The sequence below is a fragment of the Callorhinus ursinus genome, unplaced genomic scaffold, assembly GCF_003265705.2.
Source record: "Callorhinus ursinus isolate GAN/ISIS: 27379988/994484 unplaced genomic scaffold, GSC_fseal_2.0 scaffold16, whole genome shotgun sequence".
Lineage (NCBI taxonomy): Eukaryota > Metazoa > Chordata > Mammalia > Carnivora > Otariidae > Callorhinus > Callorhinus ursinus.
Genome location: NW_027397078.1, coordinates 11,490,282 through 11,562,370, shown reverse-complemented (window position 1 = coordinate 11,562,370; position 72,089 = coordinate 11,490,282). Strand labels below are relative to the sequence as shown.

Below are 72,089 nucleotides of genomic sequence, written 5' to 3'. Positions count from 1 at the left end.
TTACTCAGCCATGAAAAGGGATAAGACCTTGCCATTTGCAACAACATAAGTAAACCTGGAAGGTAATATGCTAAGTGAAATAAGTCAGACTGAGAAAGACAAATAACAGTATGATTTTACTTATAGTGGAATATAGGTGGAATCTAAAAAACAAATGAATAGACAAATAGAAAGCAGAATTAGACCTATAAATACAGAGAGCAAATTGATGGTTGCCAGAGGGGAGAGGGGTAGGGAGATGGGCAACATGGATGAAGGGGAGAAGGTGATACAGGCTTCCAATTATGAAATGAGTAAGTCATGGAATAAAAGATACAGCATAGAGAATTTAGTCAGTGGTATTGTAATAGTGTTGTATGGTGACAGATGGTAGTTACACTTGTGGTGAGGAAAGCATAACGTATAGACTTGTTGATTCACTAGGTTGTACACCTGAAACTAATGTAACATTGTGTGGCAACTATACCAAAAAAAAAAAAAAAGGAATGAAATTAGACTATTTTATACCACCCAAAAAAATGAATTAGAAATGGATTAAAGACTTAAATATAAGCCCAGAAACCATAAGACTACTAGAAATAAACATAGGAAAAAGATCCTTAACATGGGTCTTGGTAATGAATTTTTGCTCTAAATGCTCTAGAGCATTTAGAATGCTCTAAAACCTAGAGCATAATCAAAGCAAAAAATAAACAACTGAGACTACATCAAACTAAAAAGCTTCTGCAAAGCAATACTAAAAAATCAACAAAATGAGCAGAAAATGTGCAGAATGGGAAAAAATATTTGCAAACCATATATATGATAAGGGGTTAATATCCAAAATATATAAATAACTCATACAACTCAACAGCAAACAAAACAAAATATCATCTAATTTAAAATTAGGAAAGGACCTACGTAGACATTTTTAGGCATTTTTCCAAAGAAGATATATGAATGACCAGCAGTTATGTGAAAAGATGTTCATCATCACTAATCATCAGGAAAATGCAAATCAAATCCACAGCAAAATATTACCTCATGCCTGTTAGAATGACTAGCATCACAAAGAGAAAAGTTAACAAAGATAACAAATGCTGGCAATAATGTGTAGAGAAGGGAATCTTTGTTCGCTATTGGTGGGATATAAATTGGTACAATTGTGGAATATAGTACGGAAGTTCCTCAAAAAATAAAAAATAAAACTACAATATGATTAGCAATCCCACTTCTGAGGATATATCTGAAGGAAATGAAAACACTATGTTGAAGAGATATTTGCCCCCCATGTTCATGGCATCATTATTTATAATAGCCAAGTTATGGAAAAATCCTAAATGTCCATTAATGGATGAATGGATAAAGAAGACTTGGTATATATACACAATGAAATATTATTCAGCCATAAAAAAGGGAAATCCTGCCATTTATGACAACAGGGATGGACTTTGAGGGCATTATGCTAAATTACCTAAGTCAGAGAAAAACAAATACTGTATGATCTCACTTACATGGGGAATCCAAAAACAAACTCCTAAAAAAAAGACATTAGATTTGTGGTTGCCAGATGTGGGGGGCCAGGAAAGTGGGGACTGTATAAAGCAGGTCAAAAGGTATAAACTTCCAGTTGTAAGATAAAGAATTACTAGGGATGTAATGTACAATATGATGACTATTGCTAACACTGCTGTAGGATATATAAGAAAGATGTTAAGAGTAAATCCTAAGTGTTCTCATCGCAAGGAAAAAATGTTTTTCTTTTTTTTTTGGTATTTGTATTTATATGAGATGATGGATGTTAACTAAACATATAGTGGTATCATTTTATATATATATTATATATATTACATGTATATATTATATATATTTTATATACATATATCATTATATATATATCATGCTATATACCTTAGATGTATACAATGCCATATGTGAATTATATATAAGTAAAACTGGGGAAAAATTATACAGCATTTATGCATTTGAAGCATACCCTTCCCTCAGCCATTTCTGTGACCAATCCTTGCCTTAGAGGATGTAAAATAAGATGTGGCAAGTAAGGGCCAGTCTTGTTTATTGTAATGCACGTGCCTCACATCAAGCTTCTGATTGCTGAGGCATCCACTTCAAAGACACCTATCTTGAATAAACACATTGCCAGCCACACTGATAAAGAGCCATGCCACCTACCCCTGAAGTTTCCTTTGTTTTAGAGATTTCTGGTTGACTGAGATAACTGTCCATTTGACACTTGTTTGTTCCTTCCCATATTTTAATTGCTGCTCTTACGTTTTAAATTCACAAGTAGGGAGGAGGCAAGCTAGCAGAAAAGTAGGGGACCTCACTTCATCTGGTCCCTTGAATTTAGCTAGATAACTATCAAACCATTCCAAACACCCATGAATTCATCCTGAGATGTAAGAAAAAATATCTGGAACTCTACAAGTAGAAAAGTGACCACTTTTTGTAAGGTAAGAGGTTCGAAGAAGTGAATCTGAAGGGAGATATCAGAAGATAAATGGAGGGGGGAGGGAGCCTCTGTAAGCCAGCTACCGGAAAGTGATAGAGCACCAGAGGGCAAAATCGGAACCCTTAGTAATCTGTTCCAGTGAGAGACATCCCTGCCTGAAAGGAGCTCAGGGGATAAAATGGGTAGAATTCTAGGCGGGTCAGTGTGGTCTCAGAATCCCAGGAGTCACAGAACTAATGGGGGTGCCTGAGCCGCTAGAGTTCCCAAGCAATTGAGCAGCCCAGAAGGGAGCTCTCAGCTCGGTTTGCCATAAACCAAGAGCCAGGCCTGATCAGGTGACTGCTCTCTGGCTGGGCACCCTGCAGTGGACTGGAATGTGGGACCCTCCGCCATCCCCTGGGAGGGGCAGGAGGGGTGAGCCCATGACCGGGTAACAGCTCTCAGGGCAGTGGCCCTGTAAAGGACAGTACAGGGTGACCCTCTGCCTTCCCCTGGGAGGATCGCTGTGGGCATGCACCACGGGAGTCTGCAGAGTTTGGCACGCACAAAAGTGAAGACCATTTATCCCAGAGGATTTACTAAAGAGAGGGGACCATGATCTTTCAGCTCTGGGGCTTGAGATTGGGCATGGCCATTTTTATTTTGATACCCTAAAGAGGCACAGAAAGCCTTCAGGGAACAAAAGCCACAGAGAGGACCAGCTTACACTGAGCCTGGGCCCCCTGGCAAGGGGCGGAGCAATTCTGCCCTGGCAAAGACACCTGAGAAGCAGTGCAGCAGGCCCCTCCTTCAGGAGACCAACTGGAAGAACAGGTGCACAACTAGTTTAGAGATCCCACAAGACTGTAAAACTCTGGTGCTAGGGGAATAGAACTTGAAGTTTTTTTCTCATGATTCATTTATCTTTCAGTCTAAAATTTTCCATTTCTTTTTTTTGCTTTTTTCCCATTTCAACTAGTTTCTTATTTTAACAACTCTTGTTTTTAAGTCACTTTTTTTTTTTTAACTAAAACAGTTGACAATTTTATTTTCACATTTCACAAAACAAATGAAAATTGGTTTTTTTTTTTTTTTTTTTGGTCCCACTACTCCCCGGCAAAAACTATTCTTTCTTTGATAGGAAGGGGGAGCAAGTCTTCCTTGTCCTGCTGTGAGAAAACACCCAGAGTCACAGCACCATGATCTCCTGGTGAAGTAGAACAAGTAATATAAAATGAATATAAAGAGGTTCCTATCTCTAATCTGTCTGGTTGAGTCATTCCTGGCCGAGTGGGCACCATCATGGGATGGGCAGGAGGTTTCATCATTGGGGGCCCAGGCATCATTGGCATGTGGCCTCCCATAGGTGGCCTCATTCCAGGAGCAGGTCCCACTGGCATCATCCCAGGAGGAGGAGGGCCCATCATTGGCATCATGGGAGGGCCCCCTGTATGGGGCGCTGGCATCATACCAGGGCAAGGAGGACCCAGGAGACTGGGGGGAGGTAGGATCATTGCCCCTACAGGAGGAGGAGCAGAGAATGGAGTAGGAGGTATCTTTCCTTGCTGAAATGCAGCGGTTGTTTTGTCGATCAGGCTCTGAGCTTGCTCTTCCATCCACTTCTGAGAGTAGTCTTTCACATTCTCTTTGTGTTTCCTACCACTGCAGTGTGTCTTTCTCACAGATGGAGAGTCATGGGTGAGGTACGTGTCACAGTAGTCACAATAAAATTTAGGCATGTTGCTCTGCAGGCCACTGGCCACTCCGTCCCATGCCGCCTGGAAATGACGCCTTAAGTCACTCTTTAACTTTGATTTTTTTATATCTACATTTTATAGGTATATTCTTTATTTTTGGCCTCCTTTCACTCTATTCAATTTTATTTTTGTATATATATAAGTTTTACTTTCTTTGCAATTTTGGGATTTAGTGTCTTCTAACACTGAGACCAAAATGCACTGAGGAACAAGTGGATCACCCCGTTTTGTCCACCCTGTGAGATTGTATTCCCCCTTCCCCCCTCTTTATTTTGTCTTTTGTTTTTGTTTTTTCTGTTTTGGTTTCTGACCTCTTCACATTTGTCTCTTGTGTATTTTGCTTGGGTCATGGGTGATATTTTTGATTCTGCTCACTCGCTCATCCATTCTTCTTTGGACAAAATGACTAGAAGGAAGGATTAACAAAAAAGAAAGAACCAGAGGTAATGCTCTCTGACACAGATCTAATCGATATGGATATAAGTAAGCTGTGAGAGATGGAATTCAGGATAACAATTATAAAGTTCATAGCGGGGCTTGAAAAAAAGCATAAAAGACACTAGAGAATCTTTTAGTGCAGAAATGAGATCTAATCAGGCGAAAATTAAAAATGCTCTGAGATGCAGTCTAAATTGGATGCTCTAACAGCAAGGGTAAATTAGGCAGAAGAGAGAATAAGTGATCTACAAGACAGGTTGATGGAAAGGAAGGAAGCTGAGGAAAAGAGAGGAAAACAATTAACAGCCAATAAGGAGAGGCTTTGAGAAATCAGTGCTGCCATAAAATGATCCAACATCAGAATTATTGGGGTGCCTGAGGGTGAAGAGAGGGCCAGAAAGTATATCTGAGGAAATCATAGCTGAGCACTTCCCTAATCTGGGGAAGGAAACAGGCATTCAAATCCAAAAGGTAGAGAGGACCCTTCCCAAAATCAATAAAAATAGATCAACACCCCGACATATACTAGTGAAGTTGCAAATTTCAGAGATAAAGAGAAAATCCTGAAAGCAGCTCAAGACCAGAGTTTCTTAACCTACAGAGGGAGGAACATCAGACTAACATTATACCTAACCACAGAGACCTGGCAGGCCAGAAAGGGTTGACATGATATATTCAGGGTACTAAATGAGAAGAACATGCAGTCTAGAATAATTTATCCAGCAAGGCTGTCATTCAGTATGGAAAGAGAGATAAAGAGCTTCCAGGATAGACAGAAACTGAAAGAGTATGTGACCACCAAGCCAGCCTTGCAAGAAGTATTAAGGGGGATCCTGTAAGCAAAGACAGAGCCCAAGAGTAACATAGATCAGAAAGAAACAAAGACAATCTACAGAAACAAGGACTTTACAGGCAATACAATGGCACTAAATTTATATTTTTAGTTACTCTGAATGTAAATGGGCTAACTGCTCCAATCAAAAGACGCAGGATATCAGATTGGATAAAAAGCAAGACCCATCCATATGCTGTCTACAAGAGACTCATTTTAGACCCAAAGACATCTCCAGACTGAAAAGTGAGGGGGTGGAGAACCATTTACCAAACTAATGGACCTCAAAAAAAAGCAAGGGATACAAGGGTGGTTCAACATTCACAAATCAATCAATGTGATACATCACATCAATAAAAGAAAAGAACCAGATGATCCTCTCAATTGATGCAGAAAGCATCTGACAAAATACAGCATCCTTTCTTGATTAAAACTATTCATCGTGTAGGGATAGAGGGAACATACCTCAATATCATAAAAGCCATCTATGTAAAGCCCACATTGAATATCATTATCAATGGGGAAAACCTGAGAGTTTTCTCCTAAGGCCAGGAACACACAGTGATGCCCCCTCTCACCACTGTGGTTCAACACAGTACGAGAAGTCCTAGCCTCAGCAATCAGACAACAAAAAGAAATAAAAGGAATTCAAATTGGCAAAGAAGTCAAACTCTCCACAGATGACATGATACCTTAAGTGGAAAGCCCAAAAGACTCCACTCCAAAATTGCTAGAACTCATAAAGGAATTCAGCAACATGGCAGGATACAAAATCAATGCACAGAAATCCGTGGCATCTCTATACTCTAACAATGAGACTGAAGAAAGGGAAATTAAGGAATTGCACCAAAAAACATACCTAGGAATAAACCTAAACAAACAGGCAAAGAACCTATACTCAGAAAACAATAGAACACTCATGAAAGAAATTGAGGAAGACACAAAGAGATGGAAAAACATTCCATGCTCCTGGATTGGAAGAATGAATGTTAAAATGTCTATGCTACCCAGAGCAATCTACACATTCAGTGCAATTCCTATCAAAATACCATTGACATTTTTCACAGAACTGGAACAAACAATCCTAAAATTTGTGTGGAATCAGAAAAGACCCCAAATAGCCAGAGTAATATTGAAAAAGAAGACCAAAGCTGGTGGCATTACAATGCCAGACTTCAAGTTATATTACAAAGCTGTGATTACCAAGACAGCATGATACTGGCGCAAAACCAGACACATAGATCGATGGAACAGAGTAGAGAACCCAGAAATGGACCCTCAACTCTATGATAAACTAATCTTCAACAAAGCAGGAAAGAATATCCAATGGAAAAAAGAAAGTCTCTTCAATAAATGGTGCTGGGAAAATTGGACGGTCACATGCAGAAGAATGAAACTCGACCACTTTCTTACACCTTACACAAAGATAAACCCAAGATGGATGAAACCCCTAAATGTGAGACAGGAATCCATCAAAATCCTAGAGGAGAACACAGGCAGCAACCTCTTCGACCTTGGCCGCTGCAATTCCTGGCAAGACATGTCTCTAAAGGCAAGGGAAACAAAAGCAAAAATGAACTATAGGGACTTCATCAAGATAAAAAGCTTCTGCACAGCAAAGGAAACGGTCAACAAAACTAAAAGGCAGCCCACAGAATGGGAGAAGATATTTGCAAATGACATATCAGATAAAGGGCTGGTATCCAAGATCTATAAAGAACTCAAACTCAACACCCAAAAAACAAATAATCAAGACAAGAAATGGGCAAAAGACACGAATAGAAATTTCTCCAAAGAAGACACCCAAATGGCCAACAGACACATGAAAAAATGCTCCACATTACTTGCCACCAGGGAAATACAAATCAAAACCACAATGAGATACCACCTCACACCAGTTAGAATGGCCAAAATTAACAACACAGGGAACAACAAATGTTGGCAAGTTTGTGGAGAAAGGGGAACCTTCTTACACTACTGGTGGGAATGCAAGCTGGTGCAGCCACTCTGGAAGACAGTATGGGGGTTCCTCAAGAAGTTAAAAATGGAGCTACCCTACAAACCCATCAATAGCACCACTGGGTATTTACCACAAAAATACAGATGTAGTGAAATGAAGGGGCACCTGCACCCCGATGTTCACAGCAGCAATGTCCACAATAGCCAAACTGTGGAAAGAGCCAAGATGTCCTTCAACAGTTGAACGGATAAAGATGTGGTTTAGGCAGCAACTCTTTCTGCCCACGGGGCCTGTCCCCATGCTTTAATAAACCACCATTTTGCACCAAAGACATCTCAAGAATTCTTTCTTAGTCGTCGGCTCCGGACTCCAATGAACCTCACCTATATCCCAAAACCCCATCATATGGTGCCCAAACATAGGACTTTGAGCCTTACATCTGGACTCTGAGCTTCGGTGGAAAATTGTGTCTCAGGCACCTCCCTTCACTGTCAAGGAGCAAGAAGAGCACCTCCTGGACCTAACACGACCTACTCCAGATTTCCCCACCAGTGTCTCAGTGTCAAGACTTCTTCACTGCCATAACTTCCAGCTAACAGATGATCCTTTCTACTCAAGGAGGTTCAACGATGTTGACCGTGTTGGATTCAGCTCCCTCCCCCTTTTGTAACTCCCCTATACATTCCCCAACTGACCAATATTGACCCATAGGTAGGTACATCTCTATGCCCCTGTTCAGCAGGAAGACATTACAGAAGATGAGACCTTCCACCTTCAACAATCTTAAAGATTTAAGGGTCAAATTGTTCAGGGGGGAATGAGGGAACAGAAGGCAAGCTGAGGACAAAGCAGAAACTGACACCCCACAACCCACCTCCCCATTGGATATATATGTGACATTCCTCAGGCACTTCTGGCTGCCCTAAAGGAAAAACTAACTTATAGAGTCTCCCTCAGTTTACAAGTCTTAGCAATCTACAAGAACAAACCATTCGATACTATCCTGAATAACCTAGCTTCCAGAAGGAAATGTAGATACAATAAAAGACGTTATAACCTGCAGCCCACTGACAGACACTTGAAGTGGGCAGAGTGTAATGTTCCTCTAGGAAGTTCCCAACTATCTTCATGTTAATGCCTTACTAGAGGGGTAAACAACCTTAACTTGACAATGGTGAGGCCTCTGGTATCCTGTGAGTCCTCTTTAGCATATGAAAGTCCTTTTGGAAACCCCCTTTGTCCTTACCTCCCCCAACCCCGTAGTATATACTCAGCCACTGCTCACAACCCTGGGGCAGCAGCTCTTTCTGCCCACGGTTCCTGTCCCCATGCTTTAATAAAACCACCATTTTGCACCAAAAAAAAAAAAAAAAAAGGATGAGGTTTATATCTACAATGGAATATTACTCAGCCATCAGAAAATATCAATACCTACCATTTACATCAGTGTGGATGGAACTGGAGGGGATTATGCTCAGTGAAACAAGTGAATCAGAGAAAGACAATTATATGGTTTCTCTCGTATGTGGAACATAAAGAATAGTGCAGAGGACAATAGGGGAAGGGAGGGAAAACTGGGAAGAAATCAGAGAGGGAGACAAACCATGAGACACTCTTAACTCTGGGAAACAAACTGAGGGTTGCTGGAGGGGAGGTGGGTGGGGGTGTGGGGCAACTGGGTGATGGGCATTAAGGAGGGCACTTGATGTGACAAGCACTGGGTGTTATCCGCAACTGATGAATTATTGAACAGTTATCTGAAACTAATGATGTACTATATGTTGGCTAATTGAATTTAATAAATAAATAAATAATAAGTTCACCACTAGTAAACCTGCAAAACTCTAGGCACCCTAAGCCCTAATAAAAGCAGAACCCCAGATCTTTGTATGTGCATCCTCTCACACTCTCATGCGCGCTCTCTCTCTCTCTCTCTCTCTCTCTCTACTGCAACCCCACTGTGTGGTCCCAGGCATACCATGTATTCTCCAGGATTTGTGAGTAATAAATTGTGTTGTTTTTCCAAGTTCCCTGATGCCTGTTGCCTAGGTAGGCCTTATAATCATAAGAAGAACCACAAGGGCTGGTCCAGCTACAACATTGGCTCTGAAAGGGGAAATGTCTGTGAGGGATTATCTCAGGCCCAGGTGAGTGCCTCCAGGCATTTCATAACATCACTACTGGTAGGCTGAGATTGGCACAAAACAATTGGAGTAGTTGGTAGGATTGCATGATTGCTGTTGCAATTAACTGAAGGGAATGCACATTAGCTACAATTGGCTTACTAACTGACTAACCCAGGTGGGTAACACTACCTGCGAAAGGAGCATTGTCTATTACCGGTCTGTCACACTGCTCTATGCTTTCACATATTGCCTCTGCTGTGTGTTGCCTGTAGTATCCATCCTAAAATGTCACTGCTGCTCTAATAATTCAACAATCTCCCCAGAGCAGCATGATCAAGGCCATATGGTCTAATGAGACAATTAGACCACTAATTATAAATGCCTTAATTGACTATTAATGTGCCTGAGGGTCCTTCATACCTCGAGGCCAAGCGGAGCTAAGGAGGATGGACTGAATCTCAAGGCTATTGTCACTGTCCCAGGAAAGGTTCTTGGCTAAAGGCACAATGTAAGGATGTTTGCATAGGTAAGGAGACTCCCACCAGAGACCTCTGTGTCAGTGGGTTGTGCCTGGACTGTAAGTCTTAACCCAAAAGTCATAACCTTGTAACAGGAAACCAATGGCACTGTGAAAGGGGAAATACAAATACAACAGAGGCCTCATGTCTGTGTCATCACTTCGCTCGTTGCTGTCACTTTTTATACCCTGACCTGATAGGATATCATGGGTCCAATTCCTGCGGTAATGTTGCTAAAAAAAATTAATGGACAAATGTAAGTGTCCTGAATATCTATTGCCAGCACCGCCTAAGAACCTCGAGGAAGTGCACTAGCTCTTTGATAAATGTAGAACCCCCTGGAAAATTCCTGGGCATTGCTCAGTGCCAATGCATACTAACATGCCAAGGCTCTGGCATTACACTCCAGAGGCCCCAGGGGCTTTTCTCACAGACCCTATAAATACTGTGCTAGTGTAGGCAGACCCCAATCCTGGGAATGTCAATTAGGATAACCTGGGAAAGGAATGTGGCCACCTATGAAGACGGCTTCACAGGGTATCATCCACAATTTTTTTTTCTGGTAACAACATGTAAGATTAAGGTGGCAGGAGAAAATCAGAAAGTAGAAACTGCAATCAGAAAGTGTATCTGAAAAACAAAAGTGTATCTGAAAAATTCAAACCTTACATGCAGCAGGAAGGAGGGAAGGGAGCTAATAGGCCATTTTGCGTCTTCAGAACAGGCTCTGAATTGTTACTCATGGTTGCCAACATGCATTAACCTGGCCAGTATCCCTGAAGATCTAAAATCCACAATCTCGTAAAAGATCCATCTGGGGAGAAGGAAAGATGGCGGAGGAGTAGGGGACCCTATTTCAACTGGTCCCCGGAATCAAGCTGGATATCTACCAGACCACACTCTGAGCACCCATGAAACCAGCCTGAGATGGAAGAAGATCTGGATCTCTACAAACAGAATATCGCAGGCAGTTGGTTTCGAGGTACGAAGTGGGGAGCCCTGATTCCATGGGCAGATATCGGAGGATAAACGGCAGCGGGAGGGAGCCTGGGGATCCTACACCGCCAGTGAGTGACAGCCTCGCGTGCTAGGGATGGGGCACAGACTCGCAGACCAGTAGCGGCAGGGAAAGGACTTTAGGGCAGCCCCCGGGGTGGAAACCTGGAGCGGCAGGGTCGCGAGTGCAAACTGGGGGCGGCTGGCGGTTTTAGAAGCACAAAGGGCAGAGACGTGCCCCGACCTGGAGGCAGGACTGGGGGCGCTGTGGAGGGGCACACAACCCAGGCCGCTGCAGTTTATAGCAGCACAGACAGAAACGGAGACAGTGTGGCCTGGAGAGCTCACTGAAGAACAGACTGCGGTCTCTCTGCTCTGAGGCAGAGGGTTGGAAACAGTCTCTTCTGCTCTGACTCGCGGAAGAGACGCAGAAAGCCACCAGGGAAAGCTGCCAGAGAACAAAAGCCCCCAAAACTGATTCCCGCGGAGCCCATCCCCCGCCACAGGGGGCCAGGGCAACTCCGCCCAAACAGGGTTGCCTGAGTAACAGCGCGGCAGGTCCCTCCCCCAGAAGACAGGCTGGGAAAACAAGAGGCCAGCAACCCTAAGGTCCCAGGAAAACAGGTGCATCTTGCTTGGGTTCTGGTCAATAATTTGGACTCTATACATTGCCTCAACCACCCCTCAACAGAATGACTAGGAGGAGGAACCCCCAAAATAGAAAAGACTCAGAGATTATGACTTATGCTGCAGATTTACAAATGGATGCAGATATAACCAAGATGTCGGAGATGGAATTCAGTCTAGCAATTGTGAAGACAATGGCTAGAATGGAGAAATCAATTAATGGCAACAGAGAGTCTCTAAGGGCAGAAATGAAAGCTGAATTGGCAGAATTTAAAAATGCTATCAATGAGATCCAATCCAATCTAGATAATCTAACAGCTACGGTAAGTGAGGCAAAAGAACGAATAAGCAACCTGGAAGACAATATAATAGATAAAAAGGGAAAAGAGGAGGCCAGGGAAAAACAAACAACTCAGAATCCATGAAAATAGAATCAGAGAAATAAGTGACACCATGATGCGTTCCAATGTCAGAATAATTGGAATCCAGGAGGGAGTGGAGAGAGAGAGAGAGGACTAGAAGATGTATTTGAGCGAATCGTAGCTGAGAACTTCCCTAATCTGGGGAATGAAACAAACATTCACATCCTAGAGGCAGAGAGGACTCCTCCCAAGATCAAGGAAAACAGGCCAACACCCTGGCATGTAATAGTAAAACTTGCAAATCTTAGAACCAAGGAAACCATCTTAAGGGCAGTTAGGGGGAAGAGATTCCTTACATACAGAGGGAGGAACATCAGAATAACGTCAGACCTATCCACAGAGACCTGGCAAGCCAGAAAGGCCTGGCAAGACATATTCAGGGTACTAAATGAGAAGAACATGCAGCCAAGAATACTTTATCCGGCAAGGCTGTCATTTAGAATGGATGGAGAGATGCAGAGCTTCCAAGACTGGCAGACACTGAAGAATATGTGACCACTAAGCCGGCCCTGCAAGAAATATTAAGGAGGGTTCTCTAAAGGAGAAAGACCCCAAGAGTGATATACAACAGAAATTTACAGGGACAATCTATAAAAACAACGTCTTCACAGGCAGCATGATGATAATTAATTCATATCTTTCAATAATCACTCTCAACGTGAACAGCCTAAATGCTCCCATAAAATGGCACAGGGTTGCAGATTGGATAAAAAGACAGGACCCATCCATATGGTGTCTCCAAGAGACTCATTTTGAACCTAAAGATACATCCAGACTGAAAGTGAAGGGATGGAGATCCATCTTCCATGCCAGTGGACCTCAAAAGAAAGCTGGGGTAGCAATTCTTCTATCAGACAAATTAAATTTTAAACTAGAGTCTGTAATTAGAGACACAGTAGGACACTATATCATTCTTAAAGGGTCTATCCAACAAGAAGATCTAACAATTGTAAATACCTATGCCCCCAACATGGGAGCAGCCATCTACATAAGCCAACTGTTCACCAAAATAAAGAGTCCTATTGATAACAATACGTTAATTGTAGGAGACCTCAATACTCCACTCTCAGCAATGGACAGATCATCTAAGCAGAAAATCAACAAGGAAACAAGAGCTTTGAATGATACACTGGACCAGATGGACCTCATAGATATTTACAGAACATTGCACCCTAAAACAACAGAATACTTACTCATTCTTCTCGAGTGCACATGGAACTTTCTCCAGAATAGACCACATACTGGGTCACAAATCAGGTCTCAACCGATACCAAAAGATTGAGATTATTCCCTGCATATTCTCAGACCACAATGCTTTAAAACTGGAACTCAATCACAAGAAAAAATTTGGCAGAAATTCAAACACTTGGAAGCTAAAGACCACTCTGCTCAAGAATGTTTGGGTCAACCAGGAAATCAAAGAAGAACTTAAATAATTCATGGAAATCAGTGAGAACAAAAACACATCAGTCCAAAACCTATGGGATACTGCAAAGGCAGTCCTAAGGGGGAAATGCATAGCCATCCAAGCCTCACTCAAAAAAATAGAAAAATCCCAAATTTACCAACTAACTCTACACCTTAAAGAACTAGAGAAAAAGCAACAAACAATGCCTAAGCCACACATTAGAAGAGAAATAATTAAAATTAAAGCAGAAATCAATGAATTAGAAACCAGAAACACAGTAGATCAGATCAATGAAACTCGAAGTTGGTTCTTTGAAGGAATTAATAAGATCGATAAACCACTGGCCAGACTTATCCAAAAGAAAAAAGACCCAAATTAATAAAATTATGAAAGGGGAGAGATCACGACTAACACCAAGGAAATAGAAACAATTATTAGAAATTATTATCAACAACTATATGCCAATAAACTGAGCAATCTGGATGAAATGGAGGCCTTCCTGGAAACCTTTAAGCTGCCAAGACTGAAACAGGAAGAAATTGACAACCTGAATAGGCCAATAACCAGTAACGAGATTGAAGCAGTGATCAAAAACCTCCCAAAAAACAAGAGTCCAGGGCCTGATGGATTCCCTGGGGAATTCTACCAAACATTCAAAGAAGAAATAATACCTATTCTACTGAAGCTGTTTCAAAAAATAGAAACAGAAGGAAAACTTCCAAACTCATTCTATGAGGCCAGCATTACCTTAATCCCCAAACCAGGCAAAGACTCCATCAAAAAGGAGAATTTCAGACCGATATCCCTGATGAATATGGATTCCAAAATCCTCAACAAAATCCTAGCTAATAGGATCCAACAACACATTAAAAGGATCATCCACCACAACCAAGTGGGATTTATCCCCGGGATGCAACGGTGGTTCAACATTCGCAAATCAATCAAGGTGATAGAACACATTAATAACAGGAGGGAGAAGAACCATATGGTCCTCTCAATTGATGCAGAAAAAGCATTTGACAAAATACAACATCCTTTCCTGATTAAAACTCTTCAGAGTATAGGGATAGAGAGAACATTCCTCAAGTTCATAAAATCCATCTATGAAAAACCCACAGCGAATATCATCCTCAATGGGGAAAAGCTGAGAGCCTTTCCCTTAAGATCAGGAACACAACAGGGATGCCCACTCTCGCCACTACTGTTCAACATAGTACTAGAAGTCCTAGCAACAGCAATCAGACAACAAAAAGAAATAAAAGGTATTCAAATCGGCAAAGAAGAAGTCAAACTCTCTCTTTTCGCAGACGACATGATACTTTATGTGAAAAACCCAAAAGATTCCACCCCCAAATTACTAGAACTCATACAGCAATTCAGTAATGTGGCAGGATACAAAATCAATGCACAGAAATCAGTTGCTTTCTTATACACTAACAACGCAACTGTAGAAAGAGAAATTAGAGAAACGATTCCATTTACAATAGCACCAAAAACCATAAGATACCTTGGAATAAACCTAACCAAAGAGGTAAAGGATCTATACTCTAGGAACTACAGAACACTCATGAAAGAAATTGAAGAAGACACAAAAAGATGGAAAAATATTCCATGCACATGGATCGGAAGAATAAACATTGTTAAAATGTCTATGCCACCCAGAGTAATCTATACCTTCAATGCCATCCCGATCAAAATTCCAATGACATTTTTCAAAGTGCTGGAACAAACAATCCTAAAATGTGTATGGAATCAGAAAAGACCCCGAATCACCAAGGAAATGTTGGAAAAGAAAAACAAAGCTGGGGGCATCACGTTGCCCGATTTCAAGCTCTATTACAAAGCTGTGATCACCAAGACAGCATGGTACTGGCACAAAAACAGACATATAGACCAATGGAACAGAATAGAGAACCCAGATATGGACCCTCAACTCTATGGTCAAATATTCTTTGACAAACTAGGAAAAAACATGCAATGGAAAAAAGACAGTCTCTTCAATAAATGGTGCTGGGAAAATTGGACAGCCACATGCAGAAGAATGAAACTCGACCATTCTCTAACACCATTCACAAAGACAAACTCAAAGTGGATGAAAGAACTCAATGTGAGACAGGAATCCATCAAAATCCTAGAGGAGAACATAGGCAGTAACCTCTTTGACATCGCCCACAGCAACTTCTTTCAAGATACATCTCCAAAGGCTAGTGAAACAAAAGCAAAAATGAACTTTTGGGACTTTAGCAAGATAAAAAGCTTCTGCACAGCAAAGGAAACAGTCAACAAAACAAAGAGACAACCCACAGAATGGGAGAAGATATTTGCAAATGACACTATAGATAAAGGGCTGGTATCCAAGATCTATAAAGAACTTCTCAAACTCAACACCCAAAAAACAAATAATCAAGTCAAAAAGTGGGCAGAAGATATGAAAAGACACTTCTCTGAAGAAGACATACAAATGGCTAACAGACACATGAAAAAATGTTCATCATCATTCTCCATCAGGGAAATTCAAATCAAAACCACATTGAGATACCACTTTACACCAGTTAGAATGGCAAAAACGGACAGGGAAAGAAACAACAAATGTTGGAGAGGTTGTGGAGAAAGGGGAACCCTCTTATACCGTTGGTGGGAATGCAAGTTGGTACAGCCACTTTGGAGAACAGTGTGGAGGTTCCTCAAAAATTTAAAAATAGAGCTCCCCTATGACCCAGCAATTGCACTCCTGGGTATTTACCCCAAAGACACAGATGTAGTGAAAAGATGGGCCATATGCACCCCAATGTTCGTAGCAGCAATGTCCGCAATAGCCAAACTGTGGAAAGAGCCGAGATGCCCTTCAGCAGACGAATGGATAAAGAAGATGTGGTCCATATATACAATGGAATATTACTCAGCCATCAGAAAGGATGAACACCCACCATTTGCATCGGAATGGATGGAACTGGAGGGGATTATGTTAAGTGAAGTAAGTCACGCAGAGAAAGTCAATTATCATAGGGTTTCACTTATTTGTGGAACATAAGGAAGAGCATGGAGGACATTAGGAGAAGGAAGGGAAAAATGAAGGGGGGGGAATTGGAGGGGAAGATGAGCCATGAGAGACTATGGACTCTGAGAAACGAACAGGGTTCTAGAGGGGAGAGAGGTGGGGGGATGGGTTAGCCCGGCAATGGATATTAAGGAGGGCACGTACTGCATGGGGCACTGGGTGTTATACGAAAACAATGGATCGTGGATCAGCACATCAAAAACTAATGATGTATTGTATGGTGACTAACATAATAAAATAAAAAAAAATCCATCTGGGCTATATGCTTATTTCCTCTGAGATACTACGGATCCTGAGGCCCCTCAGCTTTCCCCTGAATGGGGCAGAACCAAGAAATGTGCTTCACAATGCATCTCTGCCACCAAGGGAAAGGCTGACAGTGTTATGGGGGCCTCTTGTAAGGAGAAGGAGGGAAAAGGAAGGCAAAGGCCTCTCGAGCCACCAATATTTGTATGAGGGCTCTCCCTTTCCTCATTTGGACTATTTACTGCCTGGCATTATGCCCATCCTTCTATCATAGCAATCACTGCTAAGGCTCACAAAGAACGGAAAACATTAGATGAGGCTCATCTCTTGTACAAAATTGGCACAGTCCAATGGGTTTATCATTTCCATGATCATCATGACCCCCTCCTTCATTTCCCACCTTCATTTCTCACCATGAAGAGGCCTCCTTTGACACGGAGTCCAGAGAATTCTTTTTACAGGGCACTCCCCCTAATTACAGGATGGCACTACTATATTTTATTGGAACTGCTGAAACCATCCCAAAGGCCCTGAGGGCACTGACATGGTTGATAGACCTAAAGGAGAGTCTCACCCAGATACTTCAGATTCATGCCCCTCTGCTCCCACTGCCCCAGAAAGGTCTCACTCAACAAATTTCCCTCAATAGAAAGGGTTCCCCACTCCTTCCCCAATGAACTCTGATCTAATTTTGCCCCTTAGGGGAATACACAGGCAAATTTCTACTGGAAGTTATAAAATCTCTTGGTTCCTGACACCTAATCTGTAGACAGCCGGTTTCTAAACTGCAGGCCCCAAAACTAGCATTTTCCCAACTACAACCTTCTTCGGCCATCCATCCTCTTGCCACATAGCTGCCCTTTAACGCCTCTGGCCCCGACCCGGTCTCCACTATTCCCTCTGCCCCTTTCTCTCACCTCAAGGACTGGCAACCATTTAAGCCCTGCCCTTGAAAATTGGTGACTCCCTAGAGCTTGTCCCATCTCCCAAGGACAATTGCCCCTACACCACCCTGAGGGTCCATTGGGACAATAAAAACACACAGTCCTTTGTGGCCCTATTAGACACCAGGGCCCAAGTCACTGTCATTACATGTGACCCAAGTTGCTGCCAGTCCAGGCAATTTCTCTCAATTTCCAAGAGGGGAGCCCTTCTACCTATAGGGCATTGCCAGTAAAATAATCAAATGTGTACAAATCCATTCAGATGTAACTATTGGGGCCATTCCCCTCAAAAGCCTTCCTCTGGTTGTGGCCCCTCTGGCTCTTTTTTCCCCTATTATAGGCATGGGTGTACTGACACAATGTCATGCCACATGGAACAAGCCCAGGTTCTTGGCATTCCTGGTGGGACTTGCCAAATGGTCACTGGTGACTTTCCCTCCCAGTCAAGATGGTCGACACTCCCAAATACCAACTTAAACAGGGCACTGAAGACCTACGTTCTGTCATTAAAGATATTCTTGAGATGAGAGTCATTAAGCCCACAATTCCCCCTTTTAATCACCCCATCTGAACAGTACTTAAACCAGCCACTAATGAATGGCACCGCACCATTGACTAGCAGAAACTCACTGCTCAGGTGCCCCAATTAAGGCTCTAATTCCAAATATTATAGAACTGATTGAAGACATACAATGGGCCAAGGAGGCACCGACCTAGCTAATATGTTCTATTCTGTTCTTATCGTGGAGGAATCCCAGGCCCAATTTGCTTTCACTTTGGAAGGGACTCAGTATACATTTATGAGATTCCCAATGGCATATTTAAACAGTCCTGCAATTGCAAAGAACCTCTACCACTGGGATTTAAATACCTTATAATTGGAAAGGTGCCAATTTTGGCATTATATTGTTGACATTATGCTGAGGGGTCCCTCTGAAGAAAAAGTATGGGCAGATTTGCACACCCTCACACACTACTTAAACGAAAGCAACTGGGCAATTGCCCCTCACAAGATCCAATGCCCAGCCTCATCTGTCAAGTTTCTGGGCATCATCTAGTCCTCTAAAGGCCAAGAAATTCCCAGACATCAGTTAGTCCCCATTAAGCCACCTACTACACTCAGGCACAACACATACTAGGTTTTCTCATGTTCTGGAGGCAACACATCCCTCACTTCTCACTAATTCTTCACCCTATATATGCAACCACACCAAGTCTGCTACCTACCATTGGGGTGAGGTCCAACAGTATGCTTTGGAAGTTGTCCAGCAGGCAGTCCAATAAGACTTACCTTAGTCCCCTCTGGCTCCAAATTTGAAGTCAAGGCCTTGGCCTCCTTGAGTCTCTGAACCAAACATGGGTCTACCTGGCTTCCTATGGGGTTTTGGACTAAGTGCTTACCCCTACTGACAGCCCAATATACTCCCCTTAAGTGCCAGCTTTTGGCATCCTATTGGGCTCTTTTAGAAGCTGAGGCCCCAACTAGCCCCCACCCAGTACTACTCTGCACACAAGTTCCTATAATGCCCGGGTTAGAGATGTATACCAATAGAAGGCCAGCACAGCCACTGATGCCTCCTTGGTAAAACAGAAATGGTACCTTCAGGAAAAGGCTAAACTAAACAAACTTCAAAGGCCTTTCCAAATTACAGGATGATACAGCTTCCCCCACGCTGAGCCACTTACTTGAGATCCTTGAGGAAGTAATAGTGGCACCCCTGCTTCCTCCTCCTCTGACTACTTGGGAACCTTCTTGGGACTAAACGTCTGAGATGGACAAGGAGTTGGTACTCTTCATCGATGGCAGGACCACCACTCTACACAATGCAGCTCACCAGAGAGCCACAGCATTCCACCTGGCCTCAGGTACCTCTCTAGTCAAGGAGGGCACTCCCAGCTCAGGCCAACTGGCAGAACTTGTAGCTGTTCACCTAGTCCTTAGGGACACCATAAAATGGGGCCTTCTACCAGGGACACCATAAAATGGGACCTTTTACAGATCCACATTATCAAAGATTTCTGGATTGTTCCTAATGGCCTTATGGTTTGGTCTGGTCAATGGCTAACGGGACAATTTTCTCATACAAGCCCAACTGGGGTGCTCAGATATAAAAGGAATTAGCAGAGTCTCCAATTCCTATCATTGTTATTCACATTTCTGCACAACTAACTACTCTACACCAAAAGCCATTTTCAACAATATCACAGACTCCCTCAGTTGGTTAAGTGGCCAGCTCTTGGTTTTGGCTCACGTCATGATCTCACGGTCCTGGGATCAAGCCCTATGTCAGGCACCATGATCAGTACAAAGTCTGCTTCAGGATTCTCTCCTTCTGCCCCTCCCCCAGCTTGCTTGTGCTCTCTCTAATCTTTTTTTTTTTAAGATTTGTCAGAGAGAGAGAGAGAGCACAACAGGGGGAGTGGCAGGCAGAAGGAGAAGCAGGTTCCCTACTGAGCAGGGAGCCTGATATGGGACTCAATTCCAGGACCCTGCGATCATGACCTGGGCCAAAGGCAGACACTTAACTGACTGAGCTACCCAGGCGTCCCTAAAATAATCTTTTTAAAAAATTTTTAAAAACACACAACAATATCATAGACTCCCTCACTAAATCCTCCACAATCTGCCCAGTACAGATAACTCAGGGTATTGACCTTTGCCAGCAGCTCACAACATGGGCCCACATAACCTTGGGTCATGGGGAATTCATGCTTTAATAACTTGGGCTCAAGTGAGGGGACTCCTCCTCTCCTCAGCAGCAGCTAAGGTTGTAATAGATAAGTGCATTCTCTGCTCCCAAACCAAACAACGGAGGCTATCTATATGGGGACATGTCCCCTGAAGAGACAAACTATACCCCCTCTGGCAGATTGATTTCATCTACCCCCTGCCCCCTTCTGCTGAGGCTTCCAGATATGTCATCACAATCATCAATACTTACACGGGACTCCTCTTGTGACCCCCACCTGGAATTCCTTCCTCCTTACTAAAATTTATTCTTGTTCCCTTCTGATTGCCAGACATATTGCTCTGACCAGGGTACCCACTTTACCTCCTAGGAGGCTTAACGATAGGCTCTCCAAATAAGATTCTTTGCAAATCCCATCTAGGTTACCACCCTCAGGTGCCCAGGCTCATTAAGCATCCTAACAGCCTTCTTAAAGAGACACTAGTTAAATTACTTTCAAGCAAGTAGTTCCCTAAATGGATCAATCTCTTGCCCCAGCCCTTCATCTTGCTTAATTCTGACCCCTGGGGCCTTCATACCTCACATACCAATTACCATACACCCTCCAAAATTCCACATTTGGTCATCTCTGGCAATCCTCAAGCTTTTGCACTCTAAGACAGTGTGCTTTTCATTTTGTCCTCTGACTCTACTGCCCCTTCCACTGTGATTTTTCAGTCATCTCACCATCTGCTTCATGCTGACAACCTGACTGAGGGCATATCGTCCAATAAGATTCCCTCATCACTGAACGTCCCCCAGGACAAAAGCCCACCAAGTTAGTGCAAGATCATTTCTTCGGAAACCCTGACAACAGTGAGGACTTTCCAAAAGGAGCCACCTCCATGCTGGCCACCTTCACTGAATATAGTGTTTATAAGGACTGGCTAATGAAACTCAATTCCCTTACTAATTTATAAGTAGTATAAATGGTCATCCTGCAACTAACCAGTGACAGAGTTTAGATGTCTGAAAGAGGGAAAGAAACTCTCCATTTGGTAGACATGAGCCATACTTGGAGATGAGTATGGAGGGAAAGCTGCAAGTCATGGCCTTATCCCACACTAGACAAGGTAACCCAGTACTTTCTCACCAAGAACAACCACACTTAGCCACTAACCAATATACAAACAGCTCATGCAGAAGGAACCCGACCCAACCTCACGTTCTATATGGCTATGGCTATTCTTACTGCTTTGTATGGCTGGGTGATAGGGTTACTTGGTAGACCCCTCAAGCCTAACTACCACAGACAGAATGCTGGAACAATTCCACTCCAGCCCACAACTGCACCACAAGAAAACTAGGCCTCTAGTTTAGAGTGAGCTTAGCAGAACATGCAGTGTGGATGAATATTTTCTGGGAACAATGGGCTAAATGTACTGCCCTGATGGAATAGGAGGATGACCCACTGGAATATTATTTTGCAGAATTTGCCAGGTGATTGCTGACTGACCCTACCCTATACCAAGAGGCCTCTCAGACCCATTAGGATATTTCTTGCTGACTGCAAGGCAGCACTGTATCATATTTTCCCATTATGGCAAGCCAAAATGTGCCCGCAGAACCAGACAGCTCTCCAGCCTACAAATACTGCAAGTTGTTAATATCCTCACCATTAATTCTGATGCCTCAGCATCACATGGTGGATTGCAGTGTAAACACCTGATAGGTTTTTTTTTATTGTAACCCCAAGTGCCTGACATTGAGCTTTTGATTGCTGAAGAGGCCACAAACACATTGCCAGCTACATGACTAGAGAACCAGGCTGCCCCACCCCTAAAGTTTCCTTTGTTTTAGAGATCTCTGGTTGATTTAGATAACTCACCATTTGACTACTTGTTTTTCTCTTCCCACATTTTAGTTCCCACTCTTATGTTTTAAATTCACCAATAAAGAGTGAATTTATGAAACCCTAGGCACCCACCCTAGACCACAGTAGAGTAGAACCCCAGGCCTGCATGCTTTCTTTCTCTACCTACAACCTCACTGTGTGGTCCCAGGCAGAGCATGTACCCTCCAGGACTTGTGAATAAGAAACATTTTTTTTCCCCAAATTTCCCTGATGGTTGTTGCTGACGTGTATTCACAATCATAAGAACCACAAGGGGCCAGTCCAACCACAATATTGGCTTTGAATGGGGAAATGTCTGTGAGGGCTCATCACAAATATATGGGCCCAGGTGAGTGCCCCAGGCATTTCTAACCAATAGCATCATTATAGATAGGCTGAGACTGACCCAAAACAGTAGGGCAGCCCCCACCACCAAGACTTCTGCTGTTCACTTTCCTCGTATAGTGGTTCTTCCACAGTTCTCCTTGGGTAAAACTGGTCATTTGATAAGCAGTAATTGGTCACTGGGGCCACTGTCAGTCTAGAACTTTCCCCAAGAAAGTCACAGTCTCTGGCCACATGTGACAGAGGAATCATTTGAAGTCCTTCCAAAATAAAAAGTACAACTGGGGTACTGGATACTTGAACCATATGTGCTCAATCATAAAATAACTGTTAGGAGAGTATTGAGGACCAATGATAATCCCTATTGCTCTGTGTTAGTTTCTACACAAAATGGGTATGAGTCTGTTGCTAGCCACTAAATGCAGAACACAGACCCTAAAAATTATCTGACATTCCACCCCTCCCCTCACCTCCAGATTCAAAAATTGAGTGTGAAGAATTATGGTCCCTTTAAGAAGCATTGGCTTAGTTAAGCCAAATAGGTACATATAACCAGTAAACGATTACTTGGTACTTAGGTGCACCAAACTATTGAGAGATGGAATGGGGAGATGATCTTAAGACCTCACAAAACACAGTCTAGTTCAAAATAAGCATACACAAATATCATAGTTATCTGGAGTATTGACCAAGAGCAATAGCTTGGGAGAGAGGTGCTAAATAACTCCCTAGAAAACATTTTAATCCCATGAGGAATAGCAATTGGAGTACCTCTTCTACTCTTAGGATGAAATATTCATTAGGCTCAATGAAAAAGGATGAGAGACCACAACCTTATAAGGAAATGTCACCTACAAATTAGACCAGTGGAATTAAATCAAGAACAATCCAGATAAAGGGCTGGGAAGATGGCAGAGTAGGAGGATCCTAAGCTTTCCTCATCCCACAGATACAACAAGGTAACACTCACATCAGCGTAAATAACCTAGAAAATGACCTGAAGACTGGCAGAACAAACTCCACAATTAAAGGTAGAGAAGACACATCAAAGAAGGAAGGAAGAGTTAGGATGTAGTTTGGGAGTGAAATATGGACCATGGCCATCCATGGTGGGGAAGGAGCTGGTGGCACCGAGAAGGGCAATAAAAATACACCAGACTACGATACCAGGGAGCCCTCACGGGGAAGACAAATCCCCATAATGTTTGGCTTTTTGAAAGCAAGAGGGGCTGAATTTTGTGAGTTCCTACAACCAGCAGGACTTAAAGCCTGGAATTTTTAAAATGTGCGGCCTCAGCTCTGGGACAGCTGGGAGGGCCTTAGGAAGTGAAGTCACCACCCTTAAAGAGACAGCAGAAAAAACAGCCCATGGAGATACAATTTAGAACCAGCAGTTTGACAAATGCCAGGGGCAGATGGGAGGGAGAGTGATTTACTCATCTTGGAACATGTCCTAGAGAGGCAGGGATCATGAGGAGACCTCGCCAGGAACAAAAGAGATGGCAAGTGCCATTTCCCTCCCCTGCCCCCTCCCTAGAATAAACACATGGCCACCTATGAGAACCAGAGCTGTACCAATAGTCACTACCTAACTTGCTTACACCAAGCCCTGCCCCCCACACTTCAGTGCATCCACCCTTCCCAGTCATGTTTGCCTCAGTCACAGCACAGCAGGTCCCCAGAAGATGGATGTAAACCCCACCAACACCTTATCTTCCAGCCACACATTTTGCTGGACCTCAGTTCCAGTGGTGGTGGTGGTGGTGGTGGTGGTGGCAATGGCAGGTCTCATTTCGCAAGGAGACCAGTGCATACCTTATTAAAACATGCCTCACCCAGCCAGGGACCAAGCCCTGCCTACAAGAGGCAAAGAGAGCCTCTGCCGACAACTGGACTGAAGGAAAAAGAGGCCAGGACACAACAACAGAGCCAATGCAGCACACATTGGAGACACTCCCTGAAGCGCCAGGTCCTGGGAAACAGGTGGCACTGCACTGCAGCACACTACAGGACCTCTTCTTCATAAGGCCATTACTATCAAGAACAGCTGACTTGCCTAACACACAGAAACAGGCACAGAGAATTAGACAAAATGAGGAGACAGAGAAATATGTTAAAAATGAAAGAGACCAAATCACAGCAAGAGACTTAAGTGAGATGGATATAAGTAACATGCCTGATAGAGAACTTAACATAATGATCATAAGGATACACAATGGACTTGAGAAAAGAGTGGAGGACATCAGTGAGACCCTTAACAAAGAGATTAAAAAAGAAACCAATCAGAGATTAAGAACACAATAAATGAAATTAAAAATAAACCTAATAGAATAGCGGGCCCGAAGAAGGAGAGGAATGAATTAATGACCTGGAAGACAGAGTAATGGAAAGTACTCAAGCAAAAGTTAAAGGAAAAAATTATGCAAATTGCGAATAGTCTTAGGGAACCCAATGACTCCATTGAGCATAATAACATTAGCATTACAGGGATGCCAGAAGAAAAAGAAGAGAGAAAAGAGGGCAGAAAATTTATTTGAAGGAAAAATAGCTCAAACTTATCTAATCTGGGAAGGAAACAGAAATCCAGATCCAGACAGCACTGAGATTCCCCCAACAAAATCAACCAAAGGAGATCCACAGCAAGACATGTAGTAATTAAAATGGCAAAAAACAGTAATGAAGAAATAAATTTTAAAGCAGCAAGAGAAAAGAAGACAGTTACATACAAGGGAAACTCCATATGGTTCGGTGGATTTTTCAGCAAAAACTCTGCAGGCCAGAAGGGAATGACATGATATATTCAAAATGCTGAAAGGGAAAAATCTGCAGCCAAGAATACTCTATCCAAAAAGGGTATCATTCAGAATAGAAGAAGAGATAAAGGGTTTCCTAGATAAACAAAAACTAAAGGAGTTCATGACCACTAAATCAGCCCTACAAGGAATATTAAAGGTGACTCTTTGGGAGGAAAGGAAACACCATAAATGAGAGTAGGAAAATATGTATATCTGTAAGAATCAGTCAAGGGATGCACAAAATAAAAGGATGTAAAGTATGACACCTTATATCTAAAACATGGGAGAAACAAAAGTAAAGGATGAGTTCAAACTTAAATGACCATCAACTTACTGTAGACTACTATATGCAGAAGATGTTATAGACAAACCTGATGGTAACCACAAATCAAAAACCAGTAATAGATAAGAATAAAGAGAAAAGAATCCAAGTATATCACTAAAGAAAACCAGCAAACCATAAAAGAGAGCAAGAGAAAGATCAGAGAAAAACTACAGAAGCAATGAGAAAACAAGTAACAAAATGGCAATAAATACATATCAGTAATTACTTTGAATGTAAATGGGCTAAATGCTCAATCAAAAGGCATAGGGTGATAGAATGGATAAGAAACAAGACCCATCTATATGCTGCCTACTAGAGACTCATTTCAGACCTAAAGACACCTGCAAATTGAAAGTGAGGAGATGGCGAAACATTTATCATGCACATGGAAGTCAAAAGAAAGCTGGGGTAGCAATACTTAACCATCACACAAAATAGACTTTAAAACAAAAACCATAACAAGAGACAAAGAAGGACACTATATAATAATAAAGGGGACAATCCAACAAGATTTAACATAAATTGTAAATATTTACACACCCAACATGGGAGCACCCAAATACACAAAACCGTTAATAACAAACATAAAGAAATTAATCAATAGTAATATAATAATAGTAGGGGACTTTTAATACCCCAATGATATCAATGGAGAAATCATTCAAACAGAAAATCAACAAGGAAACAGTGGCTTGGAATGATACCCTGGACCAGATAGATTTAACAGACGTATTCAGAACATTCCATCCTAAAACAGCAAAATATACATTCTCTCCAAGTGCACATGGACCATTCTCTAGAACAGATCACATAGTAGGCCACAAAATAAGTCTCAACAAATTCAAAAAGATCAAAGTCATACCATGCATCTTTTCTGACAATGCTATGAAACTAGAAATCAACCACAAGAAAAAGTCTGGAAAGAGCACAAATACATGGAAATTAAATAATATGCTACTAGACAATTAATGGGTCAACCAAGAAATCAAAGAAATCAAAAAGTACATGGAAACAAATGAAAATAAAAATACAATGATCTTTGGGATGCAGAGAAGGAAGTTTATAGCAATATAGGCCTACCTCAAGAAGTAAGAAAAGTCTCAAATAAACAATCTAAACTTACACCTAATGGAACTAGAAAAAGAAAAACAAATAAGACCCAAAACCAGTAGAATGAAGGAAATACAATTACAACAGAAAAATGATGTAGAAACTAAAAAAATAATAAAGCAGGTTGCTTAAACCAGGAGCTGGTTCTTTGAAAAGGTCAACAAAATTGATAAAGTTCTAGCCAGACTCCTCCAAAAGAGAGAGAGAGAGAGAGAGAGAGGACTCAAACAAAATCACAAATGAGAGGAGAAATAACAACCAACATCACAGATATACAATTATAAGAGAATATTATAAAAAATTATATGCCAACAAATTGGACATTTTCAATGTATAAATCTCTAGAAACACATAACCTAACAAGGAAATTGAATAAGTAATCAAAAAACAAAAGTCCAGGACCAGATGGCTTCACAGGTGAATTCTGCCAAACATTTAAAGAAGAATTAATATGTATTCCTCTCAAACTATTCCAAAAAATAGAAGAGAAAGGCAAATTTCCCAATTCATTCTGTGAGGTCAGCATTACCCTGATATCAAAACCAGATAAAGATACCACAAAAAAAAGATAACTACAGGCCAATATCTCTGATGAACATAGATGCAAAAATCCTCAACAAAATATTAGCAAACTGAATCCAACAATATATTAAAAAAAAATAATTCACCACAATCAAGTGGGATTTATTCCTAGGATGCACGGGTGGTTCAATATTCACAAATCAATCAACATGATACATCACATCAATAAAAGGAAAAAAGTGATCATTTCAACAGATGCAGAAAAAGCATTTGGCAAAGTACAACATCCACTCATGATAAAAACCTTCAACAAAGTAGGTTTAGAGGGAACATATCTCAACATAAGAAAGTCCTTGTATGAGAAACCCACAGCAAACATCATACTTAAGGGGGGGGGAAACAGAGCACTTCCCCTAAGGTCAGGCACAAGACAAGAATGTCCACTCCCACCACTTTTATTCAACATAGTAGTGGAAGTCATAGCCTAAGCAATCAGACAACAAAAAGACTTAAAAGGCATCCAAACTGGTAAGGAAGAAGTAAAACTCTCACTATTGCCAGATGACATAATACTGTATATAAAAAACCCTAAAGCCTCCACCAAAAAAACTATTAGAACTGATAAATGAATTCTGTAAAGTCATAGGATACAAAATCAACATACAGAAATCTGTTGCATTTCTATATACTAATAATGAAGCAGCAGAGAGAGAAATTAAGAAAACAATTCCATTTGCAATGCACCAAAAATAATAAAATACCTAGAAATAAACTTAACCAAGGCGGTCAAAGACCTGTACTCTGAAAACTATAAAACGTTGATAAAAGAAATTGAAGAAGACACAAAGAAATGGAAAGACATCCCATGCTCATGGGTTGGAAGAACAAATATTGTTAAAATGTCTATTAACAGATTTAATGCCATCCCTATCAAAATACTAAGAGCATGTTTCACAGAGCTGGAACAAAAAAATCCTACAATTTGTATGGACCACAAAAGGCCCTGAATAGCCAAAACAATCTTGAAAAAGAACAACGAAATTGGAGGCATCACAATTCCAGACTTAAAGTTATAATACAAAGCTCTAGTATCAAAACAGAATGGTGCTGGCACAAAAACAGACACAGAGATCAAATAAACCCAGAAACACCAGAAATAAACCCACAATTATATAATCAATTTATCTTCAACAAAAGACACAAGAGTATGGGAAAAATACTGTCTCTTCAACAAATGGTGTTGGGAAAACTGGAAAGCAACATGCAAAAGAATGAAACTGGACCACTTTCTTACATTATACACAAAAATAAATTCAAAATGGATGAAAGACCTAAATGTGAAATCTGGAACCTTAAAAATCCTTGAAGACAACACAAGCAATAATCTCTCAGACATCAGCTGTAGGAACATTTTTCTATATAGGTCTCCTGAGGCAAGGGAAACAAAAGCAAAAATAAACTATTCAACTTCACCAAAATATAAAGCTCCTGCACAGCAAAGGGGACAATTAACAAAACTAAAAGGCAACTTTACTCAATGGGAGAAGATATTTGCAAATGATGTATCCAATAAAGGTGAGTATCCAAAATATATAAAGAATTGATATAACATCCAAAAAACAAGCCAATTTAAAAATGGGCAGAAAACATGAAAAGACATTTCTCCAAAGAAGACATCAGATGGCCAAGAGACACACGGAAAGATGCTCAACATCACTTATCATCAGTGAAATGCAAATCAAAACCACAATGCAGTATCATTTCACATGTATCAGACTGGCTAAAATCAAAAACACAAGAAACAACAAGTATTGTGAGGATGTGGAGAAAGGGGAATGATCCTGCACTGTTGGTGGGAATGCAAACTGGTGCAGCCACTGTGGAAAATAGTATGGAGTTTCCTCAAAAAGTTAAAAATAGAACTACCCTACAATCCAGAAGTTATATTACTGGGTTTTTGCCTACCATCCAGCAATTATATTACTGGGTATTTACCCAAAGGATACAAAAATTCTGATTTGAAGGGATACATGCACCCCAATGTTATAGCAGCCTTATCAACAATAGCCAAATTATGGTAAGAGCCCAAACATCCATTGACTGATGAATGGATAAAGATGTGGTATATGTGTACAATGGAATATTATTCAGCCATAAAAAGAATGAAATCTTGCCATTTGCAACAACATGGATGGAGCTAGAGAGTATAATGCTAAGTGAAATAAGTCAGAGAAAGACAGATATCATACAATTTCATTCATATATGGAATTTAAGAAACAAAACAGATGAACATGGGGGAAAAACAAAAAAAAAGGCAAACCATAAAACAGACTCTTAAATACAGAGAACAAACAGGGTTACTGGCGGTGAGATGGGCAGGTGTATGGATTAAATGGGTGATGGGTATTAAGGCAGGCACTTGTGATGGGCACTGGATGTTATATGTAAGTGATGAATCGCTAATTCTACACCTGAAACTAATATTACACTGCATGTTAACTGGAATTTAAATAAAAACGTGAAAAAAAAGAAAAATGCCAAGCTTGTGCCATTTGCGATGGTCCCTATCCTACTTGCAAGCCCCAAACCATGTATCCCAAAGACAGAAATCTCCTTAATTGACACCACTCTGCCCTCCCATTCAGATAAGAAGCCTATTAGTGAAAGACATCACAACTGTCGGTTAGATCTATGTTAATTACCTAAGCTAATCAAACAAACCCTTTATTACTAAATATGAATGTGCAAAGTTTTAAGTATTCCAGGAAAGTGAGAGAGAAAATCATGATAAAACATACAATTATATATATCAGTTAATTATATATATATATATAAATTACAGGAGAAAAAGAACTTTATCAAAATATCTGAATGTTTTCAGAATTTTAAGGAGGACAATGGGGTTTTAAAATGAGAACAGGGTGCTATAAAAGGGAGTAATTTTAAAGCAAGAGTCCTTGGAAAATAGTAGTTGCAAAATTAAAAATTTAATAGATGTCAGGTGCTCAACGCAGAGTCGCCCTGCCCCACCCAGGCTCTGACCGCGGAACCTGGAACACAGCGCTCTCGCCTGCCCGCCCCCGCCCCCCGCCCGTTTCCTGCTTCTCCCCTTCCTTCCCCCCCTTCCTTCCACCCCCGAGAAATGTAACTGATCCTCCCTCCTTTAACCCCCGACCCCGCGTAACGGACCCCATTTCCTACCTCAAAGAGCTGCGGCCGGACCCCACCGTCATTTGAAGGCGCCCTCCACTTCCACTCGGACAGTGCCCCGAGGTCCCCGCCATCGTCACCGGCTCCCTCGTCGCCCACCCTGAAAAGGCGCCGAGGACCCGCCGCCACCGCCTTTGGCCCCGCAGCCCTCGCTTCCGCACCACCTTCGCCTTGATGCCCGGGCTGCCAGCCATGGCCACCTCGCCGCTCTCACAAGTGCGCCAGAACTACCACCCCGACTGCGAGGCCGCCATCAACAGCCAGATCACCCTGGAGCTCTACGCCTCCTATGTGTACCTGTCCATGGCCTTCTACTTCGACCGCGACGACGTGGCCTTGAAGAACTTCGCCCAGTTCTTCCTGCGCCAGTCCCGCGAGGAGACCGAGCATGCCGAGAAGCTGATGCAGCTGCAGAACCAGCGCGGGGGCCGCATCCGCCTCCGCGACATCAAGAAGCCGGACCGCGACGACTGGGAGAGCGGCCTGAAGGCCATGGAGTGCGCCCTGCACCTGGAGAAGAGCGTGAACCAGAGCCTGCTCGACCTGCACCAGCTGGCCACCGACAAGAGCGACGCCCACCTGTGCGACTTCCTCGAGAGCCACTACCTGCACGAGCAAGTCAAGTCCATCAAAGAGCTGGGGGGCTATGTCACCAACCTGAGCAAGATGGGGGCCCCGGAAGCCGGCATGGCAGAGTACCTCTTTGACAAGCTCACCCTGGGCGACAGCGACAAAAAGAACTGAGTTGGGACTGTTTCCCCTATAGCCACAGGGTGCATGGTGACTTTCCCTAATCACCATGCCAAGCCTGCATATTGCAGTATTGCCTTTGCAAAACGTTCCAGGGTTTTCTTCCAGTTCTGCCATAAAGTTAATTTGATTTCAATAAAGTTATTTGGTTCTTAAATAAATAAAGGTCTCTGGTTGATTTGTATGCAAATCTCTCACCTTTTACGTTTTAAAGCAGGTATCTGGGCCACATGCAGCTCAGGATCTCCATGGATGGAGGGAGAAGGTATTCCACAGGACCCTGGAAAATACAAAATTAATCTTCCCTTTATAAACAACGTGGATAGATGGGCATGTGGTAGGGTTCTGGTGAGTGTGTGAGCCTGTGCATGGTAAAAGTATAAAAACATGGTTTGAATATCATAATTGGGATAAATCTGCAGAAGTGAAGGGAAAGGGATTGGGCAGGATTGAAATAAAGTGCATTTTTGCTTTATTTGGAATATTAATGGTTAATTCTGGGTAGCAAGATGGGAGCCTTGGAAGCCAGAACAGCAAAGTACATGTTTGACAAGCTCACCCTAGGCAACAGTAATGTAACTAGCATAGGACTGGCTTTCCCATAGCCAGGGGTGAGGGGTGACTCTGTGGTCACCTGACTGGACATGCACACTGGCCTTACAAAACATCTACATAAGAGTTTTACTTCAACTGTATCATCTTGCATTAAAGCAACATGGTACCCCAAGAATGTTTACCTCAATAGAAGGGCTGAAAAATAGAAAATCATGGATAAAGCTCAAATTTGTGATACTGAATGTGAAGTAGAATAAATCCCCCTAAATGTTAAGCCAGTGGTTCTGGCTGCTTTGAAGAATGTAGGGGGTGGGAGAGAGTTGAAGCTTGGAGGCCAGTCAGATTTTGTAACTGGTCCAATGAGAGACATTGGTGGGTGAACTGGAGTGGAAGTTGAAGAAAAGGTGATGGAGACAAATTCTAGTTGGATTTGCTCATGGACCACAGGTGAAGAAGGAGAAATGGGGAAAATTATCTAGGTTCTGCTGTTTGTACTTGAACACCTGAGTTGATGGTAAAGCTAGTTATTAATTTGAGGATGTTTGCAGGGGGACACACGGGGTGGGGAAGGCATGTCATGTAAAATCTGAGATGCCTATTAGATATGCAAGTGGAACTGTCATGCAGGCAGTCAGAAAAATGAATCTGGAGCTCAGGTGGGATGTCAGGTTTGGAAATAAACACACGAGAGACATCAGTCACAGATGGTGTTGAGGTCATTGGACCAGATAAGCTCACCAGAAAGAGAGTGTAGAGTGTGGCACAGTCAGCCCCATGCCCAGGCAGCTACTATTAGAGGATGGGTTGAGGTGTTACAACACCCACAGGGCTGCTGGCCCCACCTTGACCATCACCTCATTCCAGACTGTGACCATGTATGCCCATACCCAGTGTCCCCAAATCAGCCTGTTCCTGATATAAGTGTGGTTTCAGGTTGCTCCTTCAAGATGCAGAGAGGAGTTAGCCTATTACCTTGTCTTCATGGCTATTAGAAAGAAATTCCTTCCCAGTTTTATTTTTTTTTTTAAGATTTTGTATATTTATTTGACAGAGGGAGAGGCGGAGAGCACAAGCAGGGGGAGTGGCAGGCAGAGGGGGAAGGAGAAGCAGGATTCCCACCAAGCGGGGACTTGGGGGACTCAATCCCAAGACTCTAGGACCACGACCAGAGCCTAAGGCAGACACCCAACTGACTGAGCCACTCAGGCACCCATACTTCCCAGTTTAAAAAAAAAGATTCCTTATTATGCAGCCATCAAAAGGAATGAGATCTTGCCATTTGCAACGACACGGATGGAACTGGAGGGTGTTATGCTGAGCGAAATAAGTCAATCAGAGAAAGACATGTATCATATGACCTCACTGATATAAGGAATTCTTAATCTCAGGAAACAAACTGAGGGTTGCTGCAGTGGTTGGGGGTGGGAGGGAGGGGGTGGTTGGGTGATAGACATTGGGGAGGGTATGTGCTACGGTAAGTGCTGTGAATTGTGCAAGACTGTTGAATCACAGATCTGTACCTCTGAAACAAATAATGCAATATATGTTAAAAAAAAAAAGAAGAAGATAGCAGGAAGGGAAGAATGAAGGGGAGTAAGTCAGAGGGGGAGACGAACCATGAGAGATGATGGACTCTGAAAAACAAACTGAGGGTTCTAGAGGGGAGGGGGGTGGGGGGATGGGTTAGCCTGGTGATGGGTATTAAAGAGGGCACGTTCTGCATGGAGCACTGGGTGTTATGCACAAACAATGAATCATGGAACACTACATCAAAAGCTAATGATGTAATGTATGGTGATTAACATAACAATAAAAAATTTTAAAAAGATTCCTTAAGGAAATGCTCGATCTGGGTTTTTTTTCTTTCTGTTTTCTGGGTAGAAAAATTATTTCTCAGTAAAAATATTTCCCAAGGAAATGACAGCACTGCTTCTCTGTGGATTTTTTTCTGCTCCCCTCTAACAACTCAGCTTCTTTTTCTGTCCATGGTATTTGACCAAATGAAATCTGTACCCATATAAACACTAAGGTTGTCCTTGCCCAGGAAGAATACTCAGAACATGTTTCTTCTGTACTAGGTTGGTTACATAGATAAAGGTTAAAATTTAGATTTTGCATGCCTTATCAAGGACACATGGCTAGCTTGAGTCTCTTTAAAGTATGCAGATTGCTTTGAACATTTACTAAAATATGAACAAGCTTAGCTACACCATAATTACCTTTCACATTTCACCATGACTGTGCTTTAATACTTTCTTAAAAATGAGGATTATGTCCCTCTGATTGTTTCCAGAAAATGCTCTTGCCCCTTTGCTCTTCTTAGTCGAACTCAATCCTTTGACTCTTTCTTTCTCTGCCTCCTTTGAGAACCTCTCCTCTCCTCTCTCAGAGGAGAGGAGAGTAAATCATATGTACGATCTCATACATGTGTATGAGATCTACAAACATCATATGTATGATCTCAGATCATACATACAAGTGTCGGTTGACTGTTCTCTACATATGAGGAAGCATAGGGTGAGCATCAATATATGAGTGTTTAAAAACTGTAAATTGACTGAGGATCCTTCTTACTTCCCTGTTTTGGAGAAGCAGTTGGTGTAGTGGTTTCTTAACCTCACGTTGCCCGGGTTCATATCCCAGCTTAGCCACTGACTGAATTGGGTGAATTGGGGCATGTCACTTAACTTTTCTGTGCCTCCATTTCCTCCCACCTAAAAGAGGGATAATAAAAGCATCAACCCCATTGGGTTGCTGAGAAGACTAAATGAGTTAATATTTTTAAATGCTTACGACAGTGCCTGGCACACATAGCACACGTATTATGTGTAAGCCGTCACTTATCATCATCACCTTCATCCACTTCAAGTTCTTCGTGGTGTTCCTTTGAGATGTCACATCTGTACTTTGCCACTGGGGGGCTCTCTTGCATTTCAACCAACTGTGTCATTCTGCATAACGGAGAAGGAAAAATCCCTCCTTGCTAGCTGCTTGGCGGTCAAGTGCTGCCAGGATTCAGAAGGGCAGATCGCTGTTTTCACTGCCCCAAACTCAGGCCCAAGCCTGGAGGTGTGTTTTGCTGCCTCAAACAGCCTCCCCTTCAAATTACTCCCTAAAACATCTTTTGCTTATTCTTCCCAAACCCAGGTTGCCTGAGCCTCCTCTTTCCAACTAAACTACATTCCACTCCTCAGAGGTGGGAAAGAAAGGATGAAGTGTTAATCCTGATCCCACCATCACCTGGATGTTTGGACCTGAAAAGGAGAGAAATGAGTCAGGGAGAGAAAGGAAGGGAAGAGAAGACCACATGTGGGCTACTGATAAAATAATTAAAATCAATAAAATCTCCATGCAACTTTGCCATGGAGGGTCTCAAGCTTTGCTGTACATTAGCATCACCTGCAGAGCTGGTTAGAAGAGCAATTGTTTTAAGGCCTACCCCAGATCTACTGAATCAGAATCTACCTTTTAACAAGACCCCAGGTGATCAATATCATACTGAATTTTGAGCGGCACTCTTAACATCCTGGTTGTCAAACATGGCTGAACCTTGAAATCACCTGGAGTGCAAGAAAACAATAGTGATGTCTTGGTTTAAACTCACTCAATTACACTCTAATTGAATTGGTAAATATCCAAAGGGACTTGGAAACCTTTCGTTTGATGTTGTGTGCATGTGCGCACGTGTGCACGCACATACACACGTAATTTTACCCATTTAGTTTTATCACAAACTGGTTTTTCTTAGACCACAGGTGGTCAAACTATGACCTGCAGGACAAATCCAAGCCACTATTTGTTGTTTTGGTGTTTTAAAAAAATTGTTAAACACTTTATTTTTTAGAGTAGTTTAGGTTCATAGCAAAATTGAGAGAAAGGCAGAGATTTGCCATCTATCTGCTGCTCCCACATAGGCACAGCCTACACCACTATCACCATCCAGTACCAGAGGGGTGAATTTATTACAATTGATGACCCTACATTGACACATCATATTCATCCAAGGTCATAGTTTATATTCGGGTTCGCCCTTGGTGGTGTATATTCTATGGGTTTGGACAAATGTATAATGACATGTGTTCAGTATTGTATCACACAGAGTATTTTCACTGCCATAAAAATCCTCGGTGCTCCATCTATTCTTCCCTCCTCCCCTCTCCACTCTGGCAACCACTAATTTTTTACTGTTTCCATATTTTTTAAATTGAGATATAATTGACATAACATTATATTAGATTTAGGTGTATAACACAATGATTCAATATTTGTATATATTGTGAAATAATCACCACAATAAGTCTAGTTAACATCCCAACCTACACAGTTAACAAATTTTTTTCTTCCGATGAGAACTTTTAAATTTTACATTTTTAGCAACTTTCAAATACACAATACTGTATTCCTACTTTTTTAAGCCACTGAATTTTGTGGTTTATTAATTACCTATTACAGAATCTAAGTACCTCCTACATATAATAATTTTGCATTTTAAGTAATACCTCCAATTTTTAATGTCTACTTAGATTTTTTTTAAGATTTTATTTATTTATTCATGAGAGACAGAGAGAGAGATAGAGAGAAGCAGAGGGAGAAGCAGGCTCCCCGCTGAGCAGGGAGCCCGATGCGGGACTCGATCCCAGGACCCTGGGATCATGACCAGAGCTGAAGGCAGACGCTCAACCATCTGAGCAACCCAGGCGCCCTCTACTTAGATATTATAGCTTGCTTATGAAAAATTTCAGTATTTCAAGAGACAGTAAAGACTAATAATATGCTCTGGACTGTACAAGGAATGAAAATATATGCCTTAACAATAACATTATTGACAAATAGGAAAAAAACACTCTAAAGGCATTCTTTTTATTTATTTAACATCAAGTAAACCTAAAAATAAGATGACAATAAAATGAGGTGATGAGGATCTGAGGAGTTCTACCTCCAGACAAGATGCCAAGAGCAGGCCCATGTCTTGGGCCTCTTGCTGTGGCAGGGAGGACGAGGAGAGAAGGGGATGTTCTGTGGTTGAAAAAACAGGGTATAAAGAATGGTATGAAAAAAAAAAAAAGAATGGTATGTCCAGAAATTTGGGCCATGTTTAGATTTGCTGAGTATTTTATGCCCCCTCTTGCCCATGCTTATTTTAGATTTTCAGCTTAAAAGCACTTCTCTTCAAAAAATAGGAGCAAAAGAAAGGAATATAGTTGTCTTACTCTGTCATCCATTAAAAATATACTGTCTGCTCAAGCAGTGGGTTAAGCTTTTGAAATTTTTAAAGATTTATTTATTTATTTATTTGAGGGGGTTGGGTAGAGGGATGGAGAGAGTCTTAAGCAGACTCCATCCTGAGCGCAGAGCCCGATGTGGGGCTCGATCTCATGACCTTGAGATCACGACCTGACTGAAACCAAGAGGCTGACATTTAACTAACTGCACCACCACCCAGGTGCCCCAAGCTTTTGAAATTTTTATGCTTCAGATGTTTTTAGCCTTTTCGTGGATATTTAATACTGATACTTAGACTATGGCATATTATCAAATAAGAATGTATTTGTTACCTACAAATGTTTACCTATTTAAGAAAAATCAAATATATACACACACATAAATTCTCACACAAAGGTAGACAGTCATTTTGTATTATTTGAAAATTTAAAAAATCTCATCTCTCTTTTTGAGCTTTAGTCTTTTTAGTATTATGTTGTACTGATTTGAGCAATGTCCTTGGCTTTTTATTCCATTCATAATTTAAATATGCCACTTTTAAGAACTTGTTTTTAAATGCCTTAGACAGGGGCACCGGGGTGGCTCAGTCATTGGGCATCTGCCTTCGGCTTGGGTCATGGTCCCAGGCTCCTGGGGTCGGCCCCGCATCGGGCTCCCTGCTTCTCCCTCTCCCACTCCCCCTGCTCGTGTTCCCTCTCTCGCTGTCTCTCTCTCTTTCTGTCAAATAAATAAAATCTTTAAAAAAAAGGAAATGCCTTAGACAATCATTATATACATAATGTGTCAAAAATATTGGTATGTGTTTAATGACTATGTGGGAACACATCAGGCCCCCTATATTGCTGCCATCACATTTCTTGTGGCTACAGTTACAGATATTTTTGTGTACTTGCCCTTTTAAAACTCTAGTTATAGCACTCCTTATAATAGAGTTTCTATCTCCTTATCATCAGAATCATTAACAGATACGGTGTCAGCACCGTTCTGTGTTGTTTTGTTGATCTTTCCATTCTCCTTGAAATGTAAACACCTTACAGTACTGTATTATTAACTACAGTCACCAAGCTGTTCATTATATCCACGACTAATTTATTTCATAACTGGAAGTTTGTACCTTTTGAACCCCTTCACCCATTTTGCCCATCCCCCAGTCCCCACCTCTGCTCTGGCAATCACCACTCTGTCCTCTGTATCTATGAGCTTGAGGTATTTTTGCTCGTTTTTAGATTCCACATATAAGTGAAATCATATGGTATTTGTCTTCCTCTATCTGACTTATTTCACTAGCCTAACACCCTCAAGATCTATCCATATTTTCACAAATGGCAAAGTTTCCTTATTTTTATGGCTGAATAATATTCTGTTGTGTGTGTGTATAAAATCACATTTTATCTATTCATCCATCAATGTACACTTAGGTTTCTTCCATATCCTTGCTATTGTAAATAATGCTGCAAAGAACATGGGAATGTAACTATCTTTTCCACTTACTGTCTTCCCTTTCTTTGGATAAATACCCAGAAGTGGGATTGCTGGATCATATGGTAGTTCTATTTTTTTTTTTTGAAGAAATTTGCATTAGTTTACATTCTCATGAAAAGTGCACAAAGGTTCCCTTTTCTTCACATCCTCGCCAACACATTTCTTTTTGATAATAGTCATTCTGACAGGCATGAGGTGATATCTCATTGTGGTTTTGATTTGCATTTCCCTGATGATGAGTGATGTTGAGCATCTTTTCATGTGTCTGTTGGCCATCTGCATGTCTTCTTTGGAAAAATGTCTATTCAGATTCTCTGCCCATTTTTTTTAAAGCAGCTGCTTTCATTTTTAAGATTTTATTTTATTTTTAAAATTTTAAGTAGCCTCCACACCCAACATGCGGCTTGAACTCACAACCTCAAGATCAAGAGTCACATGCTCCACTGACTGAGCCAGCCAGGCGCCCCAGATCCTCTGCCCATTTTTTAATAGGATTGTTTGTATTTTTGTTTTTTAGTTATATGAATTCTTTACATAGTTTGGATATTAGCCCCTTAGGAAATATGATTTGTAAATATTTTCTTCCATTTAGTAGGTTGTCTTTTCATTTTGTTGATGGTTTCCTTTGCTGTACAGAAGCTTTGTAGTTTGATGTAGTCCCACTTGCTTTTCTTTTGTTGCCTTTGCTTTTGGTACCAAATCCAAAAAATCACCGCCAAGACTAAAGTCAAGGAGCTTACTCCCTAAGTTTTCTAGGAATTTTATGGCTTCAGGTCCTATGTTCAAGTCTCTAATTTATTTTGAGTTGATTTTTGTGTATGGTGTAAGAAAGTGGTCCAGTTTCATTTTTTTGCATTAGCTGTCCAGTTTTCCCAGCACCATTTGTTGAAGAAACTATTTTTCCCATTGCATATTCTTGTCTCCTTTGTCATAGACTATTTACCATATAATCATGGGTTTATTTCTGGGATCTCTGTTCTGTTCTACTGATCTATGTGTCTACTTTTGTGCCAGTACCATACTGTCTTAATTACTACAGCTTTGTGGGATATCTTGCAGTCTGGGGTTGTGACAACTCCAGTTTTGTTCTTCTTTTTCAAGACAGGTTTGGCTATTCAGGGTCTTTTGTGGTTTCACACAAATTTTAGGATTATTTGTTCCAGTTCTGTGAAAAATGCTCTAAGTATTTTGATAGGGACTGCATCAAATCTGTAGATTGCTTTGGGTAGTACAGACATTTTAACAATATTTGTTCTTCCAACCCATGAGCATGGAATGTCCTTTCATTTGTATCATCTTCAATTTGTTACATTAATGTTTTAGTTTTCAGACTACAGGTCTTTCACTCCTTGGTTAAATTTATGCATAGGTATTTTATTATTTTTTGTGCAATTGTAAGTTCTTTATTCCTTCCTTCCTTCCTCCCTCCCTCCTTCCCTTCCTTCCTTTCTTTCTTTGAAAGAGAAAGAGCAAGCGGGGGCAGGAGGCACAAAGTGAGAAGAGAATCTTAAGCAGACTCCATGCTGAGTATGAACCCAACGTGGGGCTTGATCTCAGGACCCTGAGATCACAACTGAGCTGAAACCAAGAGTTGGATGCTTTTTTTTTTTTTTTACAGATTTTATTTATTTATTTGAGAGAGAGAGACAGAGAGAGCATGAGTGGGGGCAGGGGCAGAGGGAGAGGGGGAGGGAGAAGCAGCCTCCCCACTAAGTAGGGAGCCCAACCCAGGGCTTGATCTCAGGACTCCGGGATCATGACCTGAGCCAAAGGCAGATGCATAACCGACTGAGCCACCCAGATACCCCTTTATTTTATTTTATTATTTTATTTAATTTTATTTATTTTATTTTTCAGGTCTTTTTTTTCTTCCAAGATTTTATTTAAGTTCAAGTTAGTTAACTTATAGTGTAGTATTGGTTTCAGGAGAATTTAGTGATTCATCATTTACATATGATACCCAGTGCTTATCACAAGTGCCCTCCTTAATGCCCATCACCCATTTAGCCCATATCACCACCCACCTCCCCTCCAGCAACCCTCAGTTTGTTCTCTATAGTTAAGAGTCTCATATGATTTTCCTCCCTCTCTATTTTTGTCTTATTTTACTTTTTCTTCCCTTCCCCTATGTTCATCTGTTTTGTTTCTTAAATTCCACATATGAGTGAAATCATATGGTATTTGTCTTTCTCTGACTCCCTTATTTTGCTTCGCATAATATACTCTAGCTCCATCCACATGATTACTATTTTCCACAGTGGCTGCACCAGCTTGCATTCCCACCAACAGGACAAGAGGGTTCCCCTTTCTCTGCATCCTTGCCAATATTGTTGTTTCCTGAGTTGTTAATTTGAGCCATTCTGACAGATGTGAAGTGGTATCTCATTGTGGTTTCGATTTGTATTTCCCTGATGATGAGTGATGGTAAGCATTTTTTCATGTATCTGGTAGCCATTTGTATGTTTTCTTTGGAGAAACGTCTGCTCATGTCTTCTGCCCATTTCCTAACTGGATTGTTTATTTTTTGGGTGTTGAGTGTGATAAGTTCTTTAAAGATTTTGGATACTAGCCCTTTATTGGATATGTCATTTGCAAATATCTTCTCCCATTGAATAGGCTGTCTTTTAGTTTTGTTGATTATTTCCTTCACTGTGCAGAAGCTTTTTATCTTAATGAGGTACCAATAGTTCATTTTGCTTTTGTTTCTCTTGCCTCTGGAGACATGTCTGGTAAGAAGTTGCTACAGCCGAGGTAAAGAGGTTCCTGCCCGTGTTCTCCTCTAGGATTTTGATGGTTTTCTGTCTCACATTTAGGTCTTTCATCCATTTTGAGTTTGTTTTTGTGTATGGTGTAAGAAAGTGACCCAGTTTCATTCTGCATGTTGCTGTCCAGAATTCCCAGCACCATTTATTGAAGAGACTGTCTTTTTTTCCATTGGATATTCTTTCCTGCTTTGTCAAAGATTAGTTGACCACATGGTTGTGGGTCCATTTCTGGGTTCTCTATTTTGTTCCATTGATGTATATGTCTGTTTTTGTGCCAGTACCATACTGTCTTGATGACTACAGCTTTGTAATATAGCTTGAAGTCCAGAATCATCATGCCTCCAGCTTTATTTTCTTTTTCAACATTCCTTTGGCTATTGGGGTCTTTTCTGGTTCCATATAAATTTTAGGATTGTTTGTTCTAGCTCTGTAAAAAATGCTGGTGGTGTTTTGATAGGGAATGCCTTAAATGTACAGATAGCTTTGGGTAGTATAGACATTTTAACAGTATTTGTTCTTCCAATCCATGAGCATGGAATGTTTTTCTATTTCTTTGTGTCTTCTTCAATTGATAAGTGTTCTATAGTTTTCTGAGTACAGATCTTTTACCTCTTTTGTTAGGTTTTTTTTCCCTAGGTATCTTACAGGTTTTGGTGCAATTGTAAATGGGATCAATTCCTTGATTTCTCTTTCTGCTGCTTCATTATTGGTGTATAGAGATGCAAAAGATTTCTATACATTGATTTTATATCCTGCGACTTTGCTGAATTCATGTTCTAGCAATTTTTTGGCAGAGTCTTTTGCATTTTCTACATAGAATATCATGTCTTCTGTGAAGAATGAAAGTTTGACTTCTTCTTTGCCGATTTGGATGCCTGTTATTTCTTTTTTTTGTCTGATTGCTGCGGCTAGGACTTCCAGTACTATCCTGAACAGTGGTGAGAAGGGACATTCCTGTCATGTTCCTGACCTTGGGGAAAAGCTCTTAGTTTTTCCCCATTGAGGATGATATTAGCTATGGGTCTTTCATATACAGCCTTTATGATGTTGAGGTATGTTCCTTTAATCCTTACTTGCTTGAGGGTTTTTATCAAGAAGGGATGCTGTATTTTATCAAATGCTTTTTCTACATCTATTGAGAGGATCATATGGTTCTTATCCTTTCTTTTATTGACGTGGTGTGTCATGTTGATTGATTTGTAGATGTTGAATCACCCTTGCCTCCCAGGAATAAATCCCACTTGGTCATGATGAATAATCCTTTTAATGTACTGTTGGATCCTATTGGATCCAAGAATTTTTGCATCCATGTTCATCAGGGATGTCAGTCTGTAATTCTCCTTTTTAGTGGGGTCTTTGTTTGATTTTGGGACCAAGGTAATGCTGGCCTCATAGAATGAGTTTGGACGTTTTCCTTCCATTTCTACATTTTTTGAACACTTTCAGAAGAATAAGTATTAATTCTTCTTTAAATGTTTGGTAGAATTCCCCTGGGAAGCCATCTAGCCCTGGACTCTTGTTTGTTGGGAGATTTTTGATTACTGATTCAATTTCTTTGCTGGTTATAGGTCTGTTCAAATTTTCTATTTCTTTGCTGTTTCAGTTTTGGTAGTATATATATTTCTAGGAATGCATCCATTTCTTCCAGATTGCTCAATTTGTTGGCATATAATTGCTCATAATGTTCTCTTATAATTGTATTTCTTCGGTGTTGGTTGTGGTCTCTCCTCTTTCATTCACGATTTTATTAATTCATTCACGATTTTATTAATTTGGGTCCTTTCTCTTTTCTTTTTGGTAAGTCTGGCTAGGGGTTTATCAATTTTGTTAATTCTTTCAAAGAACCAGCTCCTAGTTTCACTGATTTGTTCTACTGGTTTTTTTTTTTTTTTAATTTCTGTGTCATCGTTTTCTGCTCTAATTTTTATTCTTTTCCTTCTCTTGCTGGTTTTATTTGCTGTCCATTTTCCAGGTCCTTTACATGTAAGGGTAGGTTGTGTATTTGAGACTTTTCTTGCTTCTTGAGGTAGGCCTGTATTGCAATATACTTCCCTCTTAGGACTGCCTTTGCTGTATTCCAAAGGTTTTATATGGTTGTGTTTTCATTTTCATTTGCTTCCATGTATTTTTTTTTAATTTCTTCTTTAATTTTCTGGTTGACCCATTCATTCTTTAGTAGGATGTTCTTTAACCTCCGTATATTTGTGGTCTTTCCAAATATTTTCTTGTGGTTGATTTCAAGTTTCATAGTGTGTGGTCTAAAAATATGCATGGTATGATCTCAATATTTTTGTACTTATTCAGGGCTGATTTGAGATCCAGTATGTAATCTATTCTGGAGAATGTTCCATGTGCACTCAAAAAGAATGTGTATTCTGTTGCTTTAGGATGAAATGCTCTGAATATATTTGTTAAGTCCATCCAGTCAGTGTGTCATTCAAAGCTATTGTTTCCTTGTTGATTTTCTGCTTAGACGATCTCTCCATTGCTGTAAGTGTGGGGTTAAAGTCCCCTACTATTTTTATATTATCAATGAGTTTCTTTATGTTTATTATTGATTGATTTATATATTTGTGTGCTTCTAAGTTGGGGGCATAAATATTCACAATTGTTGGATCTTCTTGATGGATAGACCCCTTAATTATGATAAAGCGTGCTTCTTCATGTCTTGTTGCAGTCTTGTTTTAAAATCTAGTTTGTCTGATATATGTATGGCTTCTCTGGCTTTCTTTTGACATCCATTAGCATAATAGATGGCTCTCCATCCTCTCACTTTCAGTCTGCAGATGTCTTTAGGTCTAAAATGGGTCTCTTGTAGGCTGCATATAGATGGAGCTTTTTTTTTTTATCTATTCTGATACCTTATGTCTTTTGATTGGAGCATTTAGTCCATTTACATTCAGAGTTATTATTGAAAGAAATGAATTTAGTGCCATTTTGTTCCCTGTAGAGTTAGTGTTTCTGGTGATATTCTCTGTCCTTTCTAGTCTTTGTTGCCTTTGGACTTTTTTTTCCCTCCCCTCAAAGAATCCTCCTTAAAATTTCTTCCAGGGCGGGGCACCTGGGTGGCTCAGTCATTAAGCATCTGCCTGCCTTCAGCTCAGGTCATGATCCCAGGGGCCTGGGATCGAGCCCCGCATCGGGCTCCCTGCTCCGCGGGAAGCCTGCTTCTCCCTCTCCCACTCCCCCTGCTTGTGTTCCCTCTCTCGCTGTGTCTCTCTCTGTCAAATAAATAAATAAAATCTTTAAAAAAAATTTCTTTCAGGGCTGGTTTAGTGGTCACAAACTCCTTTAGTTTTTGTTTGTCTGGGAAACTCTTTATCTCTCCTTCTGTTCTGAATGACAGGCTTGCTGGATAATGTATTCTTGGCTACATATTTTTCCCATTTAGCACATTGAATATTTCCTGCCATTCCTTTCTGGCTTGCCAAGTTTTGGTGGACAGATCTGCTGCAAACCTGATCTGTCTTCCCTTGTAGGTTAAGGACTTTTTTTCCCTTGCTGCTTTCAGGATTCTTCCCTTATCTGTGTATTTTGTGAATTTGACTATGATATGCCTTGGTGATGGTCATCTTTTGTTGAATTTAATGGGAGTTCTCTGTGCTTCTTGAATTTTGATGACTGTGTCCTTCCCCAAATTAGGGAAGTTTTCAGCTATTATTTGTTCAAATAAACCTTCTGCCCCTTTTTCTCTCTCTTCATCCTCTGAGACTCCTATGATACGAATGTTATTACATTTTAATAAGTCACTGAGTTCCCAAAGTCTACCTTCATGTTCCATTACCTTTCTTTCCCTCTTCTTTTCAGCATCATTATTTTCCATAATTTTATCTTCTATATCCCTGATTCACTCCTCTGCTCTCTCCATCCTTATTTTCATGGCCTCCACTTGGGATTGCGTCTCAGTTATAGCATTTTTAATTTTGGCCTAACTAGATTTTAGTTCTTTTATCTCTGCAGTAAGGGATTCTCTAGTGTCTTTTATGCTTTCAAACCCAGCTAGTATCCTTATAATTGCTGTTTTAAATTCTAGTTCAGACATCTTATTTGTAACTGTATTGATTGAATCCCTGGCCATGAGTACTACTTCCTATTCTATCTTCTGGGGTGAATTTCTTCATCTCCTCATTTTGTCCAGAAAGAAAAAAAAGACAAAGAAAAACAAAACAAAACAAAAAACCCTAAAAACTCAAAACAAAAAAATTAGGCCCTGGGTATGTTTTGTTCTGCTTGCTAAAAGAATCTAGATCCCAAAATAAAAGAAATAAAATTAAATAAAATGAAAGTAAACAAACAAATATACATATATGTAGTGTATATATAAATAAAAATTTTAAAAATTGATAATAAAAATTTAAAAGGAATTGAAAAAATAAGAAAATTAATGAAAAAAAATAAAGAGTAAAAGTAAACAAGAAGCTAGATCCTGTTTTCCCCCTAGAGCTGAAGCTTTATAGCACTCTATGATCAGTAAACTTGGTGCGAAGGAGTTGTTGGTACTGGTCTTCTGGGAGAGAGGCCTGCTGCATTGGTTCTCAGGCTGACTTGTTTCAGTGGAAATGTGCCTCCAGGGCTCAGGAGGGTGGGCCTTGGTGTGAGTGGCTTAGGCCTCCACTAGGTTTTGCTCCCTGAAGGCTTTCAGTGCTGATGGGTAGGATGAATATAGTCCCCCACCGCCAGCCCAAGAGTTGAAAGTTTGCACCTCCCCACTCTTCAGTGAGCCCTCACAGAAGAGCAATCAATCACTCTTGTATCCCTGGCTTCCATCAGTACCCTGCATTTGCCCTGCCTGTGTCCGAGCTTCTTTATTTCAGGTGCACAACTGAGTTTCAAAACTCCAAATTTTAGGGACTCCTGAGGTGTGGACCTCACTGTTTTTCTGGGGGAGGGTCTCACCACCTTTTGCTGCCAGGCTTATCGCAGAAAAGCAGTGGCATGCCCGTGCAGCGGTTCACAGTTTATGGCAAAATAGAGCAGAAAGCCGGCACCAAGACCTGCTGTTCTCGGCTGGCTTCCATACTCCTATGCCTGGGAACAGTGCAGCACTTAGGTGCCACCCATTCTTCTTGTGACCCAGGGGATCCACAGACCATTGTGTCACACCTGGGATTCTTCCCCAATTTGCCACCAGAGCACCTGTATGCCAGGCAAAACCCCCATGGTAGGCAAATTTCTAAAAGTTCAGATTTTGTGCTCTGCTGCTTCTAATACTTTGCGGTAGCCTCCATAAGCAGTCTCCCTCCTTGCCACCATATCCACAGCTATATCTCCCCCGAGTCAACTCTCCATACCTCCTACCTTCCAAAAGGTGGTTGCTTTTCTACTTGTAGACCTGCAGTTTTTGTTCTCTCAGAACTCCGATTGATTTCTTGGGTGTTCAGAATGATTTGGTAACTATCTAGCTGTGTTGGAGGGACAAGTTCAGGGTCCCCCTAATCCTCTGCCATGTTAACTCCCCCAAGGCATTACTTTTAACCAGATTCATAGATTTATGTTAATTTCATGCCCCCATGGGACATGTGAGGTTGCAATCCCAGATTTAATCCAACTCCCTCTATATGCCTATTTGGATGACCTAACTCCCTTCCCCAAATCCACTTTTTCCAATTTGGATCCCAAGAGCTTCCTCCTTTGATGCTAGATATTTAAATAACATCAGTACCTGTAGTGCCTACGAATAAATATAATTTGTGAAAGGCACTAATTGGCTAAGTTCAAACACTGAAAATAAAGTCAGTAGCATTGGGATTGGGGGTGATCTTTGCACCGTGGTATGGGATAGATTCATCAGCCAATTTGAGGCAGAGACTTGGTTATTATATGCAAAAACTAATTATAATCACTGCTACCTATTGACTGTTTATATGCTAGGGATTTCATTAGATGTGTTATATAAGTTATCTCCTATCATGCCCAGACAGCTTATAAGATAGGATAATATTATCCAATTTTTTTCTTTTTAGATTTTATTTATTTATTTGAGAGAGAGAGAGGGAGAGAGAATATGAAGCAGACTATGCACTGAGCACAGAGCCCAATGCGGAGCTTGATCCCACAACTACGAGACCATGACCTGAGCTGAAACAAGAGTCAGATGCTTAACTGACTGAGCCACTCAGGCGCCCCTAATATTACCCAGTTTTACAAGCGAGGAAACTAAGACTCAAAAGAGTTACTTGTCCAGGTCTCATAGCTGGTAATTGGGTCAGGTGACCTTTTTATGTTTTCAGTATTTCCTCCCATACAAATATTAAATATTTGAACTACTAGGTCTCATGTCTTTCAGGATTATAGTCTATGTTTAGAAATAACCTAACACAATTTCTTCACTAGCCTGAGGTTTCTTCTAGGGACAATGTGTAATTACGACATTCAGTGAACATCTATGTACTAAATTTGGGGGTGAAGAGGGAGTTGAGGAGAAAGGTCTGGTGGAAGGGGACCTCAAACAGAACAATTAGAAAACAAAGCATTCAGGGTGCCTGAGTGGCTCAGTCAGTTAAGCGTCCAACTCTTGATTTCAGCTCAGGTCATGATCCCAGGGTCCTGGAATCCAGCCCTGCATTGAGTTCCATACTCAGGGAGTCTGCTTAAGGATTCTCTCCCTCTCCTTTTGCCCCTCACCCTGCTCATGCACTCTCTCTAAAATAAATAAATCTTTTTTTTAAAGCATTCATCTATAAAGTGTTTGACTACTGAAAGCCTACAACAGCCTAAAATAGCACATACCACTAATGATGATGGGGATCAGTGATGAGAAACTTCATAGTTAGACATGTAAAATAATTTTTTAAAGATTTTATTTCTTTGAGAGAGAGAGAGAGAGAGAGAGAGAGAGCACGCATGAGCAGGAGGGAGAAGCAGAGTCCCTGCTGAGCAGGGAGCCCAACTCAGGGCTCAATCCCAGGACCCTGAGATCATGTCCTGAGCTGAAGGCAGCTGCTTAACCAACTGAGCCACCCACCAATAATAAAAAATTATTTAAAATAATCTTTAAATAGTAAAATTCTTTTTAAAGAATTTTTGTTCTTATAAGGGGAAAGGAAAACCCTCATTCCTTTCTGCCCCCAATAAAATGTCATAGCTAGAAATGTAAACAGCTCAAAATCTTAAAAAATATTCATAGGTTCTGAGTGACTATATTAGGGAGGACCCAGAATGGTACTAAGATTTATTTGTAATTTCTTGTCATGGAAATTATAGGTGGCAAGGTGTTTGAAACAACAAATCTGGTTTTGGTTTTTGCTCATTATGTTAATTGAAGTCAGACATTTGTTTACAAGATATTTTTCATTTCCTCAAAAATCATACTGATTTCCAATTTATCTTGTCTTGTATCTTCAGAAGGAATTTTGAAGCACCTATACGGATGCTGCTCCAGAGAGAAGGTGATTTGTGGAGGAAGAAGGCAATGTCTTTGTTGTGCCAGGTGCACACTAAATCTAGTTATAGCCCCACATAAATTTCATGACTGTTGCTAATTCATTTATGTATTTTCATCAGGTTTTTTTAAATGGAGGATTTTAACTTCTCTTGGAATGGAGGAAACAGTTTGTGATTGAACTTGCTGCATTCACTGGCTCAGAAAAAAAAAATAAGACAGTTGTTTCATATGAAGGTCCAGGCAGAGGGGAGCAGAGAGGAAACCAGGCTGAGGCCTGGCTGGTTCCCAGGTGTGTACCTCTGGCTTCTTCCTCTACGTGGCACTCTCCTGTCTCTCCACAGGTTTCAGAAGGCTGTGGTTTCACAGCCAGAGGCCCAGGCGTCCAGCCATCATGGGAGAGCCAGGCCCAGGGGCTACTTGGGGAAGCACCCCTAAGCATCTGGTCTACAGAAAGGGAGACAGGCAGCTACTCATTAAGGGCACACTCTGTGCCGGGCACTGTGTTCTGCAGCAGCTAACAGGCACACATTAACTTAATCTTTGTGAAAATCCAAAGATGGACGAACTCTTATTGTCCCCATTTCACACATGAGGAAAGTGCTGCTCAGAGAGAAGAGACGACTGTCCAAGGTCACATGGCCAGAAAGTGGTGGACTGCGGTGGCCAGCCCGGCTCCTCTGATCCTGTTCTGAGTGTGTCACATCCTGCTGCCTCCATCTCCATCCCCACAGGCCCCTCCCCCAGTCCTGCCCTGGAAGCCAAAGAAGGAGGAATGCTGGGGGGAAACCCTGAACTAGGGGTCAGATGACCTGAATTCTTATCCCATTCTATGACATACTTGCCATGGGTCTTCGGGAAAGACCCATATCTGAATCTCTAATTCCCAGACTCTGAAACAGCAATAATACCATGTGCCCTGCTCTTCTCCAGGGGCTTTAAAACGATCAAATGAGATGGTGTGTATGAAAGTAATTTGTAAGATATGAAGAGCTGCCTATGTGTGAGGTCATACCATTGTTCTTATTGTGCTTAAGGGAGAATTTTCTCCCTCTGTTTCTGTAAAATTTATCAGAGTTTTCACATAGTGAGAAAGAGAGTAGGCTGCTCCATAAATGGCTAACATGCTCCTGATCTGAGTATGTGGGCTTTTAGTTAAACTCCTGTCATTCTCTGGTCTATACCAATATTGTGCCAGCTTAGAGACAACAGCCAGCTAAGCAGGGGGCATGTGGAAATTCTCTGTACCTTCCCCTCAATTTTGCTATGTACCTAAAACTGCTCTAAAAATAAAGTCTTAATAAAAAACAAACATGTCTCATTATCTTCAGACTGCAAGTAGAGTCTCATTTATGTATAATTCTAATATTTATGCATAGTCGTCTATTTCACAGAAAAGGAAGGAATGAGTATTTTATACTGTCTGTAATTTCAGTGGACTAGCACAGTTCAGAATACGAACAACCCAGCTTTCTACATTGGCACACATCCCTTATCCAATTTCTCAACACAGCAGAAACAAACGTTTACTGAAAGACACAAAGACATAGCCTCCCTAGCATATACAAGTAAGAATCAGAGGTACATAAACTTATCATAAAATTCCTAGAAGAAAACATAAGCAGTAATTTCTTTGTTATCAGCCATAGAAATGTTTTTCTAGATATGTCTCCTCTGGCAAAGGAAACAAAAGCAAAATTAAGCTATTGGAACTACACCAGAATAAAAAGCTTTTGCACAGTGATGGAAACCAACAAAAAACAGAAAGGCAACCTATTGAATGGGAGAAGGTATTTGCAAATAATATATACAATAAGGGATTAATACCCCCAGTATATAAAGAACTTACACAACTCAACACCAAAAAGCAAATAATCCCATTAAAAAATGGGCAGAGGACCTGAATGAACATTTTTCCAAAGAGGACATACAGATGGCCAACAGACACATGAAACATCACTCAACGTCACTAATCATCAAGGAAATGCAAATCAAAACCACAATGAGATATCACCTTATACCCATCAGAATGAAAAAGACAAGGTTGTGGAGAAAAGCGAACCATCAGGCACTATTAGTGGGAATGTAAATTGGTACGGCCACCGTGGAAAACAGTATAGAGGTTCCTCAAAAAATTAAAAATGGAAATGCCATATGATCCAATAGTTCCACTACTGGGTATTTACCCAAAGAAAATGAAAACACACATTAGAAAAGATATCAGTACCCTTATGTTTATTGCAGCATTATTACAATAGCCAAGACATGGAAGCAGCCTAAATGTCCATTGATAGGTGAATGGATACAGTGTATATATATATATATATATATATATGAATATTACTCAGCTGTAGAAAAGAATAAAATCTTGCTATTTGCAACCACATTGATCCTACAGTCTACTTAAGGAAAGGGAGCAAACCGTGAAGGAGTCAGATGTGGTGGGTCATATCTTGATTTTTCTGTCTGAAAAATGTCTTGTTTTATGGATTTAACTTAGGAACACAAAATATTTTATATAATTTTAAAACAAAACTAATTTTTTGTAAGAGCAGTCTCTAAAAACAAAACCAAAATTAAATATTATAAATGTAACTGTCTGACAGTTGGTGGCTTAATTACACAGAGAGCAATTTTTTGAATGTCTTTAAAACACAATAAATTGACTATAACCATTTTAAGATATATCTTAAGTTAAAAAAGAGCTACAAAAAATCAAATAAATTTTAAAACATTAAATTGTCTAATGCTAAGACTGTTGTATCTGTATACTGTGAGTGATTTTATTGATATAATTAGAAACTTGGATTTTCAACTTGGGAGAAAGGAGATACAGATCAATGAATTTAAGAAAAAGTCACGTAGTTCTGAATTAAAGAATTTAATTGAAGGAGCAGCATGATCTCATTAGGTATGTTATCATTACATATAGATATATCCCCTGAAAATTCCTTGGCATAATCACCAATGCAGTAGGAATAAACATCCATAGGGCCCCAGTTGGGGTCTCTAAACACCATTTCCCCCCAGAGGAACTATGGCTCCTTGGAGAAATAACTGATTTCAGATTTGGGGCTAGAATTTCTTGTCGTACAGAATGCAAAGAAAGTATCTGGGTCATATATCAAAGAGCCTTGGGAGCCAATTTGAAGAGGATTCCAGAATCATTACTGCAATGAACTGTAAATACCAATACCAAATATGTCTAAATCTAAGATTTCATATTGATATTTGAAAAATCTCTCGAAGATGATAGAGAATCAACATATTATTTGGAAAACAGGTACTTAAAGTTAAAGATAGAAGCATTTATCCTGATCTTCCATACAAATTTAAATCTCAGGTTAACCAAAGCCTCTAAAACTGTTAATTTATATGAAACAAAGAGCAGGGCAGCATATTAAATGACACCATAGTAATTCAATTAGCAAAGCCTTGACTCTGGAAAGTCTCCAGGACAGTTGACCAAGTTCCTTTAACAAATAATTTACAAAGAAAAAAATCAGAGAGGGAAAGGGAACCTAGAGATTAAAAGAGACTTAAGAGACATATTAACAAACTATAAAACGAATATGTATAAAATGCTTTGGGCATATCGTTTGTGCACTTCAAATCTTTTTTTTTACTTTTCTTATTACAGTCATTGCATATATGCTCATATTATCTGACAGGGCCTTTCCGTGGGCCTAGACAGTGTGTATCTCATTTCCTGCCAAGAGCTTCTTTGATGCTAAATCATGGGACAAGTCATAGACCAATAGGCACTCAGTCATGTACAAACTGCAAGTATAGGACAATTAAAGCATGTGGGATTGTCTTGACTAATGAGAGATGGGAGTTATTGGATAACTCTTTCCCTGATATGTCTCTTAAGCAGACAGTTCTAAGATGTATTTCATGAGGCAACTTAGAAGGTTCCCAAGATCACATACCTGTACCCTTAGCAATGGCCAACTTGATTATACATTCTTGTATTGACCTTCTCTTCCTCCATTAACACTCCTCTTATACTTCATTCCTGCTCCCTGGGATCATCTCTTAAATAAACTACCTCACAGAGCTTTTTGTCTGTCTGGGACAAAACCTAAGCTAAGACATGAACAATGAGAAACATGTACATGTAAACTGGGTATTTGCTGATATTAAGAAATTATTGCTTATATTTTTAAGTTTGATAATGACATTGTGGTTGTGGTAGATAGTGTCCAAAGATGCCTCCAGTGATATTCAGGCCTTTGTGTAGTTCCTCCCACATTGAATCCAGACTGAACTGTGATTTACTTTAACCATTCAAATGTGGCAGAAGTAATGCTATGCCAGCTCAGTGTCTAAGCTTCAAGAAGCACTGGAAGCCTCCACTTCCACACTTTGGAGAACCTTGAGTTGTCATGAAAGAAATCTAGCTGCCCCACCAGAGTGACATGCAGTGACCATAGAAAGACCACATAGAGAAGAAGAGGATCCAAGATTACAATGAAATAGAGAGGCTCAGCCACCACAGCCTCCCATTTGAGCTCCTTTCAGCCAAATCTGCCAGTGTGCCAGACATATGAGTGAGACATTTTGGATATTCTAGCCCACTCAAATCCTCATGTGAATTCTGCTCCAGCTGACATCAAAGGTAAGCCTCTGTGCCCTGTCCGAACTTTTGACCAATGGAATTATTAAAAATAATAAAATGGCTGTTGTTTTAAGGATCTAAATTTTGTAGAAGAGGAAGGAAAACTGTCAAATTCATTCTATGAGGCCAATATCAGCCAGATACCAAAACCAGATAAAGACACCACAAAAAAAGGAGAACTACAAGCCAATAACTCTCATGACTATAAATGTAAAACTCCTCAATAAAATATTGGCAAAATGAATCCAACAATACATTTTTTAAAAAATCATATGTCATGATCAAGTTGGATTTATTCCCAGGATGCAAGGGTGGCTCAATATCCACAAAACAGTCAAAGTGCTACATCACATCAATAAGAGGAAGGATAAAACCCATATGGTCATTTCAATAGATACAGAAAAAGCATTCAACAAAGTACAACATCTATTCACAATAAAAACCCTCTGCAAACTAGGTCTAGAGTGAATATACCTCAACATAATAAAGGCTTTATATAAAAAACCCACAGCCAACATCAGACTCAATGGGGAAAAACTGAGAGCTTTTCCCCTAAGGTCAGGAACAAGACCAGCATGTCCCCTCTCACCAGTTTTATTCAACATAGTACTACAAGTCCTAGCCACAGCAATTAGACAACATAAAGAAACAAAAGGCATCCAAATTGGTAAGGAAGAAGTAAAACTCATCAGTATTTGTAGATGACATGGTACTATATATAGAAAACGCTAAAGACTCTACCAAAAAGAAAAAAAAACAACTACTAACTGATTAATGAATTCAGTAAAGTTGCAGAATACAAAATCAATGTATGGAAATCTGTTGCATTCCTATACACTACTAGTGAAGCAGCAGAAAGTGTAATTAAAAAACAATCCCATTTAAAATTGCACCAAAACAGGGGGGGCTTGGCTGGCTCAGTCAGTAAAGCATGTGACTCTTGACCTCAGGGTTCTAAGTTTGAGCCCCACAATGGGTGTAGAGATCACTTAAAAATAAAGTCTTCATAAAAAATAAAATAAGGGGCACCTGAGTGGTTCAATCTGTTAAGAATCTGATTCTTGATTTCGCTTCAGGTCATGATCTCAGGGTTGTTAAGATCAAGCCCCACATCAGGCTCCATGCTAGGAGTGGAGCCTGCTTAAGATTCTCTCTCTCCATCTCCCTCTGCCCCTCCTTGTACTCTCTCTAAAAATAAAATAAAATAAAATAGCACAAAACAATAAAATATCTAGGAATAAACTTAACCAAAGATGTAAAAGACCTGTACTCTGAAAACTATAAAACACTGATGAAAGAAATTCAAGATGATGCAAAGAAATGGAAAGACATTCCGAGCTCATGGGTTGGAAGAACAAATATTGTTAAAGTGTCTATACTACCTAAAGCAATCAACAGATTTAATGCAATCCCTATCAAAATACCAATAGCATTTCTCACAGAACTGGAACAAATAACCCTAAATTTTGTATGGAACCAAAAAGACCTCAAATAGCCAAAGCAATCTTGAGAAAGAAAAGCAAAACTAGAGATATCAAAATTCCAGACTTCAAGTTGTATTACAAAGTGGTAGTAATTAAAACAGTATGGTACTGGCACAAAAATAGACACATAGAGCAATAGAACAGAATAGAGAGCCCACAAATAAACCCACAATTATATGGTTAATAGTCTGAGGCAAGAGTATGCAATGATGAAAATACAGTTAAATGGTACTGGGAAAACTGGACAGCTACATGCAAAAGAATGAAACTGGACCACTTTCTTACACCATACACAAAAGTAAACTCAAAATGGATTAAGGACCTAAACGTGAGACCTGACACCATAAAAATCCTAGTAGAAAGCAAAGGCAGTAATTTTTCTGACATTGGCTGTAGCAATATTTTTCTAGATATGTCTCCTGAGGCAAGGGAAACAAAAGCAAAAATAATCTATTGGGACTATATCAAAATAAAATGTTTCTGTACAGCGAAAGAAACAATCAACAAAACTAAAGGCAGCCTACTCAATGGGAGAAGATATTTGCAAATGACATATCCAATAAAGGGTCAGTATCCAAAATACATAAAGAACTGATACAACTCAACACCCAAAAAACAAAAAGCCAATTAAAAATGGACAGAAGATATAAACAGACATTCTCCAAAGAAGACGTACAGATGGCCAATGGACACATGGAAGGAGGCTCAATATCACTTATCATCAGTGAAATGCAAATCAAAACCACAATGAGCTATCACCTCATACCTGTCAGAATGGTTAGAATCAAAAACATAAGAAACAAGTATTGACGAGGGTGTGGAAGAAAAAGGAACCCTCATGCACTGTTGGTAGGAATTCAGACTGGTGCAGCCACTGTGGAAAACAGTATGGAGGTTCCTCAAAATATTAAAAATAGAATTACCATATGATGCAGTAATTCCACTAGTGGGTATTTACCCCCAAAATAAAAAAAAACACATTAATTCAAAGGGATACATATACCCCTATTATGTTTACTGCAGCATTATTTACAATAGCCAAGACATGGAAGCAGCCCCAAGTATACATTAATATATGAATGGATAAAGATGTGATACACACACACACACACACACACACACACACACACACACACAATGGAATATTACTCAACTGGAGAAAAGAATAAAATCTTGCCATTTGAAACCACATGGATGTATCTAGAGGGTATAATGCTAAGTGAAATAAGTCAGTCAGAAAGACAAATACCATATGATCTCACTCATATGTGGAATTTAAGAAACAAAACAAACAAGCAAAGGGGAAAAAAGAGAGAGAGAAACAAAACCAAGAAACAGACTCTTAACTATAGAGAACAAATTAATGGTTACCAGAGGTGAGGAGGGTGGGGTGGGTGAATGGGTGAAATAGGGAATGAGGATTAAAAAGTACACTTACCATGATGGAAAAGATAAATAAAACAAAAATAAAAGTTCTTAGTTTAAAAAAAAGGATATAATTTGGGGCTAATTTATTATATATAAATAGATAACCAAAATAGTTGTTAGGGTTTTTTTTTTTTTGAAGTTATCTTTTAGAAATATATACTGAAATATTTACAGATGGGAAAATCATAAATTCTATGGTTCAGAAACATCTGATCATCTATTCCACTGCTGAATCAACCTGGACTTCAAACAATGCTAAGATCTCCAAGGCTAGGGTTTAAATTTCAGCAAGAAACTTTCCCTTTGCTTCTTCCAAACTGCCTTCTTTGGTCAGCTCATAGTGACAGATATGGAATTCAAACCCAGGACTGTTGACTCTAAGTCTCCTGCTTTTAATAACCCTTAGGCTATTCTGTTACTATTTTGTAAACTCTATATCTGGATAAAAACTGCTAGAGAGAAATCCAGTGATAGTAAGGTGAATTCCTTATCTTTTGATCTTAGTTCAGTAACACAAGATACTTTTGGCAGTGTAGAGAGGCAGGGGGTAAACTTTCTTCCAGCCAGACAGGTTGCTTATTAAGAGAAGATATTTTTATTCTTCAGTGACTCAAGCAAGGAAGTCATCTCTCTTTATCCTGGATTGCATTTAACTTCTGGTCTTTCCATCAACTAACAACCTTGGCATTTTAAAAGGATTTTGGAGATTATAATCTTTCTAACCTCTGCCCTCACTGAAGTTTTTTCCTAAACCTTGGGGATAAATTGGCACTCTTCTAGGCATTTAATCCTTTTCCTTTCAGCAATTTCTTTTGGGGGCATATTTCACATACGAAGATTTTTTTCTTTTATTTTCCCATAAATGCCATATAACCTGTCAGCTGTTTATTCCTGAGCCATGGAATTGTTACTTTTGAGACTATCTGGATTTCTTCATTTAACCTCAAAAGGGGTTATGTGACTTTGATTGTTTCAGGCCATGCTTAAGAAGGTTCAAGGGTGACAATCTTCTATAACCTCATGTACTAGATATCTTCAGGGAAGGAATGAGGGAGTGAAAGGGAAGAATGTAAGTGATCCCTAGCTTCCTGAGTTTGGCCAATTATCTGAACAGGATGACTTTAAGGGTAGGTAGTAAGCAGGCCTTAGTGGTATGATTTTTAGCTTCTGAGAAGGCTTCTTACCCCACCTCACAACCCAAAGGATCACATAATATATCCCCATCAACTAAAAAATAACATGTTTGACATAGAAGGTAAAGTGCTTGGGTATCTTTTCTTTCTGCCACTCGATGGGAGAATCAGCAGTACCTGTACGATCTTATTTGGAACTGACATTCTCTATTGTAATTTTGTTCCTGTTTATTTTTAAATTTTCTTTTTGTTTCACTGGAAAGGAAAGATGATGCTCAGTTTTAAACATTAAAAGTGTACAAGTTACTTTGTTACAATAAAACTAAATATGTACAGAAAGGGGAATAAAGCAGCATTTGATTTTTTTAAAAAGGGAGAGAGTACTTTTTCTATAACAGTGGTGAGTGTTTGAGGGGCCAGTGAAAGTTCATAATGAAGAGACAGAGGATTTCTAACAAACTTTTTTTGGCATAAGGCAGCATTTCTCAGATTGTATATTTGGTCTGAGATACATTTATCTTTTAAAAAGTTCTTTGATCAATTAAGTTTGGAAAACACTTATATTTCTTAAAGATTCACAGTGCACAATATCATATTAAATCTCTAAAACTACTTCAATTTAAAAAGCAAGCTAAGCAGTGTTAGAGACTATTATTGCTCCAGAAAAGAGAAAGGACCTCTTGCCTTTGATAATTTCTGGATATTATGTTCAAGTGATAAAAGGTACATACTCTTTAAAACCCAAGCATAAGAAGTCATAACTTCAAGCATAAGAATCATATTTGTGTAAGAAAAATGCAGGTGATGGGGATTATGGAGTGCACTTATGGAGATGAACACCAAGTGATTAAAATAGATGTCCATCAACAGATGAATGGATAAAGAAGATGTGGTATATATATACAATGGAATATTATGCAGCCATCAAAAGGAATGAGATCTTGCCATTTGCAACGACGTGGATAGAACTGGAGAGTGTTATGCTGAGCGAAATAAGTCAATCAGAGAAAGACATGTATCATATGACCTCACTGATATGAGGAATTCTTAATCTCAGGAAACAAACTGAGGGTTGCTGGAGTGGTAGGGGGTGGGAGGGATGCGGTGGCTGGGTGACAGACACTGGGGAGGGTATGTGCTACAGTGAGCGCTGTGAATTGTGCAAGACTGTTGAATCACAGACCTGTACCTCTGAAACAAATAATATAATATATGTTAAAAAAAGAAAAAGAAAAAGAAGATAGCAGGAAGGGAAGAATGAAGGGGGGGAACTGGAGGGGGAGAGGAACCATGAGAGATGATGGACTCTGAAAAACAAACTGAGGGTTCTAGAGGGGAGGGGGTGGGGGGATGGGTTAGCCTGGTGATGGGTATTAAAGAGGGCACGTACTGCATGGAGCACTGAGTGTTATACACAAATAATGAATCATGGAACACTACATCAAAAACTAATGATGTAATGTGTGGTGATTAACATAACAATAAAAAATTTAAAATAAATAAATAAAATAAAAAGTAAAAAAAATAAGAAATTAAATAAATAAATAAATAAATGAATAAATAAAAAATTCCCAGAGTAGTGGTGGAAATTCCAGGGAAATGAAACTGGGATTTAAAGTAATTTGAAAAAGATATCCAGAAGAAAGGTGTTTTTTTTTTAAGAATTTATTTATTTGAGAGAGAGTGACAGAGAGAGCACAAGCAGGGAGTGTGGCAGGCAGAAGGAGAAGCAGGCTCCCCGGTGAGCAGGGAGCCCAACATGGGACTTGATCCCAGGACCCTTGAATGATGACCTGAGCTGAAGGCAGACACTAAACCGACTGAGCCACCCAGGCGCCCAAAAGGTGTTTTTTTTTTTTAAGATTGATTTTATTTATTTATTTATTATCTATCTATTTATTTATAAAGTGTGTGAGCAGGGGGAGGGGCAGAGGGAGAGAGAGAATCTCAAGCAGACTCCCTGCTGAGCACAGAGCCCGACACAGGGCTTGGTCTCACAACCCTGAGATCATGACCTGAGCCAAAATCAAAAGTCTTATGTTTAACTGACTGAGCCACGCAGGCGCCCCCAGAAGAGTTTTATAAACAAATTGACTTGAGTAAATCTGGTCCAAATAGGAAAATGGCAAAATATAAGTTAGAAAAGGTCATGTATAATCTTCAAATGAGATTTGTTTCATTGCCTTATATTTTTATGAAATAAACAATTTTCTGAGCTTCTATCATGACTATTTAAATGCTGATCTGATGGTCCCTAACAAAATAAGTTTGCACCAGAATGTAAACCAATTCACTGTCTCCTTCACTGAGAGTCTTGCTTCCAAAAATACATTATTTAGGGGCACCTGGCTGGCTCAATTGGAAGAGTGTGTGACTCTTGATCTCAGGATTGTGAGTTTGAGCCCCACGTTGGGTATAAAGATTACTTAAATAAAATTAAACTTAAAACAAGCAAAAAAAACACCCCAAAACTATCTATCAATAATTACTTTAAGTGTAAGTGGACTAAATGCTCCAATCAAAAGACATAGGGTGACTGAATGGATAAAGAAAACAAGACACATATCTATATGCTGACTATAAGAGATTCACTTCAGATCTGAAGATACACACAGACTGAAAGCAAAGGGATGGAAAAACATACTCAGACAATATATAATATATTGCATATATATACATATATATATAGATGTATCAATATATCATATCAATATATATGAACTTCATGGTAACCACAACTCAAAAACCTACTATAGATACAAAAAAAAAATAAAGAAACCCAAATATAACACGAAAGAAAACTATCAAACCACAGGGAAGAGACCAAGAGAAGAAAGGAACAGAAAAGAATACAAAAACAACCAGAAAACAATGAACAAAATGGCAATAAATACATATCTATCAATAATTACTTTAAGTGTAAGTGGACTAAATGCTCCAATCAAAAGACATAGGGTGACTGGATGGATAAAGAAAACAAGGCACATCTATATGCTGACTATAAGAGATTCACTTCAGATCTGAAGATATACACAGACTGAAAGCAAAGGGATGGAAAAACATACTCAGTGCAAATGAAGAGACAGTTGGTTTAGTAATACTCATGTCAGACAAAATAAACTTTAAAACAAAGACTTTAACAAAAGACAAAGATGGCATTACATAATGATAAAAGGGTAAATCCTAGAAGAGGGTATAACATTCATAAATAATTACACACCAAACACAGGAGCACCTAAATATATAAAGCAAATATTAACAAACATAAAGGGAGATATTGACAGCAATACAATAATAGTATTGTATAGTACAATAGGGGACTTTAACACCCCACTTACATCAATGGATAGATCATCCACACAGAAAACCATAAGGAAATATTGGCCTTAAATGACACGAGACAAGATGGACTTCATAGATATAAACAGAACACTTCATCCAAAAACTAGAGAATACACATTCTTTTCAAGTGCATATGTAACATTACCCAGAACAGATTGCATATTAGGCCACAAAAAAGACTCAATAAATTTAAGAAGATTGAAAGTATTTTAACATCTTTTCTGACCACAACAGTATGAAACTAGAAATCAGGTAGAAGAAGATAACTGGAAAAACACAAAAACATGAGCACTAAACAATATGTTACTAAATAATCAATGAGGCAATGAAGAAATTGAAAAATACTTTGAGACAAATGAAAATGGAAACACAACTTTCCAAAATCTATGGGATACAGCAAAAGCATTCTAAGAGGGAAGTTCATAGTGATACAGGTGTAGCTCAAGAAAGAAAATAAATAATATAGCTCTATACCTAAAGGAACTAGAAAAAGAAGAATAAACAAAGCCCAAAGTTAGTAAGAAAGAAATAATGATCAGAGTGGAAATAAATTAAATGGAAATTAATAAAATAGAAAAGATCAATGAAATTAAAAGCTGGCTCTTTGAAAAGATAAACAATATTGATAAACCTCTGTCCAGACTTGTCAAGAAAAAAGAGAGAGGGCACAAATAAATAAAATCAGAAATAAGACAGAGTTACAACTGACTCTACAGAAAGACAAAACTCATAAGGGATTACCATGAACAATTATATGTGAACAAATGGGAAAATCTAGAAGAAATGGATAAATTCCTAGAAGCACACAATCTTCTAAGACTGAACCATAAAGTAATAAAAAATCTGAATAGATAGATTATAAATAATGAAACTGAATCAGCAATCTATAAACTTGCTAAAAAACAAAAAACAAAAAAAAAAACTCAGGACCAGATGGCTTCATAGGTGAATTCTACCAAACATTTTTTTAAGATTTTATTTACTTATTTGATGGGGGAAGGGGGAGAGAGCACAAGCAAGGGGAGCATAAGCAGGGGGAGCATGAGCAGGGGGGTGAGGCAGAGGGAGAGGGAGAAGCAGACTCCCCACTGAGCAGAGAGCCTGACACAGAGCTCGATCCCAGGACCCTGGGATCAGGACCTGAGCCAAAGGCAGACACTTAACCAACTGAGCCACACAGGCACTCTCTACCAAACACTTAAAGAAGAGTTAGTACCTATCAAATTATTCCAAAAAAATTGAAGAGGAAGGAATTCTTCCATACCCATTTTACAAGGCCAACATTACCCTTATACCAAAATCGGACAAAGATATCACAAAAAAGAAAATTACAGGCCAATATCTCTAAGAAACACAGATGCAAAAATCCTCAACAAAATATTAGCAAACTGAGTTCAAAAATACTTTAAAAAGATAATACGCTATAATCAAGTGGGTATTATTCCAGGGATGCAAGGATGATTTAACATCCAAAGGCATTAAATATGATACACCATGTTACAAAATGATTAAAATCATATAATCAATTCAAGAGATTCAGAAAAAGGATTTGACAAAATTCAGCATTAATTTATAATAAAAATTCTCTACATGCTGGGCAGAAAGGGAACATACTTCAACATAATAAAGGCCATATATGACAAGACCACAGCTAACATCATACTTAATGGTGAAAAGCTGAAAGTTCTTCCTCTGAGATCAGTAACAAGACAAGGATGTCCACTCTCACCATTTTTATTCAACATAGTATTAGAAGGCCTAGCCAGAGCATTTAGGTAAGAAAAACAAAATTAAAGTCAGAGAATCAGGATTCAAAGCTGGGCCAACTGGCTGCAGAGACTGTGTATGATTATAGGAAGAAGGGGGATGTGGAGGCTCTGCTGGGAGAAATAAACAGTTTCACAACCTTGTAGGAAAACCAATGAGAAGCATAGTCATATTAATAGATTCAAGCACCAAACCCAAAGGAGTCCCCATTAATTTCTAAAAAGCTCAACTCCAAAGATCCATGGCTTCCTGAGCTCAAACCTCAACTACTTATGACAATTGGTTGAAGAACAGGTATGCAGAAATACTAGTGGGAAACAAGTGTGTCTCATATTTAGACATAAATATGCCAAATAAACCTCAGTCTCATATGTATAATTTATTTCAGCTTAGACTGAAGAGAAACTGAATTATGATTCATAAAAATAGCCAACTAGATAAGGCATCCACTTGCAGTGAAAATAGTATTTATTCCAAATCTCCTTATAATCTTTTGGTGAATCCAAGGGGCAACATTCAAACTATAGAAGAAAGGAGTCTCTACTGTGTGTTTTTACTGGCTACTCCATGCCAGCATGCCCCCTGTGTTAGGGAAGGGCGTTCAGTGATGGCTTTCACTGTAACACTTCTAAAACTTAAGAGTTTCCTATATAATCTTATCTCCGTAGGTGTTGTAAATGCAGTTGTCCCCCCCTTACTGATGGAAGATACATCCCAAGACCCTCACTGGATGCCTGAAACCACAAATAGTACCAAGCCCCATATATACTGCTTTTTCCTATACATACCTATGATAATGATTAATTTATAAATTAGTCTCAGTAAGGGATTAACAACAATAACTAATAATAAACTAGAACAATTATAACCATATACTGTAATAAAAGTTATATGAATATAAAAAAATAAATAAAGGCATCCAAATTAAAAAGGAAGAAGTAAAATGTCACTATTTGCAGACTACATGATATTATATAGAGAAAATCCTAAAGATCCAGCAAATAACTGTTGGATCTAATAAAGGAATTCAGTAAAGTTGTAGCATACCCAATCAATATACAAAAATGTGTTGCATTTCTATACACTAACAACAAACTATCAGAAAGAGAAATTAAAAACAATCTCATTTACAATTGCATCAAAAAGAATAAAACATAGGAATAAATTTAACCATGGAGGTGAATGACCGGTACACTGAAAACTATATGACACTGATGTAAGAAACTGAAGAAGACAAAAATAAATGGTGCCTGGGTGGCTCAGTTGGTTAGGTGACTGCCTTCGGCTCAGGTCATGATCCTGGAGTCCCGGGATCGAGTCCCACATCGGGGGGGGGGGTCCCCTGCTCAGCGGGGGGTCTGCTTCTCCCTCTGACCCTCCCCCCTCTCATGCTCTCTCTCTCTCTCATTCTCTCTCAAATAAATAAATAAATAAAATCTTTAAAAAAAATGGAAAGATATTCTGTGCTCATGGGTTGGAAGAATTAATATTTCTAAAATGTCCATAATACTCAAAACAATCTACAAATTCAATGCAGTCGCTATCAAAATTCCAATGACATTTTTCACAGAAATAGATAAACAATCCTAAAATTTGTATGGAACCACAAAAAACCTAAAGTAGCCAAAGCCATCTTGAGAGAGAACAAAGCTGGAGGCATCTCCCTCCTCAATTTGGAACTATATTACAAGGTTATAGTAATTAAAATTGTGTGATACTGGCATAAAAACAGACACATAGATCAATGAGCACAGAAATAAGCCCATGCAGAGATGGTCAATTAATTTACAACAAGGAAGTCAAGAATATACAATGGGTGAGATGCCTGGGTGGCTTAGTCATTAAGCGTCTGCCTTCGGCTCAGGTCATGATCCCGGGGTCCTGGGATCGAGCCCTGTGTCAAGCTCTCTGCTCAGCGGGGAGCCTGCTTCTCCCTCTGTCTCTGCTCCTCCTACTTGGTCTCCCTCTCTCTCTCTCTCTCTCTCTCTCTCTCTCTCTGACAAATAAATAAAATTAAAAAGAAAAGAAACAAAGATTGTACAATGGGGAAAAGACAGTCTCTTCAATAAATGGTTCTGGAAAAACTGGATAGTTACATGCAAAAGAATGAAGCTACAATACTATCTTACACCATACGCAAAAATCAACTCAAAATGGACTAAAGACTTGAATGTAAGATCTAAAACCATAATACTCATAGAAGAAAATATAGGTGATAAGCTCCTTGACATCATCTTGGTAATGATTTTTTAGATTTGACACCAAAAGCAAAGACAAAAAATGTGAAAATAAACAAGTGAAACTACATCAAACTACAATGCACAGCAAGGGAAACAATCAACCAAATGAAAAGGCGACCTACCAAATGGAAGAAAATACTTACAAATCACATATAAGGGGTTAATATTCAAAATATATAAAGAACTAATACAAATAAAAGCAAAACAAAACAAAACAAACAATCTGATTTAAAATGTGCAGAGGATCTGAATAGAATTTTTCCAAAGATGACATATAGACGGTCAACAGGCATATGAAAATATGCTCAATACCACTAATCGTCAAGGAAATGCAAATCAAAACCATAATGAGATCTTACCTCACATTTGTTACATGGCTGTTATCATAAAGACAAAAAATAACAAGCATTGATGAAGATATAGAGAAAAGGGAATCCTTGTGCCACCAATCCTGTTGGTAGGAATGTAAATTGGTGCAGCCACTAAGAGAAACAGTATGGAGGTTCCTCAAAAAATTAAAAACAGAATTACAGGGGCACCTGGGTGATACAGTCTGTTAAGCGTCTGCCTTCGGCTCAGGTCATGATCCCAGGGTCCTGGGATCGAGCCCCATGTCGGGCTCTCTGCTTAGCAGGGAGCCTGCTTCTCCCTCTCCCTCTGCCTGCCGCTCCCCCTGCTGTGCTCTCTCTCTGTGTCAAATAAATTAAAAAAAAATAAAAATAAAAACAGAATTATAAATGATCCATTAATTCCACTTCTGGGTATTTCTCCAAAGAAAATGAAAATAGTAACTTGAAAAAAAATCTGCACCCCATGTTCACTATAGCATTATTTATGATAGCCAAGATGTATTATTTATAATAGCCAGGATATGTAAACAACCTAGGTGTCCATCAATGGATAAATGGATACAGAAAATGAGGTACATACACACACACTAGATTATTATTTAGCCAAAAAAAAAATCCTGCCATTTGTGACAACATGGATGGAACTTGAGGACATTATGCTAAGTGAAGTAAGTCAGACAGAGAAAGAAGACAAATACCATATGATATCACTTATATGTGGAATCTTAAAAATAAAAACAAGCTCATAGATACAGAGAAGAGATTGGCGGTTGCCAGAGGTGGGTGTTAAGGGGCAGGCAAAATGGGTGAAGGGGGCCAAAAGCTATAAACTTCCAGTTATAAAATAAATAAGTCCTGGGGATGTAATGCACAGCATGGTGGCTATAGTTAATAATACTGGATTGCATATTTGAAAGTTGTTGAGGGTAGATCTTAAAAATTTCCATCACAAGAAAAAATTTGTAATTATATATGGTGATAGATGTTAACTAGACTTATTGTGGTGATCATTTTGCAATATATATAAACATTGAATCCTTATGTTGTATACCTTAAACTAATAAAATTTTATATATGTTAATTATACTTCAATAAAAATATATAAAGTGCAAATAGTATCACATCTTCGGTTTGTTACAGAAATGACATAAGGAAAACACTTAGATTATTGCCTGGTATATAGAAGACACCCAAATAAATATTTGCTCTTGTTATTCATGTATTCTACTTTCTAAAAATTTATACTCTAGTTATAGAGACAAGACTTTAAATAGCAAATCAAAGGTTGAAAAGGAATTTAGATAACAAGAGAAGAGATAGTATAGAATATTATAAATACATATGGATTATAAATTTTCTGGGAGTCAGAGAAAGAATAAACCTCAGGCCTCAGCGTCCATGTAAGGTTTTCCAAATGTGTGATTTTCCATAGCTATGATTATTATTATTCTTTTTTGTGCACTCTAGACTTCCCTTCCTCCAGTTTCTGCATGGGGATTTCCAGCAACACAGATCACGCACATTAATTACCACTCTGCAAAACTCTCTCTCGCTTTGATCCACTACCAAATGATGTCAGTTTCAAAGTGCTCACTAATAGAACACACATGGCCATGTCTTCCTTATGGCCCCACTTATATGGGCATAAGTTGACATGGACATGTAGGGGAGTAATAATGCATCTGCAAAACTAGGCTTATAACCCACCTGAAGCTAGAAAACTGCAGTGGGACACATTTTCGTAGTTCACCAATATAGTCAGTGAGTTTACTAGCTCATGAACTTGGGGTAAATGTACAGAGGCTGTCAAATTGGTGCCAATTTTATATACCACCAATTAATTATGAAATTAGAATAACTAGAAAAATGAAAGTATGATGAGGTACTGGAGGGAAGAGGGAACAGGACTTCCCTTCCTCCCTTGTAAATGGGATTAATATTGGCTGTATAATGTTTTTGTGGCTCATATAACTGAAGTCTCACAGTGGGGAAGAAGGGAAACTGCTTCAATAAACTGATGCCCACAACAAATAGTATGAGAGAAGAGTCCTCAGGGTAGGGTCATAGCGTAATTCCCCCAGGTTGGTAAACAGCTGCCACAGCATGAACAGCAATCATGGCCTCTTTAACTTCAGCTGGCATAGACGTTTAATAAATCAACCTGAGTGAAATTACTTTGATTGATTTATGTTTGCCCTGAGAGTCATTCATTCAATTAACATTTATTGGGCACCTCCTATGTTCTGGGCCTTAACCTGGGACCCAGGCGATCAAAGCTGAACAAGGTACTATGCCTGTCCCTGAAGCACTCACCATATAATGAGGGGAACCGCCAAGAGAATAACCAAGGACACTGTGGTAACAGCTATGAGAATAGTACATTCAACTATATGAGGATGTCAGGACATTCTAAGAATTGGCAAGTAAAGATGCTGAGCTAGAAACCAAGAGGCAGCAAGTACCTCTTATTGTAAAGAGAGCCACAGAACAACTGGAGAGAGCTTCTGTTACCTCGGGTTCTTTAACCGATTGCCACCTGCACTGGGAGCATAATGGACAAAGATTTGATGGTAAAAGGCAACAATGTCTGATAAATTCTAGAATATCTATATTATAGGGGAGAGCCAGTGAGTGAGGTAATATTAGGGCTCTTGGCTACAAACAACAGGACCCTTTCCAGATCGTTTTAGGAAAAGAGATTTATTAAGGGGTATGAGGGAGGTTATAGATTGCTTGGTAGCTAGAGAATCAGGCTTGGAGGCTACACAGCTAGCAACACATCTGCTGAGAGGCAGCACTTAGACCTTAAGGTTCCACTGTCAAGCAAGGCCATTCTGTATTCCTCCTCCTTCCTTATGAAGTGCTCTTCCCAAACAGCCTTGCTTGACTGCATCTGACTGATAGGACCAAATCATGGGACACTGCAGCCACAAGAGAAGCTGGAAAGGTGAGTTCTGGTTTCTGTTCTGAAGAGGTGGGAGATCACCAACATATAGAAATGGTGTTCAAAAAATATCAAGTGTCCACAAAGACAGATAGCCACTCCAGAGTTTTTTCCTGTTTGCTTGTAATTTTCAATGGTGAGAAGTGACTAGCATTCTAAAGAATGAGAATTTCAGCTGAAAATAACTCTAATAAATATACACCTATTTGGTTTATCTCACTTGCTTTTACTTACTGAGCAACTGCCACTGGCAATCATTATAAGCCAGTTAGGAAAGAAATTATTCTGAGACAAATTTCATATTTTCCCCAAAATTGAAAAGAGAGGGGAATGTAAAACTGGCAGTATACATGTAAATATATTAATGCCAATTTACTACCTTGGATGAAACCAAGCAAAACAAGGAAAAGCGAAAAGAAATTCTTCAGAGGAAGGGTTGATGCTATTTTGTTCTAAGGTCTTTTGGATCTTGCCAGAGTGCAATTCCTGGAAGTGTACAGCCATTGAGGAAGTGGCTGAGGGTTGTTCCAGTTCTAATTCCTGCTTTGCTCACATTCTTGGGAATTTAGATGTTTTCACAGAAAACTGGTCATCTGTTAGATGGAAGAGTTTAGTTTGATTTGAAGGAAAGGTAAATTTTACTGTTAGCAAAGTGATCTAAATGTTAACAAATGAAGGGTGGAAAGCTGACCAGAGCCCCTGTTCAATAATCCATGAAAAGTGTGTTTGTGAGTGGGATTTGGGGGCCCCCATCCAAGACCTTGTTTGGGCATTTTGTGTATTTCCACTTTTTATTGAAGTAGAACATACATACAGAAAAAGGCACATACTCGTACAGCTCACTGAAATTTATGAACTGAAATATCCCTGAGAACAGTACCCAGATCAAGATTAAAAACATTACCTATAGGCAGGCTTCATGAATGCTTACCTGTGTAGTTGCATGGGGCCCATATCTACAAGGTCTCTGCACTTGATTTAATGCCCTACTATAGCTGTCTTAAAATTCTTAGTAATTTTTCACAAGGGATACTACATTTTTCTTTTGCACTGGGCCCTGCAAATTACATAGCTGTCCCTGCTCACCAGCATCCCAGAGTCCCCCCACCCTCATGCCTCTTACTAATCACTATTCCTCCCTGCAATTATTTTCATATCCTGTTTTTCCACTTTATGTAAATGAAACAATACAGTGTGTGCTCTTTTGTGACTGGCTTCATTTATTAAGCATTATGTTTTTCAAATGTTTTCACATTATCATGTATAGTTGTAGGTCACTTATTCTCATTGCCATCTCATGTTGCATTGTGTGAATGCACAATTTACTTATCTATTCTACTACTGATGGGCATTTAGTTTCCAGTCTGGGGATATTTCTTATAGTACTGCTGTTCTTGTATATGTGTTTGCTTATTTGTTTATGGTTTTAAACTAGGAAAATTTAACGTTAGATGTAGCACTTAAAAATATCTTTATGTATGGTCCTATGCTACCAGTTTTGGTGAAAGTATCCACAATTAAATGAGAGAAATAAATATTTGCTCAAGAATACTAAGATATCTGGTATACTTTGGACACAGTTTAAAATATAATGCACATTCTAAGAAAATATTGGTGCATTACAACCAGGGCAGACACAAAAATTGCCAGTTTTCCCCTCCTAATTTATTTTTGCTATATACACATCTTTTAATGAAAATATGTGTGATATTATGCAGCCATTAAAAAAGGATGAAATTGTGCCATTTGTGACAATATTGATGGAGCTAGAGGGTATTATGCTAAGTGAAATAAGTCAGAATGAAAATGACAAATACCATATGACTTCACTTATATGTGAAACCTAAAAAAATGAATAAACAAACAACAAAAAGAAGAATTAGACTTGTAAATGCTGAGAACAAAATGATGGTTGCTCAACAAACGGTGCTGGGAAAACTAGACAGCCACATGCAAAAGAATGAAACTGGACTACTTTCTTTCACCACATACAAAAATAAATTCAAATGGGTTAAAGACCTAAATGTGAAACCTGACACCATAAAAATCCTTGAAGACAGCATAGGCAGTAATCTCTCGGACATCAGCCATAGTAACATTTTTCTAGATATGTCTCCAGAGGCAAGGGAAACAAAAAGCAAAAATAAACTATTGGGACTACTTCAAAATAAAATGTTTCTGCACAGCAAAGTTAACAACAAAACTAAAAGGCAACCTACTCAATGGGAGAAGATATTTGCAAATGACATATACAACAAACGGTTAGTATCCAAAATCTATGAAGACCTGATACAACTCAACACCCAAAAAACAAATAAGCCAATTAAAAATGCACAGAAGACATGAACAGACATTTCTCCAAAGAAGACATACAGATGGCCAATGGACACATGGAAAGATGCTCAACATCACTCATCATCAGGCAAAAGCAAATCAAAACTACAATGAGCTATCACCTCACATCTGTCAGAATGGCTAAAATAAAAAACACAGGAAATAACAAGTGTTGGTGAAGATGTGGAGAAAAAGGAACTTTCTTGCACTGTTGGTGGGAATGCAAACTGGTGCAGTCAGTCTGTAAAACAGTATGGAGGTTCCTCAAAAAGTTAAAAATAGAACTACCCTCTAATCTAGTGACTGCACTGATAGGTATTTACCCAAAAAATACAAAAATACTAATTCAAAGGGATACATGTATCCTTACGGTATAGCAGCATTATCTATAATAGCCAAATTTAGGGAAAAGCTCAAATGCCCATCGACGATGAATGGGTAAAGAACATGGGGTATATGTATACAATGGAATATTACTCAGCCATAAAAAAGAATGAAATCTTGTCATTTGCAATGACATAGATAAAGCTAGAGAGTATTACGTTAAGTGAAATAAGTCAGTCAGAGAAAGCAGATACCATATGATTTTACTCATATGTGGAATTTAAGAAACAAAACAAATGAGCAAAGGTAAAAAAGAGAGTGACAAACCAAGAAACAGACTCTTAACTATAGAGAACAAACTGATGGTTACCAGAGGGAGGTGGGTGGGAGGATGGAGGAAATAGTGCGTGAGGATTAAAGAGTACACTTATCATGATGAAAGAAAAAAAAGAAAGAAAAAATAAAAGTGAACAAGTGAAAAAATAAAAACAACAACAACAAAATAATGGTTGCCAGAGGGGAGGTAGGTGGGGGATGGGCAAAATGGGTGAAGGGAGTGGGAGATACAGACTTCCACTTATGGGACGAATAAGTCATGGGAATAAAAGGTACAGCACTATAAGGAATATAGTCAGTGACATTGTAATAGTGTTGTATGGTGACAGATGGGAGCTACACTTGTGGTGAGCATAGCATAATGTATGAACTTTTCGAATCACCATGTTGTACCCGACACTAATGTAACATTGTGTGTCAACTACATTCAAATAAAAAAATTTTAAGTTAAAATTTAAAGAAAACAAATAGGTGAGCATTTCTGTTAGACATATACCTAAGAATGGAATTGTTGGGTCATAGGGCATGTGCATGTTCAACTTTAGTAAATATTGCCAAGCTGCCTTCCAAACTATACAAAAGTACACTCCCAGCAGCTGCCCTTGAAGTTCACCTCCTAGATCGGCCTTGTTTTAAGTCCTTTGCTATGATGAATATGAAGAATTCCTCATATCTGCTGGTGGTTAGTGTGACACTGAAGCTGTTAAATGCAGGAAATAACAGAGTTTTTTTCTTTAAAATTTTTTATTGTTATGTTAATCACCATACATTACATCATTAGTTTTTGATGTAGTGTTCCATGATTCATTGTTTGTGCATAACACCCAGTGCTCCACGCAGAATGTGCCCTCTTTAATACCCATCACCAGGCTAACCCATCCCCCCAGCCCCCTCCCCTCTAGAACCCTCAGTTTGTTTTTCAGAGTCCATCGTCTCTCATGGTTCGTCTCCCCCTCCGACTTACTCCCCTTCATTCTTCCCCTCCTGCTATCTTCT

At 39.6% G+C, this 72,089-nt stretch overlaps 1 protein-coding gene and 1 pseudogene across 1 annotated transcript; one reads left to right on the top strand and one right to left on the bottom strand.

The window, feature by feature from the left end:
• Positions 1–3,537: 3,537 nt before the first annotated feature.
• Positions 3,538–4,214, bottom strand: LOC112812931 (U1 small nuclear ribonucleoprotein C-like). The gene has a single exon (XM_073902215.1). The coding sequence runs from the start codon at positions 4,168–4,170 to the stop codon at positions 3,538–3,540; it is 633 nt and encodes a 210-aa protein (XP_073758316.1). The 5' UTR covers positions 4,171–4,214.
• Positions 4,215–30,623: 26,409 nt separating this feature from the next.
• Positions 30,624–31,457, top strand: LOC112812839 (ferritin heavy chain pseudogene; annotated as a pseudogene).
• The last annotated feature ends 40,632 nt before the right edge of the window (positions 31,458–72,089 follow it).

Excerpts from the sequence above, each read along its gene's own strand:
- LOC112812931 (XM_073902215.1), bottom strand. The coding sequence starts at position 4,170 with ATGCCTAAATTTTATTGTGACTACTGTGACACGTACCTCACCCATGAC.